Source organism: Xiphophorus maculatus, chromosome 23, assembly GCF_002775205.1.
Source record: "Xiphophorus maculatus strain JP 163 A chromosome 23, X_maculatus-5.0-male, whole genome shotgun sequence".
Classification (NCBI taxonomy): domain Eukaryota; kingdom Metazoa; phylum Chordata; class Actinopteri; order Cyprinodontiformes; family Poeciliidae; genus Xiphophorus; species Xiphophorus maculatus.
Window position 1 is genome coordinate 16,843,021 of NC_036465.1, and position 72,089 is coordinate 16,915,109.

Below are 72,089 nucleotides of genomic sequence, written 5' to 3' on the forward strand. Positions count from 1 at the left end.
TGATTGATTTTTCATATATTTCTAATAAGAAAGATATGATTTCTTATAAGGAAATTAATGGTTCTATATCTGAGTTGGAACAACAACAGAGAATAGCTCCAATCACAGTTTTGCTTCAGAGGTCAGCAGCAGAACAGAACTCCCAATCAGCAACACTAGAACCGTATTGGCATGAGCACATTCAGCAAGCAAGCTTTGGTATAAAGAAATGGTACCATAAAAGAAAATAGAAATTATAATTTGAAGAGTAATAACTTTTGTTTTATTATTTATTTATTTTCTTAATCCTCACACCTCTCTATACATATTCGACTTAAGTAAGTTTGCTTAAGAAGCACTTAAGGAAAAAATGGGAAAACAGATATACTAAATAAAAATGTCAAATACAACTCAAGTGTAGCGGAGAGCAATCAACAACCTAACATGGTCATAGAGCGCCAAACGACAACATGGCTGAAAATTTAATCTTACCTTGTCTGTGTTTGGTAAAGTCTGAGTTCTGGTAAAAGTGTCTGTTCCGTTGATACTGATCAGTTCAGCATCTACAGGTGGAAACGGTGCGGGGAAAACCACTACGTCACTCTTCAGTGTGTCTGAGCTGAAACACACGTCATACTGCTGAGTAGCTTTAGAGTAAGACCAGCTCCCGTCAGGGTGGGTGGTGATCATGGGGGCGCTGTACCTGCTGAAATCACTGTCTGTCCTGTGGCATCTGACAGCTATTAAACTGATGAGACTCAGCAGAAAGATCACAGACACTGACACGATGGCGATCAGTAGATACAAGTTCAAATCAGAGAAGTTGTCCTCCTTTATAGGCACATGTCTGAACTGAGTCTGGACATCAGCTGTGCTTTCAACCACCATCACATCAATAGAAACAGTGGCTGACAGAGAAGGCTCTCCATTATCAGAAACTAACACCAACAAGTGATGAGTTTTCAGGTCATTGTCGCTCATTCTCCTCTTAGTCCTGATTTCTCCAGTGCTGGTTCCGATCCTGAACAGGTTGTTTCCTTTGGGCTCCGACAGGTGATAAGAAAGCAGCGCGTTGTATCCAGAATCTGCGTCCACAGCCCTGATCTTTGCTACAAAGTATCCAGATTCAGCTGAATAAGGGATGGTCTCACTGTTAACAGAGCCGTGCTCAGAATAAGGAGCTAAAATAGTTGGATTATTATCATTTTCATCCAAGATAAAAACATTAACAGTCACGTTGCTGTTGAGTGGAGGAACACCAGCATCTGTAGCCTGAACTTTAAACTGAAATGTTTTTAATTCCTCATAGTTGAAGGACTGCAAACAGATTACCTCCCCAGTCTCTAAATTTATGTTTATCAATGATCTGAGTGGCAACTTGTTACTATTTTCAGTTAAAAGTGAGTAGCTTATCTGGCCATTTTCAACAGTGTCTGCATCAAGTGCGGACACTTTTTTCATAACTTCTCCTGTTGGATTGTTTTCTTTCATAAATATGTTTATTGTGCTCTCTGTAAAAATAGGTGTGTTATCATTTACATCAGACACGTGTACAAGAATCATGCTGTTGCTGCAGAGAGGTGGGCTGCCCTCATCTCTAGCAGTGATGCTGATATTGTAATGAGGCGCGTTTTCTCTGTCTAGACGTCCTCCCACAACTAAAGAATAATAATTCTTATAATTTGACTCTAATTTGAAAGGGACATCATTAGCGATTTCACAATTAACCACGGCATTTTTACCACTGTCTCTGTCAAATACCGAGACTAGAGCAATTGCGGTGCCGATGGGCGCATCCTCTTTCACTGTACCTAACAAGGAGGTAACTGTAATTTCAGGAGCGTTGTCGTTCACATCTAAAACTTCAAACAGTAATTTAGCATGTGACGTGAGAGGTGGCGTGCCGCTGTCACTCGCTTGCACTCGAATCTCGAAAGCAGTGTTCTCTTCAAAGTCCACATTCTTCTTGTTTGTCACTGTTCCTGTTATTTTATCTATTTCAAACACGTGTGTTTGTTTCCCACGACCCATCCCGCTGAACGAATAAACAACTTCTCCATTTTGTCCTGCATCCAAATCAGTTGCATTCAATGTTATGATCGACGTGCCTATCTCAGCATTTTCGTACACTCTAGCTTTGTACAGATTTTGCGTGAATACTGGCGCGTTGTCATTGTTGTCCAAAACATTCACTGTTATGATCGCGCTGCCTGACTTAGCTGGTGTTCCTCCGTCAAAGGCAATTAATATTAGCTGAATCACAGCTTGTTTTTCTCTATCTAAGGCTTTCTGTAGCACGATTTCAGGAGTGACACTTTCTCCTTTATGTGTAACCAGAGAAAAATAGTTATTTTGACTCAGCTTGTACGTATTAACAGCGTTTTTACCAGCGTCTAAATCTTCAGCAGGATTCATTGGGAATTTTGCCCCCGTCGCCGTGTTTTCACTGACATTCATTGATAGCAACGTATTCGGAAACGACGGAGAATTATCATTCACGTCCAGGATTGTAATTTCAAAGCGGTAGAGTTTAAGTGGATTATTAATAACTCCTTCGACATTAAGTGAACATTTATCTTCATTGCCGCAGAGTTCCTCCCGATCGATTCTCTCGTTAACGAACAGAGCGCCAGTCTTTAGGTTTACCTCAAAATATTTCCTCTTCGATCCCGCAACGATCTGAAACATGCGGGATTCCAGCTCCGGTATATTAATGTTGAGATCTTTGGCAATATTTCCAACAAAGCTTCCACGGTCCACTTCCTCGAAAACGGAGTAAGAGAGAAAACCGAAAACTGCTTCCAAGTAACAATCCACCAGCACGACGGCGAGATATATCCACGCAGATCTATCCGGCCTATGCATATTTACATTAAACTTGAAATAGATATAACTAATTACAAAAATAAAGTCGCTACTACAATCTAAACATAAGGCCTAAAAAAATTAACACAGACTGAGGCGTATTTTCAATAGAAAGAAAAAGGTCGCTGCACCGTTCCTCGTCCTTCTCTGTATTCCTTTGTCTCTGTGGTTTTTCAAGCACGTACTGAGAAGGGAGGAGCCCGAGATATCATACAGCCATCAGAAATGTGATGGTCTACAATGTCCCCATGTGGACACATGCAGGAAGTGTATTCACGTCAAAACCAACCCATTCTTACTCCCAACTCGTCATATATTGACGCATGGGACGGTCCGTCCTTGTCACATGTTGACACGCAGGGTACCCCTTTCGCGTCAATATGTGACGCATGGTCAGAAATCGGGCTGAATGGGAAATCGGGTGAATGGGTTGTCGAAACATACAGAGCATCACCACGTTCTGTCCAGTAACAGAAATTATTCTGCTCTGATGAACCGTTTTCGAAGCAACAGAAAATATTTCATAAAATGAGGCAAAAATCTAGTTTTGTGTTCTTCCTAAATTATTCACACTGAATAAAGATCATTGTTTAAGTCCCACACCATTTCTGTGAGCAGTTAAATATTTGAATAATTATTTTATATTATTTTATTAATAATATTATTAGGACTAATATTATTATCATTATTATTACTATTAATGCTTTTTTGTTTCTTTCCGGGAGAAGAAAGTTGCTTCATAATAAATGTGATGAGGTAATCTGTATTTGCTTTACCGATTCTGCATTAAAAGGTTTATTATTATTATTATTATTATTATTATTATTATTATTATTATTATTATTATTATTATTATTATTATTATTATTATTATTATTAATGTCATAATAATAAGTATCAGGAAAACACATGGATTTCAATATGACTTCATTACAATTAGCTTCTATCAATTCAAAGATTTTCATTCAACACGGTTTTGCTCATGAGGACACATCTTCTTTATACATGTGTTACTACAGTCACATTCAGCACCACGGACAGCGAAGAACAATTACAAGAGAAACTGGCATCACTTCCACTATAAAAGTCGTAGTAAACAGAAAACCCAGCTCTTCGGCTTAAAATAATTGACTAAATGCATGTTTCAATGAATGAATGCATGTACCCTAAAAAAACCTCAGTAGGCGTAACTATTAAGATTTCACATTCATACCAAATCTATATTTACTGATTAGTAGTGTTGTGATTCCACAAGACTAATTTCGAGCCATAGCATTTCTTACACAATCTCCTTTCAGATTTGAAATTTCGGTCTTGGTTTTGGATGCATCCTATAAATAAATGTATACATGAAAAGGTCTTATTTGTTTAAAAAAATTGGGAAAGTATTGATATTCAGAACTTAAGCACTTTACGTATTTTATACTCAAGATGCTACTATCTGAAACCTTAAAAAATGTGTTATACTTGCATATTAGTAGTCAATCAGATGTGGATTACACTTCTGAGAAAGTAGTGAAAAAATTAATTCTAAGTAGATATGTTAAAAAAGGAAACAATAACGAACGTGAAATGTCACGAAAACGGTGAAAAAAAATCAGTATGGTCTTACCTTATCTGTTTTCGGTAAAGTCTGAGTTCTGGTAAAAGTGTCTGTTCCGTTAATACTGATCAGTTCAGCATCTACAGGTGGAAACGGTGCGGGGAAAACCACTACGTCACTCTTCAGTGTGTCTGAGCTGAAACACACGTCATACTGCTGAGTAGCTTTAGAGTAAGACCAGCTCCCGTCAGGGTGGGTGGTGATCATGGGGGCGCTGTACCTGCTGAAATCACTGTCTGTCCTGTGGCATCTGACAGCTATTAAACTGATGAGACTCAGCAGAAAGATCACAGACACTGACACGATGGCGATCAGTAGATACAAGTTCAAATCAGAGAAGTTGTCCTCCTTTATAGGCACATGTCTGAACTGAGTCTGGACATCAGCTGTGCTTTCAACCACCATCACATCAATAGAAACAGTGGCTGACAGAGAAGGTTCTCCATTATCAGAAACTAACACCAACAAGTGGTGAGTTTTCAGGTCATTGTCGCTCATTCTCCTCTTAGTCCTGATTTCTCCGCTGCTGGTTCCGATCCTGAACAGGTTGTTTCCTTTGGGCTCCGACAGGTGATAAGAAAGCAACGCGTTGTATCCAGAATCTGCGTCCACAGCCCTGATCTTTGCTACAAAGTATCCAGATTCAGCAGAATAAGGGATGGTCTCACTGTTAACAGAGCCGTGCTCAGAATAAGGAGCTAAAATAGTTGGATTATTATCATTTTCATCAAGGATTAAAACATTAACTGTCACGTTGCTGCTCAGTGGGGGAACACCAGAGTCTGTAGCCTGAACTTTAAACTGAAATGTTTTCAACTCCTCGTAGTTAAAAGACTGCAGACTGATTATATCTCCGGTCTCTGAATTAATATTAACAAGTTTAGATGAACTCAGTGGATCAGTGCTGGTTTGTAAAAGGGAGTAGGTCACCTTACCATTATTATCAAGATCAGCATCAATTGCCGACACAATTTTAATAACTGTTCCCACCGGGCTATTCTCTCTCACGTAAATATTTATTAGTGGTTCAGAGAATCGTGGTGGATTATCGTTAACATCAGATACTTGGACATTAACAGTGTTTGTGCTGGAGAGAGATGGAAATCCTCCATCGATTGCGACTATAGTTATGTTGTATTCAGGGTGAGTCTCTCTATTTAGTGGTTCATTAACTACTAATGAGTAATAATTTTTGTAATTCGTTTCCAATTTAAACGGGGTTTCATTCAAAATAAGAGCTTTTACTTTCCCGTTTTCCCCACCGTCTTTGTCCACCACGGACACAAGAGCAACAGCTGTACCGACCTGTGCGTCCTCTTTCACCTGGCTTTGCAGCGATGTTACGGTGATCTCAGGAGCGTTATCATTTACGTCCACTACTTCTACCAGCACTTTACAGTGAGCAGACATTGGAGGCTGACCTTTGTCACTTGCCTGAGCATGAATCTCAAAGGCAGGGTTTTCTTCATAGTCGATAGTACCTTTCACAAGAAGCGCACCTGTTTTACGGTCAATATCAAATAAATCCAAAACACGATCCTGTCCTTTCTTTCTCAAAGAGTATTCTATCTCACCATTTAAACCCTCGTCTGCATCTGTTGCGTTTAGACTAGCGACTGTTGTTCCTGTTGATACATTTTCTGGAATTTGAATCTTATACAGAGACTTACTAAAAATCGGGTGGTTGTCATTGGTATCTAAAACTGTGACGACTATTTCCGAGGTTCCCGACTTTGGTGGGTTTCCTCCATCCACGGCAGTCAGAATGAGTTTTATAACAGAGTCTCGCTCGCGGTCGAGTGTTTTATCCAGCACCAGCTCAGCAGACACGCTTTCTGCTCCGTTGTGAATTTCTAACGTAAAATAATCATTGCTTCCTAGTTTGTAAGTGTTAACGCTGTTTTTTCCGACATCTAAGTCTGACGCTTCTATTAGACTAAATTTGACTCCAGGTAAAGTGTTTTCAGGAACATCAATCAACTGAAAATGCTCAGAAAAAACAGGCACGTTGTCATTTATATCTTTTATTGCTACCTCTACACGGTAGAGCTTCATCGGGTTGCTTATCACAGCTTCTATGCTCACGGTGCATTTTGCGGATTTTGCACAAAGCTCCTCTCGGTCTATTCTTTTATTAACAAACAGAATCCCTGTTTTCAAATCGAGGTCGAAATATGTCCTCTTTGCTGAATCAACGATCTGGAACATGCGAGGCTCTAAATCCTGGATGTTGATGTTCAGATCTTTCGCGATATTTCCCACTGAAGTCCCGGGGTTTACCTCCTCTGAGATGGAATACGAGAGTTGTGCGGTTGCAACTTCCCAGCTGCAACACAGCAGCACGACGGAAACGCCATTCCAAAAAGAGCTCGCTCCCCTCGAGAAATACATGATTAGATCCAGCGTAGCATGCACGAATTCACATCCAGTGTAAACCTTTCAACAGGCATAAAAACACGGAGCAAAAACCAGTCTTGACCATGTTTCCAGTCGGGTCAATGTTCTCCTTCGCTCACGGTCTGCTTCCCTCTCTAACAAAGAACAGAAAAAAATCACAAGCCCTTGTGATTGGGAGGAGTCTTTAAACTAAGACTGAGTCTTATGGTCTTAAGGACGCTATTGAATACATACTGTGGTCCTCAGTGCCACCTTGTGGGCATGCAAGGAAATGAAACTGACCATCTTTTACAAATCACGTTTTCCGAGAAACAGATATATATTTTGTTTAATTTCACCTCAGAATACCAGACTACAGCTAAAGCCACTGCTGCTACTGTTACTACTAATATAATTACTACTGTTAGAAGTGATGTTGTTACATAAGAATAATCAACATAATACTGAATATTTCGACACACTATTAAATTGTAATAACACAAAATTGTAAACTAAAACAAAACTGCAAGGACAAACTTATTTCAGGAGGATCATTTATATTTGTTTATTATTTGCGGATAAATTCAAACAAATCAAAACCTTAAAAGTTTGTATTTACCATGGCTAAAAGCAAACAAATAAAAAATATCTTAAAAATTCTCATCCTAAAAATATCAAATCCAACAATGAATGATTAATCAATTGCCTAAAATGTATTTGGCAGGGAAAAATAAACTGCATCCTGTGATTGCAAAACAATCCCCTCACTCATAATGAAACACAACGCACAACTAACAGGGACATCTTATTTCAGCACCATGGATAACGACACACATTTTCAATCATCAGTGAGATGTGGCTAAAACAGTTAATACTGTTGGTATTTTAGTTTAGACAAAGTTGTAATCTTGATATTAAATATCAGTAAAAATCAGATGACAGGAAAACCACAGTTCTCCTACAACATTAAAAGCATCAGCAGATTAAATTCCTTTATGAAAGAAAACAAAATAAGAAAAAACGTAAAACACAAATCTCTGTTTCCAACAGTGAAAAAAATATCTGTAGCTTCTTACCTTTTCTTTTGTGGGTAAAGTCTGAGTTCTGGTAAAAGTGTCTCCTCCATTAATACTGATCAGTTCAGCATCAACAGGTGGAAACGGTGCGGGGAAAACCACTACGTCACTCTTCAGTGTGTCTGAGCTGAAACACACGTCATACTGCTGAGTAGCTTTAGAGTAAGACCAGCTCCCATCAGGGTGGGTGGTGATCATGGGGGCGCTGTACCTGCTGAAATCACTGTCTGTCCTGTGGCATCTGACAGCTATTAAACTGATGAGACTCAGCAGAAAGATCACAGACACTGACACGATGGCGATCAGTAGATACAAGTTCAAATCAGAGAAGTTGTCCTCCTTTATAGGCACATGTCTGAACTGAGTCTGGACATCAGCTGTGCTTTCAACCACCATCACATCAATAGAAACAGTGGCTGACAGAGAAGGTTCTCCGTTATCAGAAACTAACACCAACAAGTGGTGAGTTTTCAGGTCATTGTCGCTCATTCTCCTCTTAGTCCTGATTTCTCCGCTGCTGGTTCCGATCCTGAACAGGTTGTTTCCTTTTGACTCCGACAGGTGATAAGAAAGCAGCGCGTTGTATCCAGAATCTGCGTCCACAGCCCTGATCTTTGCTACAAAGTATCCAGATTCAGCAGAATAAGGGATGATCTCACTGTTAACAGAGCCGTGTTCAGAATAAGGAGCTAAAATAGTTGGATTATTATCATTTTCATCAAGGATTAAAACTTTAACTGTCATGTTGTTGCTCAGCGGGGGAACACCAGAGTCTGTAGCCTGAACTTTAAACTGAAACGTTTTCAACTCCTCGTAGTTAAAAGACTGCAGACTGATTATATCTCCGGTCTCTGAATTAATATTAACAAGTTTAGATGAACTCAGTGGATCAGTGCTGGTTTGTAAAAGGGAGTAGGTCACCTTACCATTATTATCAAGATCAGCATCAATTGCCGACACAATTTTAATAACTGTTCCCACCGGGCTATTCTCTCTCACGTAAATATTTATTTGTGGTTCAGAGAATCGTGGTGGATTATCATTGACATCAAATACTTTAATTTTAACAGTGTTTGTGCTGGAGAGTGATGGGGTCCCCCCATCAGTTGCCAGCATAGTTATATTGTATTCGGCAACAATCTCTCTATCAAGGAGTCTGTTCACAACTAACGAGTAAGAATTTTTGTAATTCGTTTCCAATTTAAATGGTGTTTCATTCAGAATAACAGCTTTTACTTCCCCGTTCTTCCCACTATCTTTATCCACCACAGAAACAAGAGCAATAGCTGTACCTACTTGTGCGTCCTCTTTCACTGTGTTTAACAGCGATGTCACACTGATCTCAGGAGCGTTATCATTCAAGTCCACTACTTCTACCAGCACTTTACAGTGAGCAGACAATGGAGGGTGACCTTTGTCACTTGCCTCAGCATGAATTTCAAAGGCAGGGCTTTCTTCGTAGTCAATATTTCCTTTGACTAGAAGTGCACCTGTTCTAGCGTCAATCTGGAAAAGATCTAAAACCCGATCTTGACCTTTCGTTCTTAAAGAATATTCTATTTCGGCATTTATCCCATCATCTACATCTACTGCCGTCAAAACTATAACAGTGCTACCTACTGATACGTTCTCAGATATTCTTGTCTTATACAAAGAACTACTGAAAACTGGAGAGTTGTCATTGCTATCAATAACAGTGACAATAATGTTTGCTGTTCCTGACTTTGGTGGATTTCCACCATCTACAGCAGTCACAGTAAGTTTGATGGTCGGCTGTTGTTCTCGGTCTAAAGCTTTAAGAAGCACAAGCTCGGCCGACACACTGTCCTCGCCTTTGTGGATCTCTAAGGAGAAATAATCATTTCGACTGAGCTTGTACGTGCTAACGCTGTTCTTTCCGACATCAAGGTCTGATGCGCCCACAAATCCAAATTTCCCTCCTGGTGCTGTACTCTCTGCTATATTGAGAGACTGCAGCGTTTCAGAAAAATATGGCGCATTATCATTTATATCAATAATGTTTATCGCCAATCGATACAGTTTTAGCGGACTGTTGACAACAGCCTCTACATTAACAACGCATTTCTCAGCTTTTACACAAAGCTCCTCTCGGTCGATTCTTTCCGTGACATAAAGGCTGCCCGTTTTCAGGTTTATGTCGAAATATTTGCTCTTCGATCCGCTGACAATCTGAAACATGCGCGCCTCCAAGTCAAATACGTTAAGATTTAAATCTTTTGCGAGATTTCCCACAGAAGTGCCCGGATTTACCTCCTCAGAAACAGAGTAAGACAGCTGTCCACATCCCAATGTCCAGCAGCATTCCAAAATGACAAAGAGCAAATAGATCCTACAAGGTCCGCGTATCCCTCCCGTCGGCATATTGCTATCCAGTTCTGTAAACGGCCGTATGGACTGTAATCCCCATTTAATATTTTGGATACTTCACGTTCGCCATGAGGTATTAAAACAGAGAGTAGCTGCTTTGAGAAAAAGGAATGAGCAGAACGGTGTCCGTCTACTCCTGTTTTGCGACTCTTTGTAACAAAGCACTGAGGAAATATCCTATGAATTTGGGAGGGGCCTGAAGCAAACAACAGACATCATGTGACGGTCTATGATGTCCTCATGTGGTTGTTTGAAATAACTACATTCGTCAAAAGAAAAAAAAAACAAACAAACAAAAAAACAATTTGATAAGCAGCTACTTGAAGATTTAAGAATAGTTTCCCTTTTGTGAAAAAAAGGTCCGGATAAACTGTTATAAGAACCAACACTAAATGCAAATAAACTGATTTCCATCCTTTATGATCCGCAATGACAGTAAACGAACCAATATTGTGCTAGATCCCTACGAGAAAATACACTGGTTTTTCGCTTATCATATAAATTCAACCCATTATCACTCCCAACTCGTCATATATTGACGCATCGGACGGTCCGTCCGCGTCACATATTGACACGAAGGGGTACCCGTCGCGTCAATATGTGACGCTTGGTCAGAAATCGTAGTGAGAATGTGTTGATAAATTCAGCACCATGGACAATGACATAAGTCTCAATAACCAATAACATACTCTATCTAGAAGGAACACAGTTCTGTTGACCCACACAGCAGTATCTTTTAACGAAATATTCAAAGACATATATTAAACTCATTTTTCTTGTCTTGTACGAAAGAAATACAACTGTTTTCTACATGTCATGTTGCATCTTCAGTTTTTGAAGATACATTTGCAAGAACTGTAAGTTAATATAAACATCTTACCTTGTCTGTGTTTGGTAAAGTCTGAGTTCTGGTAAAAGTGTCTGTTCCGTCAATACTGATCAGTTCAGCATCTACAGGCGGAAACGGTGCCGGGAAAACCACTACGTCACTCTTCAGTGTGTCTGAACTGAAACACACGTCATACTGCTGAGTAGCTTTAGAGTAAGACCAGCTCCCGTCAGGGTGGGTGGTGATCATGGGGGCGCTGTACCTGCTGAAATCACTGTCTGTCCTGTGGCATCTGACAGCTATTAAACTGATGAGGCTCAGCAGAAAGATCACAGACACTGACACGATGGCGATCAGTAGATACAAGTTCAAATCAGAGAAGTTGTCCTCCTTTATAGGCACATGTCTGAACTGAGTCTGGACATCAGCTGTGCTTTCAACCACCATCACATCAATAGAAACAGTGGCTGACAGAGAAGGTTCTCCATTATCAGAAACTAACACCAACAAGTGATGAGTTTTCAGGTCATTGTCGCTCATTCTCCTCTTAGTCCTGATTTCTCCGCTGCTGGTTCCGATCCTGAACAGGTTGTTTCCTTTGGGCTCCGACAGGTGATAAGAAAGCAGCGCGTTGTATCCAGAATCTGCGTCCACAGCCCTGATCTTTGCTACAAAGTATCCCGCTTCAGCAGAATAAGGGATGGTCTCACTGTTAACAGAGCCGTGCTCAGAATAAGGAGCTAAAATAGTTGGATTATTATCATTTTCATCCAAAATGAAAACATTAACTGTCACGTTGCTGCTTAGCGGAGGAACACCAGAGTCTGTAGCCTGAACTTTAAACTGAAATGTTTTTAACTCTTCATGGTTAAAAGACTGAAGGCTAATTATATCCCCTGTCTCTGAATTAATATTCACCAGTGTGGATAATGGTAATATATTACCGACACTTTGTAAAAATGAATAGCTCATCTTACTGTTTTGCTCATAGTCAGCGTCAGTCGCAGTAACTCTCTTGAGTCTGGTTCCCACTGCGCTGTTTTCCCTGAGGGACACATTAATGACATCCTCTGAAAACAGAGGCGCGTTATCATTTACATCAGAAACAATTATAGAAACTATAGTTGTACTTGAAAGTTGCGGGATTCCTTTATCAGTAGCGACTATATTAATGTTGTAATTAGAGACTTTCTCCCTATCGAGCGTCCCGTCAACTAACAACGAATAATAATTTTTGTAGTTTGTTTCCAGTTTAAATGGTACGTCATTTTTAATTTCTACCTTTATGTCACCATTTTTTCCACTGTCTTTATCAAGAACTGAAACAAGTGCAACCACGATGCCCGCAGCTGCGTCCTCTTTCACAGTGTGATGCAAAGAAGTGACGGTGATTTCAGGAGCGTTATCATTTAGGTCCAACACTTCTACCAGCACCTTGCTGTGAGCAGACATGGGTGGCTGTCCTTTATCACTGGCCTCTACTCTTATCTCAAATGCTTTTCTATCCTCAAAATCTATATTACCCTTTACCTTAATGATGCCAGTTTGTGGTTCAATTACAAACATATCCAATATGTGTTTCTGATCTTTGCTCCTCAACGAATACACAATCTCACCGTTCAGGCTGTCGTCAGCATCGGTGGCGCTCACAGCGATCACCGTTGTTCCCACCTGCGTATTTTCGGTAATGTTTGTTTTATACAGTGCTTGGCTGAATACTGGAATGTTGTCGTTGTTATCCAGCACGTTAACGATAATTTGCGAGGCGCCAGATTTAGGAGGAGTCCCACCGTCTAATGCAGTCAGCGTCATTGTGATTGCAGCTTTGTTTTCGCGGTCTAATGCCTTCTGCAACACCAACTCTGCAGACACACTATCATCTGTTTTGTGCACAGCCAACGAAAAATGTCCATTCAGGCTTAATTTGTAAGTATTGACCCCGTTTTTTCCTATGTCTGCATCAGTCGCTTCAGATAATGCAAATTTGACTCCCGGCAAAGTGCTCTCGGCAATGTACAAATTCTGCAGAGTGGTGTCAAAGGACGGGGAATTGTCATTTACATCTAAAATTTCCACGTCAATATGATAAATCTTTAACGGATTATTTATCACAGCTTCCACTTTAAGTGAGCATCTGCGCTCCTCCGAGCAAAGCTCTTCTCTGTCTATCCTCTCACTAACATAAAGAAAACCTGTCTTGAGGTTTACCTCAAATAGTTTTTTCTTCGATCCAGCAACAATCTGAAACATACGAGATTCCAGCTGTTGTGTGCTGAGGTTTAAATCCTTGGCGATATTTCCAATCGGTGTCCCTGGGATTACCTCCTCTGGAACGGAATATGAGAGCTGCCCAGTCACCGTTTGCCAGCAGCAGAGTAAAAAAAGGTAGAAATACATCCCAAAACTGCTCCATGCACGAGAAAAAGCCATTTCTCTCCAATATGAATGAGGAATTCAAAATCAAAACGGATATTTAGCACATAATGGATGATGGTAACCGCATTGAGCTTAATGTTAGTAACATCCAGTGTCTCCTCAATGTCTGTGTAACAAAGAATGAGAACATGATCATCTGAAAACAGGAGGGGCTTGTATCTATTTAAAAAATTAACAGCTACCTATGATGGATCATCAGCGACGCCAGGTGGAGAAAGAGTAGAACTACAGGCAACCCAATGTTTACTCTTCAATCTAGTATTATGTTATGCGCTTTGTCAAAACCCCTCTGACAACAGTGTTACTACCACAAGGTTCAGCTCAAGTAACTATATGGCAATGAAGTAATGTGTTTTTTTTTTTTACAATTTCACCTTAGAAAACTCATCTTGTATTTAATATTATTATTATTACGCTTGTGAGTCCTATCATGGGTCAATGCGTCTGTTTTCCTATTTACACATTAATCAGCACTATATTTTGTTTTTCAGTAAGGCATTTAAATGAACAAATATAGCTTCTTCCCATTTTGCCTCAGACAGACATTTATTTTTCTCTTCTCTCAATCTATTTACAGCAACAATTAACTTTTACTAGGCGCTTAATTGTCTTAGTGAATTATCTCCACAGTTTGCTCGGATTATTTTGGGATGTTTCACATTTTCCCTGCATCTCCACAGAGACAGCAGTCATGCGCTTATGCAGATTCTCCACTATGTAATCCTGGGATTAGATGCCCGATTCAGTAACTCGTGTCCCATTTCCATTCCTAAGGAAGCATTATTTGATTTGAAAACATTTCTAATCATCTTACAGCCAAAGTCATGTGTTCAAAACCAGTTTAAATAATAAATCTTTTATGATTTATGTGCTTAAATTTCAAATGTGTCAATGACAATTACTTGTAAAGTAACAAACCCGAGTTAGAGACATAGGCTGAATATTTAGATAAGTTTGAACAAACGCAAAGTTAAATGTAAAAGTCTATCTTGTACTTGAACTTCAGTGAGTCATGCGTTTGTAGGTCATAACAATTACACTGCAAGGTTTTCACAGAGTTTGTCCCTGGATTATCTTTCTAATAAAAAAAAACAACACAACACATACACATCCAGACATATTCAGCACTATTAGGACAAGGCATAATTTAAAAATGTGACTGTAACAAAACATTTTTGCTTGCTTGTCTGACAACTTAAAAAAAAAATAAAAATCAGAGACAATTTACAACACAATCTATCTTGAAAAAAAAAAAGAACATTTATTATTGCAACTTCACACAAATTAGGTACTTTATACATGATCAAAGAGTACTGCAATCAACTTTAGTCAAACTGGGTTTGTGTCAGAGAGCATGCCTGTTCAACCTTCAGATCCTTTCGCTTGTCTGGGAAAACATCCATCGAATGGAAAATAATCAACATTAAATGCTTTACTATAATAAAACTGTATGGATTTATTTTACTCTTAAATGCACATTTAAGAATGTGTTTTTTTCCCCTGATATTTTATTTACTAAAAACATTTAATTCATTGTTGATACTTCATAGCCAACAATTAATAAATAATAATGAATAAGTTGTGTTTTAGAAAAAAATATTCAATATTTCATTCATGGTAGTTATGCATGATAATTATCTGTGCCTGTTCCTTTAAACTTGTTTCACTCTTCCGGAAGCATCAGGAGGGATGTGATCAAAGAGGGCGATGCGAGGTAACAGAGGGGCGGGGGCTGCAGGGGCGAAGGGAGTCAGTCAGTTTAGGCGTTTTCCCTGCATTATTGATCAGTTTCCACCATATTTAGTAGCTAAATGTGTTCTGTCTCCTCTGTCTGATGATTTCCCAATGGCTGTTTGAAAAGCTGTGCACAATTGGGAGTAAATCAGGACTTCACAGGCGTCTCTACTGTATCATTCACATTGACGTCTGTAGATGGGGGGGAGGGTGCCATCTGAATGTGCTCTGAGGCCAGTTCTCCCCCTTTTCTGCTTCCTCTCTTCTTGTGCACTGCTCTCTCATCTCCATAGCAACTCCATCCTGGATGTGTTTTTTGTTTTTTTTCTCCAAACACTCTCACACACCCACACTCACGCAGAAAGCTGTTAGTTTATCTTTCACTGCAATAGGGATACAAAAAACATCATACAAGATTGTGAAGCTACTTACACTTTTTCTGTTGTGTACTTTAATACAACTTTCATTTCAATTAATAAATCTTATCGCATCATAGTAACACTTATGGAAGAACGATATATATACTTTCACAAGCAGACAAGCCCTGGGTTGCTCATACATTGGTAATGTAACACTACTGTAGCATATTTACTGTTGCAGCACTGTGACAAAAATAGGTTTATTCCCATCCCTGCAGACTCTGAGAGAGCCTGACCTTTGCATCCTGCCATCCCACACCCACTGCACCTCTGAGTCCCACGTTGCCTTGCAGAAGTTGTCCAGCAATCACATGATGTTGGCAGTATTTCTCTGTCTGAAATACAGCTCATTATGACAGAAGGGGGCATCACAATTCTTGTTTAAATGTGCTGCTTTACCTACTACTACTTCCTTCTAAGTCACAGTTAGTTGTTTTTAGACATCTTCTTCTAATAAAAGCCTAATAAAATAGCCTTGATTTATATATTTAAATTCCTTGAATTCCTTAAATTCCTCACACCTGTTCCTTGTTGTTTTACAATTTGTGGATATTGGTTCTGCTCACTGTGGTGAACTGAAAACCCAGAGACTTAGAAATGGGTTTGTACTCCTATCCAGGCTGGTATGATCTCATTTCTCATCTGTTCTTAAATTTCTTAAGATCAAACACTTTGAGATTCATAAGACATGTTCTGTTTAAGTTATTTCTTCATTCTGTTTGTCTGGCAATGATCTGAGCTCTTCAAAATGTTAAGCCAATTTAGTCATGATTTAATAAGAGGGCAGATGTTTCTTCAAAAGAGGCTCAGGTTGGTTTGGATAGCATTATTTTTCATAATGAATTAAATCATAATTTCAAAAAGGAATTTTTCATTTATTAAGGGTTTCTTTGTTTTGTATTTAAATGTGTTTGATAATCTGAAGCATTAAAGAAAATTTACAAAAAAGCCAAAACAGAAGAAATCTGCAAGGTGACAAAAACTTTTTTCACAGCAATGTATCCTTACATGTCTATCATTAAAAATGTAATTAGAGGAGGTTTCAAGTGATGAGAAGCAAAGCGTTTTATTACTGAATAAAGAAGGATCTGAATAAATAAATTTGCAGACCTTGCAGGTAATAGAAAAATAAAGATAAAGCAACAATTGGGAGACATGTACATGTACCTTTTATTAACCATACACAGTGTTAAAATCCATGTGGCTAGTTATATATTAGCTTTATCCTCTTTTGTCTTCAATATATTTCCTGAAAGAGTTGAAGAGAAATATAAAATTTGAGTCATCCATACCGTTTAATCCTACTTCTACTTAATCATTTATTTCCAAATCTGTGCTCGTCTCCTCTCATTTCTGGAGTAAGTAGGGCAGAGGCGTGTCTATGGAAACATGTGCCGGAACAAAATGAAAAATCAGGACAAGGCAATATGGAGCATGCCCAAAATCCAGTAACACATATCCACACACACACCGAGGGCCACAGTGGGACACATTGTTCACTCTATTGGAAAGTAATGGAACGTTGCCTAAAAAGAAAATCATTTAATTAGTTACTCTACTGTAAAACAACATGTATGCTACACCTGCTGCGTGATTATCTTGATGCCCTTTGCACATCACTAACATTTGTAAAAAAAGATAGAAAACCTGATGCTTTAAATAGCCAGCACTGTGCTATTTTAACACTATCCACTGTTTTCGTTTGAGAACGGAAAGAAAATGTTACAACACATCTGTGTTAATGATCAGAAATGCACACAATCTATTTATAACTTCCGTTAAAAGTCAGTATATATTGCCATAGTGAGTTTAATTAGGATTTGTATCAGACTATCAAGATTCACTTTGTGTTCATTATGATTGTTCTGAACTACAGTTGTTTGTGTGAGAGCAGAAGACAAAATAAGGGCAGAAGACACAATGTGAAGCCCAACATAAAGGACAAAGTAGAGGGCAAACTCAGGATTAGATGAACAACAAAACACACATCCGAAGTCAAGTCTAATAAAAATGAGGCAAAAATAAGGTGTAAATATCAGCAAATTTGATTGGAAATCCAGAATTATTGCGACTCTAATAGACTCTTTACTTGGACAAAAATCTCTGCCTATAGCGTTAAAGGCAGAGTCCATCTGAAACAGCCCCTCACCCTGCTCTCACATAATTGATTCACTATCCTCCCTCCTGTTTTCATGGTGACGCATATGCAGTCTTGTTCAAGCCCCCCCTGCATCCTCCTCTGCCACACCCTGCCTTATGTCACTGAGCAGCAACACCAAAAACAAAACATTGATTTGCTGATCCCTGACCCTCACAAGTGAATTATAATTAATACATTTCTCTTATGTAATTAAAGACTTTTACATTACATGGATATTTAACAATTTACAAGTACCCGATTTTTCCATTGGGTATTTCAGTTTTTATGACTTGATCTCTCAGACGGTGCCTGAAGCCAGCAGGCTGCATTTGGTGGGATTAGGAAGAAATCTATCTTTTAGTAAAGCACATCCCAGATTTGATAAATAAAATGCTCACCATTCAGTGGGGATGTTTGTGTTTGAGTCAGACACACTGGGACAGAAAATGGGACAGAACTTGCCATTTATGGATCAATAGTCACAGAGATAATCAATAATAGTTCCAGTCATGACAGTGTAACATTCACAGTGGCGGCACGCTAAATAATTGAAGGCAAACAAACACACAGAAAGTGACAGAAATTTATGCATTTTGCCACAAGGGGGAGCCTTTTCACCCGCTTCTTTGTTCTCCTAGGAGTTTCCACATGTGCAGACATCCTGATGGCAGAGGCGGGGGTGAATATAAAACGCTCTATCAGATTAGCACTCTTATGCACTTCATAAATGGCATCAGCATTACAGCTTCACCAGCAGCCTGAGAGTGAAATGCCGTTCCTTTAGCTCCGGATATTTAAATGTCAGCTCTTCTAGATGGCAAATGGAGATGTGGATGCATCTTGTTTAATAGTACTGTCCTCTGGTTGAAATAACAAAATAAAAAAAGAAGAGACATTGAGAACATCTTCTTATCTTTAACTGCAGATTGTGCAAAAAATGTGGGGTGATAACTGAGTATACAGTATAAGTATTTTCAGTAAAACAAAGAAACACCCTCTATCTGCACTTTTGTTTACTGCACAAGCATATTCATGCAGAACGCGCAGGTTATATTTTTACATTCTTATTCATCATGCAGCAGAAGATGCATTAGGCAGCACTAGATGTGAAGAACATTGCATATGCGGGCCAGGGCCATGGCCTGTTTCTTAGAAAAAAAAATGAATGAATAATAGAAGAGTGTGCTGGTCTGCAGAGAGTCTCATGTTAGAAACTGCTGGAATGATTATGTGAGGTTGCTCTACTTTCTGCAGGATATGACGACGACTATTTATAAAATAATGACTTGCCAACCAATCGTGTGAGCTCTGGATGGCACTTTCCAAAAATAGTAAACGCCTTCCACTCTCATCACCATCAAAACTAAACATATATATGAGACTAACCTGAGCTTCAGGTTTCATAAAGGAAAGTGCAGCCTAGCTTAAACTTGAATTATTGCCGTTTGGGATTTTGGTCCAAAGAAATATGAGTATTTGTGTGTGAATGGCTATTTCTGTCCTACACTGCATTACTGTACATTATAGTGTTCAATCAAATGTAACAACTTTTTTCACACATTCTCAGTAATAAGAAAACACAAGCTGAGTCAGAATTCAAACTTGCTCATTTTAAACAACCGTTTCAGGAGCAATTATCAAAAATATTGAATTTAAGAAACCTTTTGATGAACATATCAAACTCTGAATTACTTTCCTGCCAGTCTTTTTTTCTTTCTTTCTGGGTCAACTTGTGTCATCTTACCCACATTCAGTCCATTACACTGTGCCCTGCATGTATTATCCACCACAGAAAGTCTTTTGAGGCAATTAAATTTGCTGAGAAGCTTTGTTTATATTTTCAGTACATCATAAGAAACTATTTACTCTTTCTGCTGCTAAAATTGGAGTCATATAGTCAGAGAAGAAAAGTAAAGGTGACTGTCTTGCACTGAGCCAGTGACATTAGGCAGTAGATGAGAGAGTTATTGATACGCCGCAATGACTGCAGGCACTGCAACAAACTAAATCAAGCATTTAAAATTCCCTACAAGTACAAGATGCTCTTAAGGAAAGCAATAATTACTCCACTGCAGCATGCACTTTAATAACTAAAACTATATGATACAAGGCAGTGTGAAATGATGAATTCATGTAAAATATTGTTTTGAACATAGAAGAAAAAACAAATGACCTGAAGTAATTCAGGCAACAGCCTCAGTGAAGCATTGCTAAAAGCAACATCTATTTGATGTATTAGTGATATACCATAATTGTATACATTTTAATCAGTTTGTATAGGATTGTACTGTTTTTTTAGAGGAAATATAAATATTTAGTTTTATCCCACATGTTTTAAAACACTGCTATTCAAATGCTGCATTGCTAAATCTGCCAGTGGTATGAAGATTTTTGGACTTGAAGTATTAAAAACTGGTGTGCAAGACAGAAAAAAAATCACATATTTCTGTCCTTACATCAGATCAGACAAATAATTTCATAAAGTGAAACTATCTTACTGAAAAAAAGGTTTTATTTTTACTTAAAGTCATTGAAATTCTTTGGTCAAACAAAAATAATTTCCTTTATCGTCACTTGTGTCACATATAGACAGGACTCTGATGCTTTATGACATATGCAAAACATATTTTGGACTGCTCTTTTTAATTACTACATGACTCAAGCTTGACCCAGTAAAAGGATAATCCATTTCATATTTCACAATTCATTCATAATTCCAATAAAATATTTAATAAACTATATATTTTCTAAGTTAAGAGAAATTTGAAGTGGTAGATGGAGAATAGCCTGTTCATCTAGCCGATTACATTTACACATTTACATCTACTTGAGCTTAAACAATATACTTTGTGGAGTTTTACTACACCATAATTTTTATTTTTAGTAGAACAATATTATTATGAAGTGTCGCTATTCTTAAACAGTGCACTACTCACTGCAAGTAACTTCACTGAATGAAGAACAAACAAGTTTGAACCACAAATCAAATCAACTAGACACAGACCAAGTTTATGGTAAAGTGAGCTTTACTGTTTATTGTTCTCATGCTATTTTCAATTTGTTGAACCTGTTGTGCCATTTGTTTTGTGAGTTTTAAACTAAAACAAATATTTGAAACAGTCTTTTTTTGCTTAAAATGTTGTATTTTGCAGCTATATTAGTTATTCCATTTTAGTCTTTAAAATACCAGAATTTGCACACATCTTTGAATTTTGTTTTCTTGATTACATAATTTTTACAATACTAAATTGGATGTTATGATCAGTCACTCAGTAGCTAAGTAACTGTTTCACCAAATACTCTTTTATTCTTACTAATTTCTTGGACACCTGCTTTAGACTCTTACCTCAGTAAAATCATCTTTAAGTAGTGCTACTCTTACTTGAGAACAATTTTTGTGTACTTTACCCAGCTCCAGTTACAAAGTGCAATAATTATGGTATATCACTAAAACACAATAAGCAGGAAATGCTTGGTAGTCCAATAATGGTTAGCAATGAAATATAAATACATGAAATACTAAAAACAAGAAAAGGACAGGAGAGGAAAAAGGACAAAGTTGAATCAATCCCCATTTCCCATGAACCTGCAGTTGCAAAAAGCAACAGGAGAGGGCATAAGTAAAAGAAAACCAGCAAAGGACGTCAGCATGTGTAGGAGGGGGGAGGGATAGCAAAAAATCTGCGATAAGGGTTCTTTGTTTAAAAACCAGAACAAGGAGAACAGAGACAAAGATAGAAACTGAGGAAACTATCAAATAAAAAGGAGAGACCAGCAGTAGGTGAAGCAGAGAATCAGGTGTGGTAGAGAAATTGGAGTAGTGATGAGAATAAAGACAGGCAAAAAGAGAAGCATGGCGGGAGGAGATAGCGGGATCTGAGTCAAGCTGACAGCATTAACACTCATCTTCCACACCCATCCCTCTGTCTTCTTCATACATTTAGCCTACGGGATAAGATGACGGGCAACACTGAAGAGGAATTTACGTTTACATTAAGTAACAAATGAGAGCTATGTGACATAATGTAAGCTCTAATCTCCACAACACTGTCACAATAACAGAACCAGCTCTAAATGCCCACATTTCTGATTCATTTTTCGGACAGACGGCTCAGCTCAAAATAAGTACAGCAGAACAAGTTTACAAAAGGCAAAGCTGCATGTGGGATGGCATGACTCACGGACTGCAAAGGACACCTGACAGGTTCAGACTTCACAATGATGACCAGAAAGACTCAAATGAATATCTGTTCATTTCAATATCAAGGGAAGGCAATTCATGCTGTAGATTTATTCATTAATGAATTCATCTGTTTATTTCTGTCAATGTCATCTGATCCACCGCCGCCTCTAAATGCCCCCGCAGGACAAAATGTCCCTGAATTTTATACATGCACAAGGCGAAACTTAAAATGAGATATTCAAAGGTGGGTAGAGTACCCAAAAATTGTTATGAGTATTATTACTTCAATATATTTTTACTCAAGTAAAAGTAAAAAGCAGCCACCCAAGAAATTATTTGTGTAAGAGAAGAAAGTTATTTTGAGATAAAGCTCCCCAAGTACTGAGTAACTGATCATGACACCTGAATTAATATTTTTAAATGATTTAATCAGACAGAAAAAATTATAAAATGATGTAATTTTCATATTTTAAAGACTAAAATCAGGCAGACGAAACACTTTAAAAAACACACATATATATATATATAAGCTTCCTGATGTATTGTTAAAGATTATGAGTTGACAAATAAAGCAACTCTTTGCTAACTGTTGGCTGAAAATGTTAGTCATCAGACATAAATAATTGAAATAAAAAAAATACGCCTTATCATTTTGTTTAGACTAAGAATACTTCTGAATGTTTTTGTGTATACATAAAAGAAAGGAACAATTTTGAAGGAAAGTATTTTACAACTATCAGCAAGACTTTTCATAAACTCGTTCTTAAATTATGTTGAACAGCCTGACAGAAATGTTGTCTTAGCTGCTCTAAAATAATATGCAGCCACACATAAACTTATGCTAAACAGCTTTATTTTTCTGAGAACACAAGTCAAGAGAAAGTCAAAAAAGAACAGCAAAGAGGACTGCACTTGCTGAACACAAGACTTAGCAATTACCCAAGATGCATAGTGGGAGAAGCAGATGAGGGAAACAGCCACAGGGTGATGAGGAACCCTGCAGCTTGAGACTGGTCCTCTTCCTCAGTAAACATCTGATCCCATCCAGTTATAGTCAGAAATAAACACAAGATTCAGTTCTAATCAGACAGAATTTATAGCCGTTTAGCCCATTTACCTTCCCTCACCTCCCTACCCCCCTTAGCAAACAGTACGTAGATGGAGCTAGAAGAGGCCAATCCTCTTATCAGAGCTACGTCCAATGTCTGACCCCACGACTTTGGATTTCCCACACCCGTTTAGCCCTTTTTCAATCAAACACCAATACCTTACTCCATCTATCTAGATTTGAGGATCTGGATTTAGGTTTTCAACATCAATCAATCAGAGATCCTATGCCTTTGCCCTTAATGGATGTGGCTGACATGTATGTAGCCTTGCATTGACCCATAAGTCAGTTCATTCCCGCAGGCATGCCGTGATGTCCCGCGCACAGCAGCAGATGTTGTGGCTGTGTGGGCTCTGATGCCAAACAACAGCTCTGCAGACCCACATCTGTCCTAATCTCTGTTGATTCAGAAAAAAATATACATCTTTAAAAAAAAAAAAAAAAACTTGCCTTCACTAGCAATAAAAATAAGCCATCAAGCACTGGTTATTACATCAGACATCAGAGAGACTGACATATATAGCTAAACCAGTGAAGCATTGTGATAATTATATTCCTACTTTTACTATAATAATTTCTTAAAGAAAAATAGATAAAGCATCATTATGATTCCCAATTTAAGCTTTGCTCATCCAGCAAGGATTTAAAATGGCAATCCAACACAGCATTTACTTATGCCTTTTCCATGGTTATTGTTTACAGAGGTAGAAGCTGCTAGCAGAAAGGGGACAGGGTTCAGTCCACCAGGTCAGCTGATCATAAAATGAGAAAGGCAATACTAAAAAGGGGATTTCATCAACACAACTTTGATTCTACAGCGGGAAGGAAACTATGGGCTTATTTAACCCAACCATGAGAGAAGAAAAAAGTCACACAAAAAAGCAATTATTTATATAGGTATATTACTAGATATGACCCAAATACTGTTTACCAGCTTTGCCCAATTCATCTGAAAGCCACACACGGCTCCAAACTGCTCTTCTTCATGTACTAGGACAAATGGCAAGATCAAAACATGCTGTGCCAAGGAAGCTAACCCTACAGCTGTGAATGCTCCCTGCAATAAAAGTTTGGCCCACTCAGTCCTTTTCTACCCTATTAAATATGAAGCAACAGAAGGAAAAAAATGATGACATGAAACTAGTAAAAGATTACAGTCTGTAAAATGCAATCTTAGAAAAAGAGGTGCAACGAAATGGTTATTTACTGTGAAATTATGTTAAAGTACAGTCTAAATTGTGCCTATTCACTCCATATCAAAAGTGTACAAAATATACACACTTTCTTTGCTAACGTCCCCATCAGCTGCACAGCAGCAGTACTTGTGCTGACAACAAGGACAATGTTGCCTCCTAATTCACCACTAACAAATCACTGGAATGTCTGCAGAGGGATAATGCTAATAAAAACATGAGCAATCATTAACAGAAGAACACATGAAAATAGCTCAGCTTTAACAGATACAAAAACACTTGATAAATGTCTGGGAAGGGGACAACACAGGGTAAAATTAATATTCAAAGTTAGTGATGGCCATCTTACATTTTCTGAAGAAATAAATGTGGCAAAACACAATGCTGCAATTTGAGCATAAGTGATTAGTGAGCAGCAGAGAATAAAAACAATGTGACTGAGATATGAAAACACTCTCATGGTTATCACAAACCATGACAATAGATAAAGGATGAATAAAAAGAGACAGTACTAGTCCTTAAAGACAAATTATTAATCTTTGTAATCAGTGTTAATTTAATTCACTAAAAAGGTTTTTGTACATAAGTTGAACCAAAGTAACATAATATGTTCGTTACGTACAAAAACTTTATGAAACAAAATTAAAATGATGAGGCTCATGACTACATTACATTTCTGTCAGCCATTGAAATTGAGACAAACTCATTGGAGGAAAATAAAATTCCTCCATCCATCCACTTAGTGTCTATAACCACGTCTCCATGCACAGTCACAACAGGACCAGTCCTATTTCAGTAAGTGAGGGGAAAGTGGGGCACACCGTGGGCAGGTTATCCATGAGACTATGTCTTCCTGAGTGGGAGGAAGTGAATGACGAGATGCATTTAGGACATGCTGCTCAGATGGTAACGGATTAAAGCGCGTATGAAGCAACGGTAGCTGATAGAAATACAATGCAGGCTGTCCTGGGATCAGTGCAAAGGCACAGATGCAGGATTCAATTTTATATTCACCTATGCCTTATTACTATTATTAATATTATTGTTTGTGCTTCTGTTTTTTGAGCTCCCTAAAGCTGAACTCATTGTAGATATAAAATTGTTTAAAGGTCCAGTCTTCCCAAAACAAAAGAATCAGGCCCACTTTGACAGGTTCTAATAAATACTTTTTTTCTTTCAAATTTCCTGTCATCTTAATCCACTTCAGCTGTCTGAAGAGTCATTGGTACCTATAAGCATTTTAGTAGCTTCACTGCTGTGTGGTGATAGAATGGTAATCATGCAACGACCTGAGTTAAGATACAGGAAACTTGTAACAGACATTACAAGTCGTCTGTGTCTTGTCAGTCACAGAAGACCACAGACAATCCTCCCAAAAAAGACAGAGAAGGTAACAATGTCACAACAGACTGTTTCACTCAAAGAGAAGGCCTAGAGGCCTTGCAATATCATCATTGCAGAGCTGCAAATTGCACTGGCAGAAAAGGATCACCTGTCTCTGTGGTTAAGAAGAGGATTTGTGTTTTATGGCCTGTCCAGGATAGGCACCAGCTCCCCTCCCGACCTCACTAGGGACAAAGTTGTTAAAAAATGGATGGATGGCTGTTGTGGCAGTATAATCCAAGACAGAAAATCTGTGAAAAACATAAAATAAAAAAATCTAGCCTCTGCATCCTTCTGACGGTTCTACATCCATCTACAGAAGTACGCTGCTCCTGTTCAGAAAAACCAATCAGAGCCAGGACGAATGTTTTAGCTGTGTGTATCACGCTTGTATACGAGTTGCTCAAACCCTTCCACGCACAGTGCAGCAAAGACTGCCGGTTGTGCTAATATAATTTTTCTGTACTATAATCTTAAGCATTTGTAGACTTCAGTAACAGAGCCTTTATATTAATTTATGACAGGTCATATCATCAAGGATGTTCATGCTGTGTCTCTTGGTCACCTCCTTTGTGTATGTAGTCACTTTTCTTCTGTAAAAGTGACTTTGACCACAGAGGATTAGACGTTTGTGAGTAGGTGCCATGAGCTGTTGTACATCACAAATGTTTGTCTACGAGAATACTCTTCATGTGTGATGAGTAAACCTGACTGTTTTTGCTTCAACAGCATTATGTGTGTGTGCAAATTAGATTACCATCCTTTCTGCTGACCCCAATATGAGAGGCAAGCATCCTCATACAAAGCTGCAGCAAAGAAGAGAGAAGCTGCCCTACTGACACACAACAGCCGCATCCACAGCCGCAACCCCACAGGCATGAGGCATCGTGCTAAAAAACATATGACAGATTGAGAAAGCGGACAAAATGCAGAAAGATGGACAAAGTTCAACAGGAAAGAAGATGAATGGGTTAACGATTATGCATAAACATAAGAGAAAAGTAAACTGAGAGTAAGAGGAGGGAGGGTTAAAAGAGCAGCGCTGCTAAGAAAAGATGAACTACTAAGGGAGAGGAACATAAGTATAAAAAGATATGATATAGTAATAAACATCATTAGGTTTTGCAAAAACAAATACTAATTGTAAAATCTAAATTATAGGCAGCAAGATGAAGCAATAAGTAAATCAAAGAATGTCAAAATGCAACATTTGAATTCTGAAATTCTAAAGTGAAATGCATTAATGGTCTAAAAGGTTTGCATAAAATACTGTTCAAAGTGATAAGGACATAGTTTTAACCTACTAGTTATTTTATACTTGTAAAGTTCGTCAGAATACACAGTCTTTAATATCTCTACAGGGGCGAGGACTGGGATTAAATATCAGCTCTGGAAATTTACCTGGATATGCCCCACTTCCCAAACACATACATAAAGCCACAAACAAACTTGCCCTAATATCTGCATAGATCACAATAAACATTTTTTTTTTTACCCCTCCAGGGGGTCTTTTGTGGGCTCTAGTGTCCCTTATATGACAGTAGGCTGACAGGAAATGGGGAAGGAGAGGGGGGAAGACATGCGGCAAATGTCGTTGGGTCCAGGAGTTGAACCCGCGACGGCCGCGTCGAGGACTCAAGGCCTCCAAATACGGGTCGCGCTAACCACTACACCACGCCCCACAATAAACATTTTGAGGTTCTTAATAAAACTTTCTGGGCACATGTGAGAAATGATAAAACAAAATAATTGAGTAATTTACAGTACACATCATTTTCTTTATAATGCTGCGCCCCTAAAAATCCAGGTGTATGAATTCTTTATATAAGGCCGACCACAGAACTATGAAAGACAAAGGGAGAAAAATTTGATTTTCTTCAAACTTTTGGTAAAAATAACTAAACTTGCCCCCATTTAATTCTTATCGCCATATATTATTCAGTAACACTGTCTTCTGCCTAAATGAACTGGCTGCAGTGAAATGATGCAATGTGCTCCTCTTCTCAATGAAATTTTTGTGTGCTCAGTTACTTTTAAACTGGCTTGACAGGTACGATTTAATGCACTATATTTCACAGCACAGAATGACTAGTTATTTTTCCACATCATCACTGCCTGGACACTTACCTGTAACTAACTGTATTTCAGGTAAGCTTTCTTTTTGTTGTCTCTCCCTCATCATTAGCAGCCTGGTGAAGCTTGTTATATTTTTCTCCTACTTACTATGAGCGAATTAAGGATCTCCTGCTCATACTCAGAACAGCAAAAAGGCTCTGAGCAAATTGTATATTTTTAACCCACTATTTTTTGTAGTTCTCGATCTCCCTTCTTTCGTTATTGTTCACTAGTAATTTGAATATAAATTGTTGACTCTTCTTTGATTTAGTTTTAGTAAACCTTTATTGTTTCATGCTCAAAATAATGACTGACAGGTGTAGGGATGCTTAATTTATAGGTCAACTATGCCATTTGCTTCGGGATTAATTCACATAGTTGACAGACTCAGCAAAACAGACACATTTATCAGCTCTCTGCTTAATAAGTCATAGAGCTTGATTTTGTAAGTTAATTATCCACTCATTCTTAGTCAACAGCTGGATTTTGTTGTCAGAAGTCAGATTTATAATGTGCTTCTACCTCTGCGCACATGTTTACCAAACTCAACCTCTGCTCTGACGAGCAAACAAGTTCTCCATTGAAGGCCTCCCGCCCCAAAGGATTTAACATAAAATTAAGATAATTATGGACAACAGCAGCATAAACTCAAAAATGGCAACAGGAGCTTCATCATATTAGCAGCCTTTACCCATGGCGGCATTTGCATTACGCTAACAAGAGCAACAGAACCATCACAGCAACATTCAGAACTGATAATCAGAACAACTGACCGCAGCTGAGCAGAGCAGCAGGGTTGCTATGACTTATAAAACACGCTGTATCTTACCGGCTGTCTGTAAAATCCCGTGTCTAGTCATGCCAGGTGCGGAATGGCCTAAGCTTCCCCTCAACTTCCGTGTTCGCCTTCATCAACATGGCAACGCAAAAATATTCCGGGTGAGGCGAAGTCCAGAGCAGCCAAAGATATTAAATTCGGCGATGCTGATTGGCTAAATGTTTGTAATTTAATTTATACGAATAAAACGTTCACTAGCAGCCAAACACCATTGGCTATTCAGCTTAACTTCTGCAGAAGAGAAATGACAAGAGTACGTCGGGGAAAAATCACTGTGGTGCAAATATTGTGTATACAATACAAATTACACTTTGACACATAGTATTAAGGAAAACTGGCTTTGATAATACAATTCTTAAACAACGCTTACAGATCTTTTTTTTCTTTTTTTTTTTTGTCCCTCTCGCATCTGTTATGGCGGCGAGTCATGGACTAGCCACCACTGCTCAAGGACTCCAGCCATAGGACTCCGGTATGATTGATTTACTCTTTTGTTGCTTTCGAGCTGCTTCTAAGGTTTTTACACAAACAATATACTGACTTATTTTCATATACAAAAAAATGTTTTACGAATGAATAAACAGGAAGTCCTGTGACAGACTGGCGACCTGTCCAGTCTGTCACCCGGAATGTCAGCTGGAGACCAGCACCACAAGGGACAAAGGTGTTCAGAAAATGGATGGCTGGATGGATAAACAGGAAGTCTTAAACTTCGATATCCGCTGAACTTGAACCGGAAGTCGTCTGTCTTGCACGCAGTGGCTGATTTTGATGCAGAATAACGTTTCTGTAAAGGAGTGAGTTTAAAAGGCAAGTCTTGTGTTTTCAACAAACATGTTGGACATGTCGAGAGGAAAAATAAATAAATAAATAAATAAATAAATAAATAAATAAATAAATAAATAAATAAATAATATTTAGTGACCGGCTTTTATTTTCATATTCTACTTCCGCTTATATGTAATTATATGTGTTTGGAAAATAAATATTTAATTTGGAACTAAATATTTAGTTTAGACTTAGACATTTAGTTTAAACTAAATATGAGGATTGGGCTAAAGAAGCAGCGCAGCAGTCTGTCTGCTGTGCTGCACTGGGTGGAGGAAACAGCTGCAAGGTAGAAAGGTGAATTTCAGACAGATATTTAGAAGACAATATCTTCTTTTAATTATCTCTGTGTGTCATGTCAAGATTGCAATTTTGATAGATAATTTGATCACAAAATTAGCCTTATAATTGTTTTTTAGTCAAATTATAATTAAGGGCACTGTTTTAAAGCTGCCCTCATTTTTGTTAATCATGCTACTTTTCTTCCTTCTTCTCTCATTTTTTTTGGTATTGAATCTATTTGACCTTTCCACTCAAAACTAAAGTCTAAATGAAGAATGATCAACTCTCTGTGGAAAATAAACACAGCCTAAACAGCATACAAGCACAGCTGCACTGATCTGCTGAGCCAGCCGAGCACAGAGACAAAGGCACTGGTGCAAGCAGGCACACCCTCACTGAAAGGAGCATGCCATATCAAAATATGTTTAGAACTAACTGTATAGTAATCTCCTACATACTGCACACCCTTTACTGTTTTATGGCATTAATTATTCATTCGGAAATACCTATTTTTAATTCACCCACTTATTGTCTTTTTCCACCCCTCACAATTATTCAAGCAAACTGTCACAGCAGCAGCTAAGAACTGGTTTGGGGGATGCAATCACCTCATAGTTAGTCTGATAATGTCAGTGCATAAGATTTAAGCCATGTATTTTTATTCATTCACATATTTCCTTGCCATCTGCTGTTCAGGCACAGCTTGGCAGTCCTGCTGCGCTTGAACACACATGATACAGTTTTTCATTTCACACACATACAGACACAGAGGTGCATTAAAAATGCACAAAAGCACACGGGCAATTACTGCTGTTAAGCAGACAAGGACAAGGGGCAGAAGAACTGCTGAGAAAGTCCGTTCAAGCTCTCTGCTTCATGAAACCGCGGTTCACTCTGAATCTAAACTAATCCTTTGTTTTCTTCTACGTGTACTCCAGTACAAAGCCATCTCACATGCTCATCGTTAGTTTAAAAATGTCACTCTTAATAGCAGGCAAATTAAATGTCACAAAATACATACTGTTCTGTCAGTCGCATTCAATAAAGTCAAAGATTGACCTAATTTTTGGAGAAAAAAGATTATCTCCATATAATGCAATAACTAATTAGAAGCTTATCTATTCCTGGCTTCACGCTAGCTGTAGAATCTGGACCATCTGCTGCCTGTGTTGCAAGGGTAGTTTTATAAAAGAACACATTTTTTTCTGTGTGTTTATTAAATATTGTCTCTTGTAAATAGATATATTGCATATTTCCCCTCCCCCTACTCAGTGGCTCTCCCTGCATCTCCCTCCCTCATTCATCCTCTTCCGCTGCTGTTGCTAAGACCGAGGAGTGCAGGCTAGTCTGTGGAAACCAGTAGAGTCTAAGAGGTGGATCTCCCAGTGTGTTGCTATGGGCAACGCTCAGTGTTCATAAGGCAAGCAGCCTGAAATTCTAGTATTTACACAAGTGACCTAGTTTTCAATTAGTCAAAAGGGATTGTATATTCTGAACTTTATGCTTGGTGTCCTTAAAAATACATTTTCATACATCTCTTTGACTTCTTTGTATTTTTTTTCAACAGAATAATAAATCTAATAAATAAAATATAGCATTAGAATGTATTGCTTCATTTTTAGTCATGCACCATTATAAGACCCATGTTAAGGCGTAGTAAGCCTACCCCACCTGACTGGCTGCACATTGTGATTCACTGCACACGCGCCTCAGGCTCACTTTGACCTCCTCTGTGTCTCAGCCATTCATTGTACACTGAATCCATGAGACTGCATCAGAAATCCCAGACTTCCAGTGCAGGTCTTAGGCAGTCAGAGCCTTCTTATCCCAAGATGTATAGAAAAAGTGATAAAAGATATAAAAAAATGTAAAAAAAACAAAAAAACAACAATGATCTTAATTTAAATGTAAAGATAAATCGTGATAGATTCCTCTATCCTATAATAAACTGAGCTATGTTTTTCTATTATTTTAGAGGTGAAGATTAAAGGAAGACTCATATGGTTGATAAAATATGAAGACTTAACAACTGTTTGCACTCATACAGCCAAATAAAACTGGTATTTTTTGTGTTTTGTTTTTAAATAGGTGTACAAATGAGGAAAAACACAAGCAACAACACATCAGCGTAAAATATCCAACTAGCAAAAGAAAAACTTTCCTCAAGTGACAGTAAAAGTAAAACTTTAAGCAATAAGGATGCACAGGTCAAAGCATTAAGCATTGATGTCTTTAAAGCATCACCACTTGGATCTGCGTTAAACAATGAGACACAGTCATTATTCTGCATATAAACAACGTATACTGCAGTGACTTTATCAACATGAGGCCTTCTTGTTCCTCTAGGTATTGAATATTTCTATCCAATTATTTTGTATTAATAGGTTAAGTCTGTTAAATTAACACATATTTCAAGATTAATCTAGTTTTCAATAATAATTAATTCTTACCTCTTCTGCTCTCCTCCTGTCAGGCAGCACTAGTGTATTTGCATGACTTCCAGGTACTATAGTAGATCCAATACTCATTCTGGGTCCAACTAACATGTAGCGTTTGTCTCCAGATCTGTACTGGATGCTGTGACACAGTGTCCCATCATAATTAGTCTCTTGGAGATATTTAGAAGTATAGTCTGTGGATTTGGAGCACTGCATTGCAATTAGGACGATGATACTAATAATAAACAGAACTGAAACTGCACCCAAAGTGATCATCAGGTAAAAAGTCACATCATTTCCCTCATCATCATTTGCTGCACTTTTAACATCAGAAGCTGCAAAAGCCTCTTTTGGCTCCACCAATTTAACAATCACAGTAGCTGTTGCTGAGAGTGAAACGTTGCCATTATCCTTGACCAGTATGACCAGTTTATGTTCAGCCTCGTCTGTCTCTGTGAATGAGCGAAGTGTTCTGATCTGTCCAGTGTAGCGGTCCAAACCAAACAGACTGTGGTCAGTAACTTCCTGTAGTGAAAACAGCAACCAGCCATTATATCCTACATCAGCGTCATAGGCTCTGATTTTAGTCACCAAGTGTCCTGCGTTCACGTTGCGTGGAATCTCCTCCACACCTTCAGCAGAACCATTAGAGCTGAGTGGATACAGGATGACTGGAGCGTTGTCGTTCTGATCCAGAATGAACACGTTCACTGTGACGTTGCTGCTCAGTGACGGAGTCCCAGAATCAGAGGCGACAACTTGGAACTGGAAAGTTTTCAGAGTTTCAAAGTCAAAACTTTTCAATGCCACAATTGTTCCAGTTTCAGAGTTTATGTTGAGAAAGGTTGTCGCTGTTTTATGTGCAGCACCACTTCTTGGTATTTTATATGATATATGAGCATTGTCCCCCTCATCATAATCAAAAGCATCCAGGGAAAATAAAGAGGCTCCAGCAACATTGTTCTCAGTCACATAAAAATTATATGGACTTGTTGAAAATTCTGGGCTGTTGTCATTTACATCTGATACTGTTACACGTATTGTCTTCTGAACTGACAAAGCTGGTTCACCAGCATCTTTTGCTATTATTGTTACTTCATATTTTGACTTATGTTCCCTGTCGAGTAGCGATTTGGTAACAATAGAAAACATGTTTTCTTGTAAGGAAGGTGTTAATGTGAATGGTACATCATCAATTATGGAACATATGACCTTCCCATTTACACCTGAATCTCTATCACTCACACTTATCAATGCAACTGTTCTTCCTGGTTTGGAGTCTTCAGGTATTGCACTTGATAAGGATGTCACTTCTATTTCAGGTGCATTATCATTTAAGTCTACAACAGCTATGATGACACTCTTTTCTGTTGACAGGGGGACTGGTCCTTTATCAGAAGCTTTAATGTCAATTTCATATCTATCCTTTGCTTCATAATCTAAGAGTCCTTTGACAGTAATGGCTCCTGTAATGGCATCAATTTCAAAAAGTTTACGCAATTTATTGTTTACATTATTCCCAAAAGAATACACTACCTCTCCATTTAGACCCTCATCTTTATCTGTGGCATTTACTTGTATGACTGTTGTCCCTACAGGTGAATTTTCATTAAGCTCCACTGTATATGACTCTCTGGTAAATACAGGCATGTTGTCATTTACATCTAAAACATTAATAACAATTCCCATTGTTCCTGATTTAGGTGGCTTTCCTCCATCAACAGCTGTGAGTAGTAATCTATGACTTCTGGCAACTTCTCTGTCCAGTGGTTTATGCAGGAACAAAACAGGAATTTTACCGTCTTGCCCTCTATCTTTAATCTCCAAACGAAAATGATCATTTTGGCTGAGCTTATACTGTTGGACAGAGAACAAGCCGCTGTCTGGATCCCGTGCGTCTTGCAATTGAAACCGAGCCCCGGATAGAGCAGATTCCGATATTTCTAAATGCGTCTCGTTTTCTGGAAAGGTGGGAGAATGATCGTTCACGTCTAAAACCTCGATGGTGACATAATGTACCTCTAGGGGATTCTCCAGAACTGTCTTAATGTTGATAATACAGCTAGCGGTCTGGTCGCACACCTCCTCTCGGTCTATTTTTCGGCTGATGTGAAGGACGCCGTTGTCACTGAGGTGGAAAAGTGAATCCTTTGATCCAGAGACGATGCGAAATCCTCTGTCAATTAAAACACTTGACTCCAATCCCAAATCTTTCGCAATGTTTCCAACAACAGCACCCGTTGTCAGTTCCTCTGGTAGTGAGTATCGCAGCTGCGCCGAAGTGAAATTAAAAGTGAAATCCAGAGTAACAATGAAAATGAGCAAGTGCTCCAACGCTGCAATGCATCTTCGTGCCATGGCGAATTTTAGAATGGGATAATAAAAATCATTTGAAGACACACACACACACACACACACACAAATAAATAATAATAATAAAAAAACCGAGTAATGTATATATTTAGAGAAACGGTGATCAAGGAACCGATGATGGCGGATCAGTGATCATTGCCATAATGCACAATCCGAAGCTCTGGCAAAAGCTCCGAAATATGGACGTTCCACTGAGTGTTGAAATTTCACAAGCAGCGCCCCCAAGCGAGCAACTATTATAATCTTGATATATCTATTTTAGTTTACATTTCCAGCCGTTAAACACGCAAAACTCTTAATGGTGATGGAGAACAAAAAGAGGCAAGGTAAATTTCAAAATAATTCACTGATGTATTCAATGTCTATCCAACAATCCAACGCAGACTTAGTTATAAATCAATATTTATAACTATATGTAACAATAGTTTCATTTTTGTACAACTTTATTCAACTTCAGATGTTCTAATAGTATTAGTTTGTTTGAATTACTTCCAGGTGGTATTGTATATCCCATATTTCCTTTAAATAACATAGCTTTTCTCCAGATCTGCAATGGAGGTTTTGACAAAGTGTCACATTAATGTTAGTCCTTTACACATGTTTAGAAGAACCATCTTGTAGATTTGGAGCACCACATTGCAACTCCAGGAATCCTACTGCACAAATTCCACTACTTCTTATTTAAAAAACTTCTGCAAAACAGTACTGCTGTCTGACATTTTTAGCCATTCAAATTGCATTCTATCAGAGAGAAGCAACGAGTGCATAACATTTCAACATCATGGGCATCAAAAGGCTCCACTTCAGAATTTTCAGAGATTAACCATGTCACAATTAAAAGGTAAAAAAAAATCTCAGAAAATTAGAATAGTATAATCAATGAGGTGATCTGTTATACCTGAAAGCTCAAAAATTAATGGTTAGCTTCTTGCACAGATGATAAAACAGCAACTTCTTTTAAAGTATTGGTAAAAAAAAACAAAAAAAAAAACTTGATGTACAAAGCAAAAGGCCTAAGCCAAAATGCACAGACATGTTTTTGTCATGATCACAACAACAAAAAAAATTTGGAAAGTAAGGACAATATTGTTGACTTTACTTAAAACTAAGCTGAAATAGAGCTGCATGAGCAGAATGGTGTCACATCATTTTTGTCACAATATCAGTAACCTGTGCAGGTCATATAAACATGCTCACCTACCACTTCTACCTTGACATATTATTTAATTATTTTTACCCCGATTTAAAATCAAACATTAATGATATCATAAAGGTATCTTCAGACAATATCTAAATATAAATGGCCTGTAAATGGAATGTACTTCTAGAGCACATTATCTAGCCCAAAAGACTACAAAATGCTTTTAACTACATTCAGTCATTCACCAATTCAGGTACACGCTCACATGTTGATGCTGGCGAGATACAACATTCATGCCACAGCTGCCCTGCACTGGCACCACTGTGCCCTGTGACCAACACCACAATGCAATCTTACCTCTTCAGATGTTCTCCTCCTGTCAGGTAACACCAACGTGTTTGCATGACTTCCAGGCACTATAGTAGATCCAATACTCATTCTGGGTCCAACTAACATGTATCGTTTGTCTCCAGATCTGTACTGGATGCTGTGACAAAGTGTCCCATCATAATTAGTCTCTTGGAGAAATTTAGAAGTATAGTCTGTGGATTTGGAGCACTGCATAGCAATCAGCACGATGATACTGATGATAAACAGAACAGAAACAGCTCCCAAAGTGATCATCAGGTAAAACGTGACATGATTTTCCTCGTCATCATTTGCTGCACTTTTAACATCAGAAGCTGCAAAAGCCTCTTTTGGTTCCACCAGTTTAACAATCACAGTAGCTGTTGCTGATAGTGAAATGTTGCCATTATCTTTGACCAGTATGACCAGTTTATGTTCAGCCTCGTCTGTCTCTGTGAATGAGCGAAGTGTTCTGATCTGTCCAGTGTAGCGGTCCAAACCAAACAGACTGTGGTCAGTAACTTCCTGCAGTGAAAACAGCAACCAGCCATTATATCCTATATCAGCGTCATAGGCTCTGACTTTAGTCACCAAGTGTCCTGCGTTCACGTTGCGTGGAATCTCCTCCACACCTTCAGCAGAACCATTGGAGCTGAGTGGATACAGGATGACTGGAGCGTTGTCGTTCTGATCCAGAATGAACACGTTCACTGTGACGTTGCTGCTCAGTGACGGAGTCCCAGAATCAGTGGCGACAACTTGGAACTGGAAAGTTTTCAGAGCTTCAAAGTCTAAGCTTTTCATCACCATAATGTCTCCAGTTTCTGAGTTAACATTAATAAAGGAAACTGTACTACCTCGCCCAGCAGCTCTTAAAATTTCGTAGGACACTATTGAATTAGTATTTTCATCACGGTCAAAAGCGTTTACAGAAAACAAATAGGCTCCTGGATTATTCCCTTCAGCTACATAAAAATTGTATGGGCTCATTGAGAATTCTGGACAGTTGTCATTTACATCTGACACCACAACACTTATTGCTTTCTCACATGAACGTGGTGGTTGACCCGCATCCTTTGATGTTATTATTATGACGTAGTGTGTTTGCTTCTCTCTGTCCAGGGGTGATTTGGTTACCAGTGAATACATTTTGTCTTGTAAAGATGGCGATAAAATAAAAGGGATGTCATCATTTAGTGTACTGATAGCTTTTCCATTAAGACCCGAGTCTAAGTCATTTACACTGATCAGGGCGACTGTGGTTCCTGGTGGGGAATTTTCAGGGATCGATCTGGAAAATGAAGTAATCTCAATCTCGGGTGCATGGTCGTTCATATCTATTATTTTAATAGTTATACTTTTTTGAGCTGAAAGAGGAGGGAGACCTTTATCTGATGCCTCAATTTCAAGTTGATATCTGTCCCTTTCCTCGTAATCTATTAAACCTTTAACAGTTATCTCACCTGTTGATGGATTAATTTCAAAAAGCTTAAAGAATTTACGATTTACACTGTTGCTGAAAGTATACACTACTTCCCCGTTCCTTTCGCTGTCTAAATCTGTCGCGTTTATCTTAATAACCGTTGTGCCAAGTGGACAATTTTCCTCAAGCATTACCGAATAAACATCTTTGGAAAAGACCGGCGAGTTGTCATTTGCATCCAAAACATTTACTACAATATCAGATTCGCTAGATTTTGGAGGTTTCCCTCCGTCTAGAGCAGTAAGCACCAACGTATGCCTTGCCGATATTTCTCTATCTAATGACTTTTGAACAATCAAGACGGGGATTTTGCCATCGTCTCCTGTATCTTTAACTTCTAAACGAAAGTAGTCATTAGCGCTTAGTTTATAACGCTGAATAGAGAATATACCCGCGTCTGGATCGCGGGCAGGTTGCAACGGAATACGCACTCCAGGCAAAACCGACTCAGAAATTTCCACCACCGTCTCATTCTCCGGGAAAGTGGGAGAATTGTCATTAATATCCAACACCTCCACACCAACATAGTGGACCTCCAATGGATTTTCCAGGACAGTTTTTAGGTTTATTTCACACGTAGTGGTATGTTCACAGACCTCTTCTCTGTCTATTTTTCGGCTCAAATAAAGGATGCCATCGTTCGGATCAAGATGAAAGAGGTGATCCACCGTGCTGGAAGCAATGCGATACTTCCTGTCTTTTAGCGTGGTTTGATCCAACCCAAGGTCGTTCGCTATGTTTCCGATCACAGTTCCCTCCTTGACCTCCTCAGAAATAGAATATCTCATTTGCGCAGAGGTAACGCGCAAGAAAAGCAAAGCGGTCGCGCACGCGAACATACGCTGCCTCATCCATGCTGCGTGGAATCCTCTTTGTTCCATCATGAAAAAACATAAATCAGACAATATCAGTCCACATAAGAAACAATCTTGTCCACAGAAAGTAACACACAAAATCCAGGTTCCAAAATGTCCACACTCCCTCAAATAACATGCGTGATATTTACAGAGACAGCCAAGCGATTATATCCAGCAGTAAGTGCGATGGGAAAGTAAAAGAGGTGGAACTACAAAGCAGTGACGAAAGATAGAGCCGTTATTACACAAGCACACTGACACCAAGCGATGCAGCGGCTAACTACAATAACTACAAGTTTCAAACATTTACAGATTATACAGATATGTTTATTTATTCACGTTAACAACAACAAAGACAATGATAATAATAATGACAAACAACTGGTTTATCTTAAGACTTACAATGACTCATTTTTGAACAATCCAATGATAACTGAACCGTGTTTAATGCCCGGAGTTTAAGAGCGAAATCTATCAGCACCATGGAGAGTGATAAAAAGTTTGTTTGCCGTGGAGCTGCGACACAGTGTCATTATAAGTCTCTTGAAAATATGCAAAATTGCACTTTAGTAAGTTTTTGTCACCACCTAAAAAAAAATAATAAAAAATAGTAATTAAAGTATTGTTTTCTTCATCACAAAACTAAGCTGGACAGAGTGGTTCCAGCGGAAAGGCATCAAGTCTCACCATTTTCGTTTTATGTGTAGTCAAGATCAGCAACCTGTGAACATGTAAACTTACCATTTCCAACCGGACATTTCACATAATTATATTTTCTCCCATTTAAAATCAAATACTAATGACGGTCTTAACGGGTTTTTACAAAACGTATCTAAATGTAATCTTACCTCTTCAGATGTTCTCCTGTCAGGCAGCACTAGTGTGTTTGCATGACTTCCAGGTACTATAGTAGATCCAATACTCATTCTGGGTCCAACTAACATGTATCGTTTATCTCCAGATCTGTACTGGATGCTGTGACAAAGTGTCCCATCATAATTAGTCTCTTGGAGGTATTTTGAAGTATAGTCTGTGGATTTGGAGCACTGCATAGCAATCAGTACGATTATACTGATGATAAATAGAACTGAAACGGCGCCCAAAGTGATCATCAGGTAAAAAGTCACATGATCATCGTCATCATCCTTTGCTGCACGTTTAACATCAGAAGCCGCAAAAGCCTCTTTTGGTTCCACCAGTTTAACAATCACAGTAGCTGTTGCTGATAGTGAAACGTTTCCATTATCTTTGACCATTATGACCAGTTTATGTTCAGCCTCGTCTGTCTCTGTGAATGAGCGAAGTGTTCTGATCTGTCCAGTGTAGCGGTCCAAACCAAACAGACTGTGGTCAGTAACTTCCTGCAGTGAAAACAGCAACCAGCCATTATATCCTATATCAGCGTCATAGGCTCTGACTTTAGTCACCAAGTGTCCTGCGTTCACGTTGCGTGGAATCTCCTCCACACCTTCAGCAGAACCATTGGAGCTGAGTAGATACAGGATGACTGGAGCGTTGTCGTTCTGATCCAGAATGAACACGTTCACTGTGACGTTGCTGCTCAGTGACGGAGTCCCAGAATCAGTGGCGACAACTCGGAACTGGAAAGTCTTAAGACTTTCAAAGTCGAAACTTTTCAGCGCCACAATGTTTCCAGTTTCAGTATTTATGTTGAGAAAAGATATCAACTTATTATCTTCGTGTGCGTCTCTCAAAATACGATAAGAAATAACCGCGTTGTTACTTTCATCCCTGTCAAAAGCTGTGATAGAAAAGACATTAGCTCCCAGTTCGTTCCCTTCAGTGATATAGAATGTGTACGGGCTCCGCAAAAACTCTGGACAGTTGTCATTCACATCTGACACCTCAACGTTGATTGTCTTTACCGATGATAATGGTGGCTGACCCGAATCTTTTGCAGTTATTGTCAGCTCATAATGTGACGTATTCTCTCTGTCTAAAATTGATTTCGTTACAAGTGAAAACATATTATGTTGCATGGACGGCAATAACGAAAATGGAGCTTCCTCGCCGATTGAGCAGATCACTTTTCCATTTAAACCAGAGTCCAAGTCATTAACACTAATTAGAGCTACTGTTGTTCCCGGTCGAGAATCTTCAGGGATTGAACTGGAAAATGAAGTTATTTCGATCTCAGGTGCATTATCGTTTACGTCAATTATTTTAATTATCACGTTTTTTTCCGCAGTTAACGGAGCTAAACCTTTATCAGATGCTTGAATTTCAATTTCATATTTTTCTTTTTGCTCGTAATCTACAAGTCCCTTCACAGTTATCTGCCCTGTAGATTTGTTTATATCAAAAATGCTGAATATATTGCTACTCACACTGTTTCCAAAGGAAAAAAATATCTCTCCATTCTGACCGTCATCCAAATCAGTTGCATTTACCTGTACAACTGTGTTTCCCAATGGACTATTTTCCATAAGAGTAGCAGAGTAAACATCCATTGAGAAAACTGGTGAATTGTCATTTACATCCAAAACATTTACTCTAATTTTCATATCCCCAGATTTTGGAGGCTTTCCCCCGTCTGACGCGGTCAGCAGTAAGGAGTGGCTTCTCGCTGCTTCCCTGTCCAATGATTTTTTCAAAACCAATATTGGTATTTTCCCATCATCTTCTTTATCTCTCACTTCTAATCGAAAGTGATCGTCTTGGCTAAGTTTATATTGCTGAATCGAAAACTGACCGCTATCTAGATCCCGCGCAGGTTTAAGCTGAAATCGCGCTCCGGGCAACACAGACTCTGAAATCTCCAGGATTTTGTCTGCTTCAGAGAAATTGGGCGAGTGGTCATTTATGTCCAGCACCTCCACCGCAATGTTGTGTACCTCAAGAGGAGCCTCTAACACAGTTTTAACATTTATTAGACACACGCTACTCTGAGCGCACACCTCTTCTCTGTCAATCCTTCGGGTTACATAAAGGACGCCATCGCTTTCGTTTACGTAGAAAAGGGGATCCGCGCCTCCGGAAACAACACGATACTTTCTGCTCTTCAGAGTGCTTTTATCTAACCCCAAATCTTTTACTAAATTCCCAACCGCAGTCCCATCGTTAACCTCCTCGGAGATAGAATACCTCAGTTGTGCAGATGTTGCACTCAGTAAAAGCATAGCAACCGCAAATCGGGTTATGCATCCTTTCCCCAGTCGCGCCTCGAATTTTCCTCGTTCCATTGTTAATCCAGAAAGCACGACAAATCACTCAAATAAGTGAAGTGACTTTGCTGTGGTCGGTAAGACGATATCCATGCATTCTCACGTGAAGCGTAAAGAAAAATCCACAAAAGGCAGCAGTAAGCTCGGGAACAACGGTAGTGGTAACATCCGAATGATGACAGGCTGAAACAAAATCAGTGAAAGCAAACGCGAAGCTTTTTGGTTCTGTTATACTGACATCATGCGGCCTCTATAAAATCTCAGGGTTTTTCCCCCCACAATCTTTAAGCTCGCTGGTTCAAATGTTAATTTTGTTTACACATCATTGCTTTAATTTAAAGGAATGTGCATCATTACGCCATTCTAGTTAATAAAATATACAACTTCTGAGGACATTTAAAATAATTTTCACCAATGCATTTGGTGAAAATAAATGAAAGGTATTTAAACAATTATTTCAATAAGGCAGCACAGGTAACCTGCGGTGATATTAAAAGTGTTTTATAAATTGGAATGTTATTAAAATGAGGAAACCAAAGTGTCAGCACCATAATTATGACCATTTTATGTTTGGGTTATTTTGTCGCTGTTAAATTATCATGCTTACTCTTTTTTCTATTCAAGCAAAACAGTTTTCGTTCAGCACTATAGACAGTTGTTGAATCTTTGTCCACAATCGGCGAAATGTACAAAAAACTTTTCAGTTCAACTGATATTAACGCAACTTATACAAGTTTCTTATTTAAATATTATTCGTCTGTTAGAAACTCAATAAATATTCCTATTTAAAACATACATACAGAGCAAAGACACAATAACAAACAAAATTAGACACCGTAAAATGATATGCAATATATCTGAGACTCAAATAATTAATAGGGGTGACTATAACCACTAAATCAGTCGATATCACAAGAGAGGTAGCAGTGAGAATCGAAATAAGACAAAGTATTCAAGTGCATGGCTTACCTCATCCAATGTTTTCCGTCTATCAGGTAGCACTAGTGTGTTTGCATGACTTCCAGGTACTATAGTAGATCCAATACTCATTCTGGGTCCAACTAACATGTAGCGTTTGTCTCCAGATCTGTACTGGATGCTGTGACACAGTGTCCCATCATAATTAGTCTCTTGAAGGTATTTAGAAGTATAGTCTGTGGATTTGGAGCACTGCATAGCAATCAGTACGATGATACTGATGATAAACAGAATTGAAACGGCGCCCAAAGTGATCATCAGGTAAAAAGTCACATGATCATCGTCATCATCCTTTGCTGCACTTTTAACATCAGAAGCTGCAAAAGCCTCTTTAGGTTCCACCAGTTTAACAATCACAGTAGCTGTTGCTGATAGTGAAACGTTGCCATTATCTTTGACCAGTATGACCAGTTTATGTTCAGCCTCGTCTGTCTCTGTGAATGAGCGAAGTGTTCTGATCTGTCCAGTGTAGCGGTCCAAACCAAACAGACTGTGGTCAGAAACGTCCTGCAGTGAAAACAGCAGCCAGCCATTATATCCTATATCAGCGTCATAGGCTCTGACTTTAGTCACCAAGTGTCCTGCGTTCACGTTGCGTGGAATCTCCTCCACACCTTCAGCAGAACCATTGGAACTGAGTGGATACAGGATGACTGGAGCGTTGTCGTTCTGATCCAGAATGAACACGTTCACTGTGACGTTGCTGCTCAGTGACGGAGTCCCAGAATCAGTAGCGACAACTTGGAACTGGAAAGTTTTCAGAGTTTCAAAATCGAAACTTTTTAGCCCTATAATATCTCCATTTTCAGTATTTATATTAAGAAACGAAGTTAATTTGCTGTCGTCAGGTGCATGTCTGACGACATGATAGGAAATACGTGCGTTTTCATTTTCATCACGGTCCACCGCTTTAACAGAAAACATCATAGAACCTGCATTGTTATTCTCAGTTATATAGAAAGTATATGGACTCAATAAAAACTCAGGTTTGTTGTCATTCACATCTGACACCACAACACTGACCGTCTTTACCGATGACAGTGGAGGTTGTCCTGCATCTTTTGCAGTTATGATGAGATTATAATGTGATGTTTCCTCTCTGTCCAGAGAAGATCTGGTGACCAGAGAAAACATCTTATCTTTTAAAGCTGGCGATAAATTAAAGGGAACATCTTCCTGTAGACTGCAGATTATTTTTCCATTATGGCCAGAGTCTAAGTCATTTACACTGATAAGAGCCACAGTTGTCCCTGGTTGTGAATCTTCAGGAAGTGAACTCGAAAACGAAGTAACTTCAATTTCAGGTGCATTGTCGTTCATGTCAATGATCTTGATGATCAGGCTTTTTTCTGTTGTTAGCGGAGCAAAACCTTTATCAGATGCCTGTATTTCTATTTCATATTCGTCTTTATCCTCGTAGTCGATCACACCTTTAACAGTTATAGCACCTGTTAATGAATCAATATTAAAGTGATTCAATATTTGTTGGCTCACACTGTTGCTAAGTGAATACATTACTTCTCCGTTTGATCCCTGATCTAAATCAGTGGCGTTTACCTTCATGACAGTCGTTCCTAGTGGAGCATTTTCATTCAGTGCAACAGTATAGTCTTTCTCTGAGAAAACAGGTGCGTTGTCATTGATATCAAGAACATGTATTAGTATATTCATATTACCGAATTTCGGAGGTTTACCTTCATCTAAAGCTGTTAGTGTCAACTTGTGGCTGCGTGCAGTTTCTCTATCTAAAGGTTTTTGAACAACCAATATTGGTATTTTAATATCATTTCTTTTGTCCTTTATTTCTAACCTAAAATGATCGTTTTGGCTAAGTTTATAATGCTGCACGGATAATTGACCGCCGTCTGGATCCTGGGCCGGTTTAAGCTGAAATCGCGCTCCCGGCAACGCTGACTCTGATATCTCCAGTATAATGTCTTTGTCCGAAAAAATAGGCGAATGATCATTTATATCCAGGATTTCCACTTCCACGTAATGGACCTCCAACGGATTCTCTAGCACAGTCTTAACATTCATAACACATCGGCTAGTCTGAGCACACACCTCTTCTCTGTCAATTATCCGGCTCACGTAAAGCATTCCGTCGTTTTGATTCACGTTGAAGAGCGGATCAACATCACTTGATACAATCCGATACTTTCTGTCTTTCAGTATGTTTTTATCTATCCCCAGGTCTTTCGCTATGTTTCCGACCACAGTTCCTTCTTTAACCTCCTCGGGGATTGAATACCGCAATTGCGCTGAGGCTACGCTCCAAAAAAGCAGAGCAAGCACCAGTACAATAAAACATCCCTGCTCCTTCCGTTGCTCGATTCTTCTTTGTTCCTTCCCCATTTCGGAAGTCATCAGTAGTCCGTCACAAACGCAAAATCTTTGTTGTGGAGACAATTCCGACTTTTTTAAATGCACATGTGCCGTCTATTTTCTGTTTGCAAACACTTTGCTCTGAGTGTGCTCACTAAACGTTCAAGAACAAAAAGACTTTTCACCGACGAGAGCAGGATCTGAAGGGGTGGGATCACAACGAAATGGCGACAGCGTCATGCTATTTTCTATACCGTACTGACGCCATGCGACCAAGTGTTTTGATGCACAAAACCTGAATATAGTTCATCATTTGGATAAAAAATATTTGTCTTTGGCCTCACTGCAAATCTTAGATCGAAGAAAATGGCGTCCTTCAAAATGGTTTTATACATATTTGAAACCTCATCCTATTTAGTTATGAACATACTAATGATGTGAACTGTTGGTCTGTATGTCAAACATCTTGATTGACAGTTACTGTAACATATTGTATGATAATAAACATATTTTTACCAGCATGCATTGCTCCGTGGGATGTGTCTGTTCTCTGAGTAAAGACAAAATAAACTATTTTATTTTTAGTCCCACTCTAAGACCGTGTGGTTTCTAAGGCTACAGAAGCGCTATCACAATGAAGCAGTCCCTTGCTGTATAACGTGGGCTTGAGCTAAATATATGCCACAATATTCCCATCAAATATCTAATCATTGTAGATCCTACTTTTGACTAACAGCTTATAAAGTGATGCAAATAGTAGGAAATGGCTTGAATGCAAATTATGATAAGAAAAAAAGAAAGAAAAAGACAAACTAATTCTCAGCACCATGGACAGCAACACACGGATTGCATTGATTTTAAGATGAGCTTTATTAAGACAAACTCCAGGCTGTCAAAGCAGAGTTCAGCAAAGCTGGTAAACATATAATTATTATACTTAATTTTAGTAAACTAATTTATAAAGAAAGTTATGTTCAAAGTTTAAATCCAACGTGATTTAACGCATATATTTATTGTTTAAATAGAGTTTTTAAAATTGTTATTCATAAACATTTGTTATTGTTGTAGGTTTCGGTTAAAATCACTCTTTTGTAAAGCATATGCAGGCTTTTTAGTTCTATGTTTGTTTTTGCAATGGAAGTGACATATGTAAATATTATTAAATACTCATAATAAAGCTAAATATAATTGTGTGACTGTAAAATGTAATACGAAAAAAACGCTGGATGTAGAAAGGATTCATACATGTAGAAAATAAGTTAAATGTTGTCTAGTGGTTAAAAAAAAACTTCTAAAAATTCTGGATTGTTGCCTTACCTCTTCAGATGTTCTCCTCCTGTCAGGTAACACCAACGTGTTTGCATGACTTCCAGGTACTATAGTAGATCCAATACTCATTCTGGGTCCAACTAACATGTAGCGTTTGTCTCCAGATCTGTACTGGATGCTGTGACACAGTGTCCCATCATAATTAGTCTCTTGGAGATATTTAGAAGTATAGTCTGTGGATTTGGAGCACTGCATTGCAATCAGCACGATGATACTGATGATAAACAGAACTGAAACTGCACCCAAAGTGATCATCAGGTAAAAAGTCACATTATTATCCTCATCATCTATTGTTGCACTTTTAACATCAGAAGCTGCAAAAGCTTCTTTTGGCTCCACAAGTTTGACAATCACAGTAGCTGTTGCTGATAGTGAAACGTTTCCATTATCTTTAACCAGTATGACCAGTTTATGTTCAGCCTCGTCTGTCTCTGTGAATGAGCGAAGTGTTCTGATCTGTCCAGTGTAGCGGTCCAAACCAAACAGACTGTGGTCGGTAACTTCCTGCAGTGAAAACAGCAACCAGCCATTATATCCTATATCAGCATCATAGGCTCTGACTTTAGTCACCAAGTGTCCTGCGTTCACGTTGCGTGGAATCTCCTCCACACCTTCAGCAGAACCATTGGAGCTGAGTGGATAGAGGATGACTGGAGCGTTGTCGTTCTGATCCAGAATGAACACGTTCACTGTGACGTTGCTGCTCAGTGACGGAGTCCCAGAATCAGTGGCGACAACTTGGAACTGGAAAGTTTTCAGGGTTTCAAAGTCAAAACTTTTCAGTGCCACAATCTCCCCTGTTTCAGAGTTAATGTTGAGAAATGAGGTCATTTTGTCATTCTCTTTTCCGCTTCTAACAACTTGGTATGAAATAAGTGCGTTATCATTTTCATCACGGTCAAACGCTTTAACCGAAAATACTGACGTCCCAGGTTCATTAGCCTCACTAAGATAAAACGTATATGGACTCAAAACAAACTCTGGGCGGTTGTCATTCACATCTGACACCACGACGCTGATTGTTTTTTCAGATGACAGTGGAGGTTGTCCTGTATCTTTTGCAAATATCGTCAGGTCATAATGCGATTGCTTCTCTCTGTCCAGAGGATATTTGGTAACTAAGGAGAATATGGTGTCTTGAATAGTTGGTGCTAAAGTAAATGGAATGTCCTCACTCATTGAGCATATTACTTTCCCATTAACACCAGAGTCCAAATCATTTACACTGATCAGAGCGACTGTAGTTCCAGGTCGAGAATCTTCAGGAATTGAGCTGGAAAATGAAGTAACCTCAATCTCAGGAGCATTATCATTCAGATCAATAATTTTTATATTAACACTTTTTTCAGTAGTGAGAGGAGCAATTCCTTTATCAGATGCCTCAATTTCTATTTCATATTTATCTCTCTCTTCGTAGTCTATTAAACCTTTTACAGTTATTTCTCCAGTTATTGGGTTAATATCGAAAGTACTTAAAGCTTGCTGATTCATGCTCTTGCCTAATGAATAAATCACCTCTCCGTTTGTTCCGTCATCTAAATCGGTTGCGTTGACCTGTACGACTGTTGTTCCCAATGGGGAATTTTCTCTTAGCGTCACAGAATAAGCATCGCTGGAGAAAACCGGGACATTATCGTTTACATCTAAAATATGGATTTGGATATTCATACTACCTGTTTTGGGGGGTTTATCTCCGTCCATAGCTGTGAGTACTAGGGAGTGTTTTTTTGCCGTTTCTCTGTCTAAAGATTTTTGCACGATCAAAACGGGTATTTTCCCATCATCGCCTTTATCTTTAACTTCCAATCGAAACTGATCATTTTGGTTAAGTTTATACTGCTGCACAGAGAAACGGCCACTATCTGGATCTTTAGCAGCTTTCAGTTGAAATCGTGCTCCAGAAAACACGGATTCAGAAATTTCCAGCGTGAGTTCATTCTCTTGGAAGACTGGAGAGTGGTCATTTACATCCAGCACCTCTACCACGACGTAGTGCACTTCCAGGGGGTTTTCCAGCACCGTTTTCACGTTTAATAAACACGTACTACTTTGCGAGCACACCTTCTCTCTGTCGATCTTCTGGCTGACGTAAAGGACTCCATCGTCTTGATTTACACGAAAAAGGGGTTCTGCATCATTTGAAACAATCCGATACTTTCTGCCTTTGAGTGTGCTTTTATCCAACTCCAGATCCTTTGCGATATTTCCGACCACAGTTCCTTCATTTACTTCCTCGGAGATCGAATATTTTAATTGGGCTGAGACTCCACTCAATAAAAGCATAGTAACGATGCATCCAGCCGAATACTGGCCCAGCCTTCTCGGTACGCGTCTCCTTTGTTCCATAGTAAACTCGAGCATAATGTAATATCCTACCAGGGACAAAAATCTTCTTGATTTGAAAGTCAGAGACTTGGCAGGCAAGAATACAGTATCTCCATGTATGCCAACATTACAAAGATTCAACCCATTTAAAACGCAAAGCACACGGTAAATCCCGCAGCATCCGAACGGCGTACACTAATAAAGAATTTGAACCACACACACACAAAAAAAGGACAAGATACTCGATGGTTTGAGTTGCACTGACACCACGCGTCGCATTTTCTTACTGCAGAAATATGTATGACGGTTTTGTTACCTAGTCAGTTTAATTTTATTCTATTTATGAAAATATTGTTATTTTCCCCAATATCTTCCGATGTACCGGTGTCTTTTAACAACCCTACACACACACACACACACACATATATATATATATATATATATATATATATATATATATATATATATATATATATATATATATATATATATATATATATATATATATATATATATATATATATATATATATATATATATATATATGCTCACTCCCAACTCGTCATATGTTGACGCATGGGACAGTCCCTCACATATTGACGCGCAGGGTAACCCTTTCGCGTCAATATGTGACGCGAGGGGTTTTACTCTATGCCTTACAGTAATTTTTGCCCTAAACTTAACCAAATCGTCGGGTTTTGAAGGTTCGGCAGCGGTTGCGAGAACCCTTCGCGTCAATAATCCACGTAAAACATGTGACCTTCCCAAATCGTCAACATGTGACGCTGAAGGACCCTGCCCAAGTCGTCACATATTGACGCGAAATCGTCCCAACTCGTCAATATATAACGAGTCGGGAGTGAGAATGTGTTGATATATATATTTGAGTCAGTCACGGTAACAACACATATAGAAATACTTAGGTAAGATCACATATTTGAAGCTGCATATTTGACTTAAATATATTTTAATTAAGTCAAATATAAATTTAAGTATTTCTGAAAATATTTAATGGAGATTAAAAGCAAAATTTGAGGACTTTGGAGAAATAAATTGGAGAGGACAGTTCCAAAAAAAATAACCTCATTACATTTAGATTTCTGCTTAATATGTTTTTAATATTATATCAAGTTCCAAATTTGTTCTGCTGCTAAGATTGACATGTTCCGATTTCAACTGCATTTATTTTTAGTTTTTTTATTTCTAATGTTTGATACTCGTTAAAAAAATTTAATTAATATATTGTAAAATATGAACACAAGTCTGACGGAAAACCCTTGGGGTTTCAAATATTAGATAATCCTATCATGGACTGGAAGAGTTGCGATGTATACTACATCAACACAACACACAATGCAATACAATTGACATTTATGAAATGAACGCATATAAGGTACAATGGCTCGAGTTTCTAAACAAATTACGACAAAAAAATCTGGAAAATTAAAAAGATGTAGCATTTGTGCTGGTTGTATAAGTCAAGATTACCCAGTGCTCTGAAAATTTCTATGCATACAATATATTTTTATCACCTTCTTACCTCTTCAGATGTTCTCCTCCTGTCAGGAAGCACTAGTGTATTTGCATGACTTCCAGGCACTATAGTAGATCCAATACTCATTCTGGGTCCAACTAACATGTAGCGTTTGTCTCCAGATCTGTACTGGATGCTGTGACACAGTGTCCCATCATAATTAGTCTCTTGGAGATATTTGGAAGTATAGTCTGTGGATTTGGAGCACTGCATTGCAATCAGCACGATGATACTGATGATAAACAGAACTGAAACGGCTCCCAAAGTGATCATGAGGTAAAAAGTCACATTATTTTCTTCATCATCCATCGCTGCACTTTTAACATCGGAAGCTGCAAAAGCTTCTTTTGGTTCCACCAGTTTAACAATCACAGTAGCTGTTGCTGATAGTGAAACGTTTCCATTATCTTTGACCATTATGACCAGTTTATGTTCAGCCTCGTCTGTCTCTGTGAATGAGCGAAGTGTTCTGATCTGTCCAGTGTAGCGGTCCAAACCAAACAGACTGTGGTCAGTAACTTCCTGCAGTGAAAACAGCAACCAGCCATTATATCCTATATCAGCGTCATAAGCTCTGACTTTAGTCACCAAGTGTCCTGCGTTCACGTTGCGTGGAATCTCCTCCACACCTTCAGCAGAACCATTAGAGCTGAGTGGATACAGGATGACTGGAGCGTTGTCGTTCTGATCCAGAATGAACACGTTCACTGTGACGTTGCTCCTCAGTGACGGAGTCCCAGAATCAGTGGCGACAACTTGGAACTGGAAAGTTTTCAGAGTTTCAAAATTGAAACTTTTCAGTGCCACAATTTCTCCTGTCTCAGAATTAATGCTTAAAAATGAAATTAATGTGCTATCCTTGCTTCCCTCTACACTAACATGGTACGATATACGCGCGTTCTCGTTTTCATCTTTGTCAAAAGCTTTGACAGAAAACAGCAAGGAACCTGGCTTGTTACCCTCAGTCGTATAAAAATAATATGGATTTTGTGAAAATTCTGGACTGTTGTCATTCACATCTGACACCACAACACTGATTGTTTTTTCAGATGAAAGTGAAGGATGCCCTTCGTCTTTTGCAGTTATTGTCAGGTCATATCGTGACGTTTTCTCTCTGTCCAGATTTGATTTGGTTACTACTGAAAACATATTGTCTTGCAATGATGCTGACAAAGCAAAAACAATCTCCTCACTTATCGTGCAAATAACCTTTCCATTAAGAGCTGAGTCCAAATCATTTACACTGATGAGCGCAACGGTGGTCCCTGGTCGAGAATCTTCCGGAATTAAGCTTGAAAATGAAGTAACTTCAATCTCCGGAGCGTTATCATTAATATCAATAATTTTTATGACGACAGTTTTTTCTGCTGTGAGTGGGGGGAGGCCTTTATCAGATGCTCGAATTTCTATGTCATATTCCTCTTTTTCCTCAAAGTCTATTAAACCTTTTACTGTTATCTCACCGGTTAATGAATTGATATCAAAAAGATTTAAGATATTCTTACTCACACTGTTGCTAAAGGAGTAAATCACTTCTCCATTTGGACCTTCGTCTAAATCAGTTGCCTTAACCTGTACAACTGTTGTTTTTATTGGTGAATTCTCACTGAGCATCACTGAATAAACATCTTTTGTGAAAACGGGCACATTGTCGTTTACATCCAAAACATTTATTAAAATATTCATATTACCGAATTTAGGAGGTTTACCGCCATCCACGGCCGTGAGTGTCAGAGAATGGTTCCTTGCTGTTTCCCTGTCTAAAGGTTTCTGCACAATCAAAATCGGTAGTTTAATGTCGTTTCTTTTATCCTTAACCTCCAGTCGAAAATGTTCGTTTTGGCTAAGTCTATACTGCTGCACAGAGAACTGACCGCTGTCTGGATCTTTCGCGGCTGTGAGCTGAAATTTTGTTCCGGGCAACACCGATTCGTAAATCTCCATAGTGGTCTGGTTGTCTTGGAAGCTGGGAGAATGATCGTTTATATCCACCACTTCAACCCTAACGTAATGCACTTCTAGCGGGTTTTCAAGCACCGTTTTCAGATTTATTAAACACGTACCACTATCTGAGCACACCTTCTCTCTGTCGATCATTCGGCTGACATACAGGTTTCCATCGACTTGGTTTACACGAAAGAGGGGATCAGCATCACTAGACACTACCCGATACTTTCTGTCACTGAGTGTGCTTTTATCCAATCCCAGATCTTTTGCGACGTTTCCGACCACCGTTCCTTCATTTATTCCCTCGGAGATCGAATATCTTAATTGTGCTGCAGCTAACTTCCACAAAAGCAAAGCACAGAAGCCTCCGAATAAATATCCCCGTGCTCTTCCTGCCGCACATTTCCTTTGTCCCATGGTCAACCAAAAGGCAGTAATCCACAACAAGCACACGATCAAAACTCTTCCGCTGCAACAGAAAGCACCGCTTGGAGTTCAGGAAGACAGTCGCCGTTTACATGCAAAAATCGCATACATCCGATCATTTTACGGTCCTTTGTGCAGAGAAAACGAAGCAGCAGCCAAACTGAGGGAAATGATAAAAAGGTGGAACCATAAGAGAAAGAAGAGCCACTCGTCTGTTGTATACGTTTTACATCGCACTGACACCACGCGTTCTTTATACTTACTGCAGTTCCTCTTAAACAAGATTTTAAACATGTTCAAGTCAAAAACAACGTTTTCAGAAAAAATTTACAGAGCCACTTCAAGATAAGTAATTCTAAATCCAATTTGAACAACATATTTGGCCATAATTGTTTTTATTGTTATTGCGGGTAAATACATAAATAACAACCTTATCAATGCCACAGCCTTAAACAAGAAAGTTCAGTACCAAGGAGAGAGACTGGAAGATTCTCTATCTGTTGAAATACTCAATTACCGACATGTTGCACCTTCTGTAGGTAAAGTGTGTATTCTTCAAACGCATTATGTACAATACAAGCAGAGTTAAAACGCTGCATAACTATTACAAAGCTAATATATATATATATATATATATATATATATATATATATATATATATATATATATATATATATATATATATATATATAAGCATATTTAGAGAATGTTGTCTAGTTTGTTAAACATTCAGTACATTGAGTCTTGTCTTAGTTCGCAGTTCAGACTAAGTTAGTTTTCTATTAATCATTGCTGACAATACACTGTAGGGCTGCGATTAATAAGCTATGGTATCTTACTCTCATTCTGATTAATCTTAATATTCTCTGTGAACTATTATTTGCAGCATAGAAAAAAATCCAGTCAAGCTATTGGTATCTCAACAAAATATGTGGTATTTTTAAAAGTTTTCTTAGCTCACTGAATAAAACTGGGATTACAAGCAACGCTCATTCTGGAGGAATTCTTAGTATTTAATGTTTCAGCATCAATGTGATATAGCAGTGTCAGTGCCATAAATAGCAAGTGCCAGTTTCATTGCTTTTGAGGAAAGGTTAGTCTTTTGAGCTACTTTCTCTGAAAATAATTTGAGTAACATGTTGTATTTCTTATTATGCATTTGAAAAATTGAGGAAACCATAGTTTTCTAGATTTTGGCAAAACAAATCTACAAAATATAGAATGGAATCGTTATGTTTTACCCGAGTCGGATAACTTGATCTACTAATTTATCAAACATTCCCACAAACAAAATTATGGCTTATAGAAAGTTTCTTACCTCTTCAGATGTTCTCCTCCTGTCAGGAAGCACTAGTGTGTTTGCATGACTTCCAGGTACTATAGTAGATCCAATACTCATTCTGGGTCCAACTAACATGTAGCGTTTATCTCCAGATCTGTACTGGATGCTGTGACACAGTGTCCCATCATAATTAGGGTCTTGAAGATATTTAGAAGTATAGTCTGTGGATTTGGAGCACTGCATTGCAATCAGCACGATGATACTGATGATAAATAGAACTGAAACTGCGCCCAAAGTGATCATCAGGTAAAAAGTCACATCATCATCGTCATCATCATTTGCTGCACTTTTAACATCAGAAGCTGCAAAAGCTTCTTTTGGTTCCACCAGTTTAACAATCACAGTAGCTGTTGCTGATAGTGAAACGTTTCCATTATCTTTGACCATTATGATCAGTTTATGTTCAGCCTCGTCTGTCTCTGTGAATGAGCGAAGTGTTCTGATCTGTCCAGTGTAGCGGTCCAAACCAAACAGACTGTGGTCAGTAACTTCCTGCAGTGAAAACAGCAACCAGCCATTATATCCTATATCAGCGTCATAGGCTCTGACTTTAGTCACCAAGTGTCCTGCGTTCACGTTGCGTGGAATCTCCTCCACACCTTCAGCAGAACCATTGGAGCTGAGTGGATACAGGATGACTGGAGCGTTGTCGTTCTGATCCAGAATGAACACGTTCACTGTGACGTTGCTGCTGAGTGACGGAGTCCCAGAATCAGTGGCGACAACTTGGAACTGGAAAGTTTTCAGAGTTTCAAAGTCAAAACTCTTTAGCGCCACAATGCTTCCAGTTTCAGCGTTTATGTTGAGAAACGAAGTCAGTCTGTCATGACTGCCTTTTTCTCTTAAAATATTGTACGAAAGAAGCGCATTATCACCATCATCTTTGTCATACGCTTTTACTGAGAAAACGGAGGCCCCGGGGTTGTTATTTTCTGTGATGTAAAATGTGTATGGGCTTAATACAAACTCAGGCAGGTTGTCGTTCACGTCAGACACAACGACTTTCATAGTCTTTTCACTTAAATATGGTGGTTCACCTGAGTCTTTTGCACTGATGGTGACGTCATATTGAGACATAATTTCTCTATCCAACCGTGACTTGGTCACAACTGCGTACATATTTTCTTGCAAGGACTGAGACAAAGAAAACGGGACATCTTCTCTGATCGTGCAAATCACTTTACCATTTATCCCAGAGTCCAAATCATTCACACTAATAAGAGCTACAGTAGTTCCTATCTTCGCATCTTCCCTAATCAAACTAGAAAATGACGTCACTTCTATCTCAGGTGGATTGTCATTTACATCTCTAACACTTATCATAACACTTTTATCACTTGTAAGAGGAACCTGTCCCTTATCAGAAGCCTGGATGTCAATTTCATAAGATTTGCTTTCCTCAAAATCCAGCTGACCTGTCACTTTAACTTCACCCGTGTTTTCATCTATACTAAAAAGCTCCATTAACTTGGAATCAATTTCGTTACCAAAAGAATATGTAATCTCACTATTGGCACCCTGATCCAAATCCGTTGCATTTACTTGAATTATTACAGTTCCAATCGGGATGTTTTCATCAACTGTAACAGAATACGTTTCTTTTGTGAACAACGGGGAATTGTCATTAACATCAAGAACATCCACAGTAATTTCTATATCTCCAGACTTTGCTGTTTTACCTCCATCCATCGCTGTCAGACGCAGTCTGTGTTTTGCAGCTATTTCTCTATCCAGCTGCTTCTGCAGAACTAAAAATGGCACCTTACGATCCTCGCCTCGATCTTTGACTTCTATTCTGAAATGTTCGTTGTGGCTGAGTTTGTACTGCTGAATGGAGAACTGGCCTACATCGGGGTCGCGGGCTGCCTGCAACTGAAATCTCGCCCCCGGTAGGGCTGACTCTGAAATCTCAAGCTTCTTCTCTTTCTCCGGAAAAACGGGCGAGTGATCGTTCACATCCAGGATTTCCACTGACACGTAGTGGATCTCGAGTGGGTTTTCCAGCACGGTTTTTAGGTTGATTAGACATGGGCTGATACGTTCGCACACCTCTTCTCTGTCTATTTTGCTTTTCAGATAAAGGATTCCGTCGTTTTCATTTACCTCAAAGGGGGTCTCGGTTGAGCCTGCCACAATGCGATATCCTCTGTTTTTAAGTGCATTCTTATCCAGTCCCAAATCCTTTGCAATGTTCCCAACAAAAGTTCCACCTTGTACCTCCTCGGAAATGGAGTATTTGAGCTGCGCAAACACCACGCTCCATAATTCGGTTAAAGCAAATAAAAGAGCAAACCAACAATGTCGCGCCCGCCGTGCGTTTCGTATTCTTTGTTCCATAACAAAAAAAAAGATGAAGGTGCGGCAAAAAAGGCCGTATCTTGAAATGAAACAAGATTCCCGAAAGCTGTAATGTATAAATGAATGTTTATAAGTGTATAGAATGTGTAAGTTTACCAAATATTTAGTGTAACACTAAGATGTGAATTGAATCGGTGTTATCGTAGAATAAGAGGTCGTGGGTGGAGAAAGAGCAGAACACTGAGAGGGAGTAGCGTAGCTGTCCAGACATTTATTGAACCTCCCTTTTAACAGAACAGAACCCGTCTCGGGCACAGCTAAAAAAGCCAACGAAGAAGAAAGAAACGGCTCCTCTTAAAGGCACAGCACAATTCCTTAACTATGGATCAACTGTAGTAACTGATCTTGTATATAATCACATGAATTCAAAAGGAAAAAAATAAATCATCTTACATTAGCAACCTTTGCGGTAAGCCGCGATCTTACGCACAGATTGCTTTTCAGCTGAATATGAGGGATGTGTTTCTGGATGTTACGTGATACAAGCTCTGCGGATACCCTGCCCATCACTGACACCAAGCGTCTAAAAATATGTGTTGTATTTCTTGATATTCGTGGACGTTTTCTTCACGACAAAAACAATTATAATTTGTAGCTATTGGTGATGAGAAAACAGTATTGCACGAACACTTTAAACATGGTATTGACATTTTGCATTTGATGAAAAAAATTAGCGGGTTAAGAAAATATTAAATTGTAAAATACTAGGATCCCAGCTGTCGATGGGTGCAAAAAGTTGTATGCGAACGCATTTCCTATTTTTTTCTATTTAACAAAAAGCGATATGAGAAGAGTAAAAAAAGAAATGTTATGTTGAGCAAGTTATGTTCAGCTTAGAAAATTTCAACGCTAAATTATTGATCTTACCTCTTCAGATGTTCTCCTCCTGTCAGGTAGCACTAGTGTATTTGCATGACTTCCAGGTACTATAGTAGATCCAATACTCATCCTGGGTCCAACTAACATGTAGCGTTTTTCTCCAGATCTGTACTGGATGCTGTGACAAAGTGTCCCATCATAATTAGTTTCTTGGATATATTTTGAAGTATAGTCTGTGGATTTGGAGCACTGCATTGCGATCAGCACGATGATACTGATGATAAACAAAACTGAAACTGCTCCCAAAGTGATCATCAGGTAAAAAGTCACATTATTATCTTCATCATCCTGTGCTGCACTTTTGACATTAGAAGCTGCAAAAGCTTCTTTTGGTTCCACCAGTTTAACAATCACAGTAGCTGTTGCTGATAGTGAAACGTTGCCATTATCTTTGACCAGTATGACCAGTTTATGTTCAGCTTCGTCTGTCTCTGTGAATGAGCGAAGTGTTCTGATCCGTCCAGTGTAGCGGTCCAAACCAAACAGACTGTGGTCAGAAGTTTCCCTCAGTGAAAACAGCAACCAGCCATTATATCCTATATCAGCGTCATAAGCTCTGACTTTAATCACCAAGTGTCCTGCGTTCACGTTGCGTGGAATCTCCTCCACACCTTCAGCAGAACCATTGGAGCTGAGTGGATACAGGATGACTGGAGCGTTGTCGTTCTGATCCAGAATGAACACGTTCACTGTGACGTTGCTGCTCAGTGACGGAGTCCCAGAATCAGTGGCGACAACTTGGAACTGGAAAGTTTTCAGAGTTTCGAAGTCAAAACTTTTCAGTGCCACTATCTCTCCAGTTTCAGAATTAATATTTACAGAAGGGATTTGCGTATTTGTTACTTCTCTGTCTTTCAAAATTTGATATGAAATAATTGCATTACTTCCTTTGTCTTTATCGCAGGCTGTTACAGAAATGATTTTCTCACCAGGGGTGTTATTCTCACGAATATAAAATGTGTATGGATTTTTAGAAAATTCGGGAAAATTGTCATTTGCATCAGATATATCTACTATAATATTTATTTCTGAATGTAAGCTTGGTTCTCCTGCATCCTTCGCAACTATTAATACGTTGTATTGAAATGTCTGTTCTCTGTCTAGACTAGTTTTAGTTACTAAAGAATATATATTATTCTTTAAGGAAGGAGTTAAGTGGAAGGGAAGATCTGGATTTATGTAACACATAACTTTTCCGTTCAGACCCGAATCAGCATCTTTTACACTAATGAGCGCCACTGTTGTCCCTGGCTTTGAGTCTTCTGGGAGTGCTTGAGAAAATGACGTCACTTCAATCTCTGGTTCATTGTCATTTAAATCAACAATATTGATTATCACACTCGTTTCTGTGTTCAGCGTTGCTGTGCCTTTATCGGATGCCTGGACATCAATTTCATATCTGCTACATTCCTCGAAATCTATGGTTCCTGATACAACAATGACTCCATTCTCATGATTTATATTAAAACGTTCACGTACCTGTGCATCCACGTCGTTTCCAAATGAATATTCAACCTGCCCGTTTGATCCCTCATCTAAATCTGTTGCGCTAACTTGGATCACCGTCATCCCAGCAGGGGAGTTTTCTTTTAATGACACAGTGTATGATTCCTGACTGAAAACGGGCGGATTATCATTAACATCAGAAACATTAACGACTATTGTCATGTTACCAGATCGTGGAGGTTTACCTCCATCTAATGCTGTCAAAAGTAACACGTGACTTTTAACTGTTTCTCTGTCAAGGGGCTTTTCGAGAACCAAACTAGGCGTTTTACGGTCTTCACCACGATCTTTCACCTCTAATCGAAAATGTCTATTTTGACTTAACCTGTATTGCTGAACAGATAATAAACCACTATCAGCATCCCGTGCAGCTTGCAACTGGAATTTTGCTCCTGGCAACGCAGACTCAGAAACCTCCAAGATGTTTTCTTTTTGCTGGAATATTGGTGAATGGTCATTAACATCCAGAATCTCCACAATGACATGATTAATCTCCAGCGGGTTTTGAAGCACCAGTTTTAAGTCAACAAGGCAGTCCTTTCTTCGATCGCAGATTTCCTCCCGGTCAATTTTTCCGTTCACGCACAAGACACCGTCGTCCTGCTTGACTATAAAAGGAGGCTCTTTCGACCCGTAAACAATACGCATGCCCCTTTCTTTCCGCAGAGTGTTATCAAGACCTAAATCCTTTCCAATGTTTCCAACAATTGTTCCTTCTGGAGCTTCTTCGGGGACAGAATAACGGAATTGCGCTGAAGAGCTGCTCCACACCGATATCAAAAACATTATTATTGAAGTCCATTTTGTCTGCCCTCTCCGTGTGGATGATCGTCTTTGTTCCATGACGGGAAAGGGAACAAATAACTGGGAAAAAACCGTAAAACACCCCGGAAAAAGCTTTTCACATGTGCTAAAAATGAAATTATTCCTACGCATTTGTTTTCAGAATGACACCATTCTGAAAGATATCTGCCAGATAAAATGTGAAATTCGCCGGCGTTCAAAATAACGACCTGGCTGCAATAACTGGATAGGAAAGAGATGGGTGTAAACCACACAAGCACACAGAGATATAGTTTGTTATTATACTGACACCAAGCGTCTTGGACGAAACCCTGCAGAATAGCAATCCAAACATCGAGAAAAAAAACAATACTTGAAACACGAAAGTTGCTACATAATTAATGAAGCAAGCATACCCTTTTCCAACTCAAAGCTGTTAACTTTAGGACACCTTCTCTAAAAGTTTCAACAAAGGTTTGAAATTCGGTGTCAAATCCAACCTTTCAAAAATAGATTTATTTTATCATAAGATAACTGAGGAACACAACACAAAACATTTTAATGTGGCAGACAACGCCAAGCCGCAACAGTGAATTCATAGAGGGGTAACGCGTTGCAAATAATAATAAAAAAAAAATGTAACAAAAAAAAACATTCACAAAACAGGATAGAAACTGGAAAAAAAAATCACAGAGACAATTTGACACACCAGCAACCTCACTTAAAACTCATTACCACAATGTTCATCATGTATTATTAGAATTAATGAACCCTTTAAATGGATTCCCTTAAATCGCTTAAAGCAGCCGGAAAATGGTAAAATGTCAAGATGATAAAAAAAAATGTTCTTAACTTCCTGAACCAGTATCCATAAACTTATGAATGGATAGTCACTGCGAAACATGTAGGAATGAAAACTGTAAGATAAAGAAACCTGACTAACATTCCAAAACTCTTTTATGGAAGCAATAAAATTGCTTAACAATATTGAGTATCTAGAATCAGATGTTTGTCTATATGTGCAGTGACCACGAATAACCCAAATTCTGTTGATCCTTTAAGCAAGGCACTTTAATACCCTCAACAAAGGTAGTAAACATATAAAAATACATATTACACATCGAGGAATCAAATTTCAACCACAGCACCAATATCAAATGAATGCCATCAGTAAGAACGTACGCATACACTTACCTCTTCAAATGTTCTCCTTTTGTCAGGCAGCACTAGTGTGTTTGCATGACTTCCAGGTACGATAGTAGATCCAATGCTCATTCTGGGTCCAACTAACATGTAGCGTTTGTCTCCAGATCTGTACTGGATGCTGTGACACAGTGTCCCATCATAATTAGGCTCTTGCAGATATTTAGAAGAATAGTCTGTGGATTTGGAGCACTGCATTGCAATCAGCACGATGATACTGATGATAAACAAAACAGAAACGGCTCCCAAAGTGATCATCAGGTAAAAAGTCACATCATTACCCTCGTCATCATTTGCTGCACTTTTAACATCAGAAGCTGCAAAAGCCTCTTTTGGTTCCACCAGTTTAACAATCACAGTAGCTGTTGCTGAGAGTGAAATGTTGCCATTGTCTTTGACCAGTATGACCAGTTTATGTTCAGCCTCGTCTGTCTCTGTGAATGAGCGAAGTGTTCTGATCTGTCCAGTGTAGCGGTCCAAACCAAACAGACTGTGGTCAGTAACTTCCTGCAGTGAAAACAGCAGCCAGCCATTATATCCTATATCAGCGTCATAAGCTCTGACTTTAGTCACCAAGTGTCCTGCGTTCACGTTGCGTGGAATCTCCTCCACACCTTCAGCAGAACCATTGGAGCTGAGTGGATACAGGATGACTGGAGCGTTGTCGTTCTGATCCAGAATGAACACGTTCACTGTGACGTTGCTGCTCAGTGACGGAGTCCCAGAATCAGTGGCGACAACTTGGAACTGGAAAGTTTTTAGCGTTTCAAAGTCAAAACTTTTCAGCGCCGCGATGTCCCCAGTTTCAGAATTGACATTCAGAAAAGATGTTGGTATATTGGTTCCTTCTTTATTTCTCAAGATTACATATGAAACAAGTGCATTACTACCTTCGTCATTATCAAGCGCTGAGACTGATAATATTTTCTCTCCCGGAGTGTTATTTTCTGTTACATAAAAAATATACGGATCTTTACGGAATTCGGGCTTGTTGTCATTTATGTCAGACACAAGAACTGGTATAATCTTTTCTGATGATAAAGATTTTTCCCCTGCATCTTTCGCGATGATTCTAACATTATATCGAGCTTCCTTTTCTCTGTCCAAAATAGTTTTAGTTACTAGAGAATAAACGTTGTTTTGTAAAGAAGGAGTTAGCAAAAATGGAAGGTCTTGGTTTATGTAACACATAACTTTTCCGTTCAGACCAGAATCAGCATCTTTTACACTGATCAACGCCACTGTTGTCCCTGGCTTTGAATCTTCTGGGATCTCATGAGAAAATGACGTCACTTCAATGTTTGGTTCATTGTCATTCACGTCAACCACATTAATTACCACTGTCTTATCTGTCTTTAGTGTCACTGTGCCTTTGTCAGATGCTTGAACATCAACTTCATATTTGCTACATTCTTCAAAATCGAGCACTGCAGTCACAACAATGACACCAGTTACTGGATTTAAGCTAAAACGTTCACGTACCCGTGCATCCACGTGATTTCCGAATGAATACATAACCTCTCCGTTTGATCCCTCATCTAAATCTGTTGCGCTAACGTGGATCACGGTCGTACCAACAGGGGAGTTTTCTTTAATTGACACAGTGTATGATTCCTGACTGAAAACTGGCGGATTATCATTAACATCAGAAACATTAACGACTATTGTCATGTTACCAGATTTTGGAGGTTTGCCTCCATCTAAAGCTGTCAGAAATAACACGTGACTTCTAGCTGATTCTCTGTCAAGAGGCTTTTCAAGAACTAAACTAGGTGTTTTACGGTCTTCGCCCCGATCTTTCACCTCTAAACGGAAATGTCCGTTCTGACTCAGCTTATATTGCTGAACAGAAAATAAGCCACTATCAGCATCACGTGCCTCTTGCAACTGAAATCTCGAGCCTGGCAGCGCAGACTCAAAAATGTCCAACGTACTTTCATTATGTGCGAACACAGGCGCGTGATCATTTACATCCAATATCTCCACAGCGACGTGATGGATTTCCAGCGGGTTTTGAAGCACTGTTTTTAAATCAAGCACACAAACCTTGCTTCGACCACAAATTTCCTCTCGATCAAATTTTCGGTCCACATACAGGACGCCATCATTTTGGCTTACTCTAAAGAGGGGCTCTGTCGTTCCGTAAACAATACGGATGCCCCTCTGTTTCATTGTACTCTTGTCAAGACCTAAATCCTTCGTGATATTTCCAACAGCTGTTCCCTCTTTAACTTCCTCGAAGACAGAATATCGAAACTGTGCTGCAGAGCTGCTCCAAAAAGAAAACAAAGTCATGAATGTGATCCATTTGATCCACTCGCTCCGTGTTTTAGGCCGCCTTTGTTCCATGTTGAAAATATGCTAAAATAAAAATATCATGAAATCCTCTACAAACATCGACTTTCATGTGCTAATATGGAATTCCCGCAACACGATAAAAACGCAACTGTTCTCTAGTAGAGAGTTTTCATACAAAATAAGAACCCGCACATACAGCAAACGCTTATCTTCTGCAGAGAAAGAGGATGGATCAAGTGGAAATCACGACAAAAGCTGAACATATTACTTGTCCTTATACTGACACCAAGTGATCCTCAGCGAAACTACAGCGACTCAATTTCAGGGAAATAATAGTAAATGTATCCAAAAGCTTAACTTTTGATGTAACAAGTGCGAAAATTTTGTTGGCCTGAAAAGTCAAATGAATCGAAAAATTTCAGCACATCTTTATACAACCGTCATGGCATCAGCTCAACTTTTGACAGAACAGTGAAGGAGTATGCTGGCCAACAATTACATCATCACCACGGACGGCAGTTTTCATGGCTATGCAACAGAAATCTGAACCAGAAAAAGTAAATAAATAGAAATATAAATAAAAAAGGAAGCTATAGAGTAACTTGCATTGTTTACACCATAACTGCAAATGAATGTCCATCAATGTTTACAAATGAGCAACCTAAACATGTATTCACCAAAACGCAAACATATAATAGCCTAAATAATTGCAGTACAACGAAAAGTAGCACAAACAACTTATTTGTGTCCAAATAGCAAGAGTAGAAGATATTTGAATTTGTTGTGACGTAGTCTGAAGAAAAAATTATCATTTAAAAAATTCAATTTTAATATATTATTTTCAGTCATTCTATATAAGCAAAGCAGATAATACATTTTTCCATCATAAAACGGAAATGCCTAAAAAGTCAACACAACAGCTGGCACTGACACATAACAAAATGACAATAAACATTGGTGATTTAAAGAGTAATGTATTAAACCAGATATATAATATTTACCTAGGTAAACACCTAAACAACAATGTTTAGCTTACCTCCTCAGATGTTCTCCTCCTGTCAGGCAGCACTAGTGTATTTGCATGACTTCCAGGTACTATAGTAGATCCAATACTCATTCTGGGTCCAACTAACATGTATTGTTTGTCTCCAGATCTGTACTGGATGCTGTGACACAGTGTCCCATCATAATTAGTCTCTTGCAGATATTTAGAAGAATATTCTGTGGATTTGGAGCACTGCATAGCAATCAGCACGATGATACTGATGATAAACAAAACAGAAACGGCTCCCAAAGTGATCATCAGGTAAAAAGTCACATGATCATCGTCATCATCCTTTGCTGCACTTTTGACATCAGAAGCTGCAAAAGCTTCTTTTGGTTCCACCAGTTTAACAATCACAGTAGCTGTTGCTGATAGTGAAACGTTGCCATTATCTTTGACCATTATGACCAGTTTATGTTCAGCTTCGTCTGTCTCTGTGAATGAGCGAAGTGTTCTGATCTGTCCAGTGTAGCGGTCCAAACCAAACATACTGTGGTCAGTAACTTCCTGTAGTGAAAACAGCAACCAGCCATTATATCCTATATCAGCGTCATAAGCTCTGACTTTAGTCACCAAGTGTCCTGCGTTCACGTTGCGTGGAATCTCCTCCACACCTTCAGCAGAACCATTGGAGCTGAGTGGATACAGGATGACTGGAGCGTTGTCGTTCTGATCCAGAATGAACACGTTCACTGTGACGTTGCTGCTCAGTGACGGAGTCCCAGAATCAGTGGCGACAACTTGGAACTGGAAAGTTTTTAGAGTCTCAAAGTCAAAACTTTTCAGCGCCACAATGTCCCCAGTTTCAGAATTGACATTTAGGAATGATGTCACAGTGCGGTCGTTACCTGCCGTTCTCATAAAGCTATATGTAATTTGAGAATTTTCTCCTTCATCCCGGTCTACTGCTTGCACCGAAAACACAGAGGCTCCTGGTGGGTTATTTTCTGAGATGTAAAACGCATAAGGGCTCTGCAAAAACTCGGGACTGTTGTCATTTGCATCTAAAATATTTAGACGTATTGTCCTTTGTGATTTCAATGCAGGTGTACCTGCGTCCTTAGCTATTATAGTGAGATCATAAACACGTTTTTCTTCTCTGTCCAGCTCAGATTTGGTGACTACAGCAAACATATTATCTTGAAACGATGGAGTTATTTTAAATGGCTCTTCATCAGCTACGTAGCTTAATATTTTTCCATTGACACCAGAATCTAAATCTGTGATACTAATAAGTGCCACTGTCGTTCCAGGTCTGGAATCTTCTGAAACTGCACTTGATAGAGAGGCAACTTCAATCACAGGAGGATTGTCGTTAACGTCTCCAATTTTAATAATAACACTTTTATACGTTTTGAATGGAACACTTCCTTTATCAGAGGCCTGTATATCAATATCATAGCTGTCTTTTTCTTCGAAGTCCACGTGTCCTTTAACAGTGATCTCCCCTGTGACAGAGTCGACACTAAATATCTCTTTAATTTGATCTTTAACGTCACTGCCAAATGAATAAACTACTTCCCCATTAAGTCCTGCATCCATATCTGTTGCATTAACTCGGATCACTGTTGTACCCACTGGAGCGTTTTCCTGCAACGACGCCGAATATTTTTCTTTGGTGAATATTGGCATGTTGTCATTCACATCAATGACATCTATGTATATTTCAACCGTGCCTGTCTTTGGTGGAGTTCCGCCATCAATAGCTCTAAGCACAAATTTATGACCATCTTTGGCCTCTCTGTCCAGCTGCCTCTGTAACTGCAATATTGGTGTTTTGCCGTCTCTACCGCGATCTTTAATTTCTAGCCGAAAATGCTCATTCTGACTGATTGTGTACTGCTGGACCGCGTTAATACCACCATCTGGATCACGAGCCATCTGCAGCTGGTACTGTGCTCCCGGTAATGCAGATTCTGAGATCTCCAGTCGCTGCATGTTCTCGGGAAATTTGGGAGAGTGGTCGTTTAAATCTGCTATCTCAACTGTTACATAATGTATTTCTAGCGGATTTTCCAGAACTGTTTTGAGATTGACCAAACATGCATTATTATCTTTACATACTTGCTCTCGATCTATTTGCCGTCTAGTATACATGATCCCGTCGTTCTCGTTTACCGTAAAAAGAGGTTCGTTCAAGCCGGACATAATTCGGAATCCCCTCCTTTTCATCACAGTCGCGTCTATTCCCAGATCCTTGGCTAGATTTCCAACAACACTTCCCTCTTTAAGCTCCTCTAATATCGTATATCTCAGCTGCGCCGAAGCGGAATATACAAATGACAGCCAAATCCAAGCGGCGAGCATTGTGTATCGGTGTTGCCATGAATCCCGTCCTCTTTGTTTCATATCGTCCTGTGTAAATAAAAATCCACTTGCGCGAATGATTCTCCAGTTATCTAGGTTGTTGTCATCACCACACGAAACAATTTTTTTCCTAGGTGTAATGTATGACACAAAACAACTAAACTGGTCCCCTTTCAGTTCTCCGGACACATTCAGCAAAATGTCTTGCCCGAATGAAAAGAATAATGTCTACATCCAAGAGAGGACGCGGAGACGGTATCAGGCATTATGTTGTTAATATACCGCCACCTTGTGAAAAGCACATGAAATCATCAATGGATTAAAGGATATGCTTACGTGAGAATATTTATTTATCTTTAATATTTTTTTGTTGCATAAATACCAAGGGGAAGCAACGGATGAATACTGCTTTACATTAAAATGAAATTAAATTTATATTAAAAAAAGAAATTCTAATGATTTTCTGTTTGTTAATTCTTAAAATATTTTATGACAAGGAAAAAATATTTAAAAAAAGAAATCTTTTTAAACTTGGAGTGCATGAATAGATAGTTCTTACCTCCTCAGATGTTCTCCTCCTGTCAGGAAGCACTAGTGTGTTTGCATGACTTCCAGGTACTATAGTAGATCCTATGCTCATCCGCGGTCCAACTAACATGTAGCGTTTGTCTCCAGATCTGTACTGGATGCTGTGACAAAGTGTCCCATCATAATTAGTCTCTTGGAGATATTTAGAAGTATAGTCTGTGGATTTGGAGCACTGCATAGCAATCAGCACGATGATACTGATGATAAACAGAATTGAAACTGCGCCCAAAGTGATCATCAGGTAAAAAGTCACATTATCCTCCGCATTTTCCGTGGCTGCACTTTTAACATCAGAAGCTGCAAAAGCTTCTTTTGGTTCCACCAGTTTAACAATCACAGTAGCTGTTGCTGATAGTGAAACGTTGCCATTATCTTTGACCATTATGACCAGTTTATGTTCAGCCTCGTCTGTCTCTGTGAATGAGCGAAGTGTTCTGATCTGTCCAGTGTAGCGGTCCAAACCAAACAGACTGTGGTCAGTAACTTCCTGCAGTGAAAACAGCAACCAGCCATTATATCCTATATCAGCGTCATAAGCTCTGACTTTAGTCACCAAGTGTCCTGCGTTCACGTTGCGTGGAATCTCCTCCACACCTTCAGCAGAACCATTGGAGCTGAGTGGATACAGGATGACTGGAGCGTTGTCGTTCTGATCCAGAATGAACACGTTCACTGTGACGTTGCTGCTCAGTGACGGAGTCCCAGAATCAGTGGCGACAACTTGGAACTGGAAAGTTTTCAGAGTTTCAAAGTCGAAACTCTTTAGCGCTGCTATTTGTCCATTTTCTGAGTTGATATTTAAAAATGCTGTAACATCGTCTTTTCTCCCTTCCCTCATAATATAATAGGAAATAGCTGCATTTTCGTTCATATCAATGTCTGTTGCGCTTACAGAAAATACTGTTGCCCCAGCGGCATTATTTTCTGATAAATAAAACTGGAATGTGCTTTCCACGAAACGAGGACTGTTGTCATTCACATCCGAAACCTGAACACTGAATGTTTTCACTGTAGATAAAGGTGGATTACCGCAATCACTGGCTTGAATTAATATTTCGTAAAGAGAAACCTTCTCTCTATCTAAATGTTCTTTTGTAACAAGTGAATACATGTTTTCTTTATAGGATGGCTTCAACTCAAACGGTACATCATTAAGTATACGTGAAATAATCTTTCCATTAACACCAGAGTCTTCATCATTTACGCTAATGAGGGAAATCGTAGTTCCCGGTTTTGAATCTTCTGATATTGTATTTGACAGAGATGTGACATCTATCTTTGGTGAGTTATCATTTACATCTTTTATCTTCACAACCACTCTACACCTCCCTGTTAAAGGAGGCGTTCCCTTGTCTGATGCTTCAATGTCAATTTTGTAGATTTCAGATTCCTCAAAATCAAGAAGTGCTTTTAATTTGATTTGACCTGTTATCTTTTCCAATTCAAATATGGTGTATATTTTAGGTGCCAATGTTTTGGCAATGCTGTACTCAATTTCTCCGTTTGTTCCCTCATCTGGATCTGTTGCATTAACTCTTGTAACAATAGTTCCTACTGAAGCATTTTCATATATCTGTACTTGGTAAACGTCCTGGCTGAAGGACGGACGATTATCGTTAATATCAAGCACAGTGACTGAAACATTAAGTGTCCCTGATCTCGGAGGTTTTCCTCCATCAATTGCTGTAACGAACAATACAAGTTTCTTACTTTGTTCTCGGTCTAGAGGCTTCTTTAGCACTAAAAATGGTATTTTGTCCTCATCGCTTTGACTTAGATCTATATCAAAATAGTCATTCGATGATAAACTGTATGAGCGGATTGAATTTACTCCTGCATCGGGGTCACGGGCCGCTTGAAGCTGAAAACGTGTGCCGATTGACGTATGCTCAGCTATTTGAATATGTTGCTCCGTTTTTGTAAAATTTGGGGAGTGATCATTCACATCTTTAATTTCAATTACAACGTAGTGCATCTCTAAGGGATTTTCCACAATAATTTTTAGCTCCGTTACGCATACGCCTTCCCCGTGACATTGCTCCTCTCTGTCAAATTTCCTACGAACCTCCAAAGCACCGTTATCCATGTTTATATCGAACAGTCTGCTTTCTGACCCGGAAACAACTCGTAGCCGTCGATCAGTTAAATGTGCTTTCTCCAGACCAAGATCCTTCGCAATATTTCCAATGACGGTTCCCTCTTTTACCTCCTCCGGAACAGAGTACCTCAGTTCAGCCGCAGTCTGCTTCACGAAAATCAGGAGAAGGTGTAAAAGAAAAACACGCCGAAAATAGCCACACGATCGTTTCCAGTTTGCCATCGTCATTCAGCCTCACATTCACTCCAGGTGTAATATATATGGCGATGTTTTTTTCTTGATCAAACTCCCACATGAAACACTACATCTCTCGTTCTTTCATCAAAAATGCCCTGTGTGGTGGAACAGCAAACAAAAGGCTTGGTCTGAGTATGGACTGTCTCTGCCGGTTTAGTGTATTACAACGACACCTTGTGGACAACATAGTTTATTTTTTTTATTTTATGAAAAATGCTCAGTGACAAAGCTTTGTCGTCTGTGCGTTCAGAAAATCAGCATTTCTAGACAACGAGTCAACTGTGAATTAGTTCAGTCATTAACAGAAATCATGTCGGGCAGGCTCTTTCCATAGCTGTGACAGGAACATCGTTCTTTTACATTAAAACAGATAACCATATAATTGGCTCCTTCATAACATAATAAAACATCGCTCAGTCAATGCGTGTTTTGTAAAATATTCCACTCATCCAAATCTATGTGCCTCCTATCTGCCAGTCTCTTTTCCAGCGAGTCGATTGAATTCAGCACCACGGAGAGCAAATGACCCCAATCCCGCAGTCTGCTCACTACACCGAAATGCGTTCTTAGCACTTAAAATTATTTCAATTTACAAACTTACTGCAAACAACCCAGATTGTGTAGAAACTACCAGAAAATGTGAACGTATGCTAAAGGTTGATTTTAAACAATACTAAAAAAAAAAAAAAAAAACTCGTTAAAATTTACATTGGGGACAATGGTTTATTCATGCAAATGAAAAGTTATCCATTTAAAAAATAAAATATAAGAAAACAAAGTATCTACAACAAAAGAGAAAAAAAATTTCAAAAACTAGAATTGAAGACAAAGCACTCAAGCTCTCTGACTTACTTCGGTTGGTAAGTCTGGAAGAAAACAAATTATGATACCCACGCATATGAAATATACAAAATAACAAATGGGCAATTACAAATAATCAATTAAACCAAAAAAACACAAAGTCTGAAACTGTCTGATACCAACAAAAACAACAACAGTAAAATGGGAAGAAAACTGTCAGCGGGAATATTTCATGAGTGGGAAGAGTGACATAAAACAATGATTTCAAGTAAATGGCTTACCTCTTCAGATGTTCTCCTCCTGTCAGGCAGCACTAGTGTGTTTGCATGACTTCCAGGTACTATAGTAGATCCAATACTCATTCTGGGTCCAACTAACATGTATCGTTTGTCTCCAGATCTGTACTGGATGCTGTGACAAAGTGTCCCATCATAATTAGTCTCTTGCAGATATTTAGAAGTATAGTCTGTGGATTTGGAGCACTGCATTGCGATCAGCACGATGATACTGATGATAAACAAAACAGAAACACCGCCCAAAGTGATCATCAGGTAAAAAGTCACATCATTTCCCTCATCGTCCTTTGCTGCACTTTTAACATCAGAAGCTGCAAAAGCTTCTTTTGGTTCCACCAGTTTAACAATCACAGTAGCTGTTGCTGAGAGTGAAACGTTGCCATTATCTTTGACCAGTATGACCAGTTTATGTTCAGCCTCGTCTGTCTCTGTGAATGAGCGAAGTGTTCTGATCTGTCCAGTGTAGCGGTCCAAACCAAACAGACTGTGGTCAGTAACTTCCTGCAGTGAAAACAGCAACCAGCCATTATATCCTATATCAGCGTCAAAGGCTCTGACTTTAGTCACCAAGTGTCCTGCGTTCACGTTGCGTGGAATCTCCTCCACACCTTCAGCAGAACCATTGGAGCTGAGTGGATACAGGATGACTGGAGCGTTGTCGTTCTGATCCAGAATGAACACGTTCACTGTGACGTTGCTGCTCAGTGACGGAGTCCCAGAATCAGTGGCGACAACTTGGAACTGGAAAGTTTTCAGAGTTTCAAAGTCAAAACTCTTTAGCGCTGCTATTTGTCCATTTTCTGAGTTGATATTTAAAAATGCCGTAACATCGTCTTTTCTCCCATCCCTCAGAATATAATAGGAAATAGCTGCATTTTCGTTCATATCAATGTCTGTCGCCCTTACAGAAAATACTGTTGCCCCAGCGGCATTATTTTCTGATAAATAAAACTGCAATGGACTTTTCTCGAAACGAGGACTGTTGTCATTCACATCGGAAACCTGAACACTTAGGGTTTTCACGGTAGATAAAGGTGGATTACCGCAATCACTGGCTTGTATTAATATTTCGTAAAGAGAAACCTTCTCTCTATCTAAATGTTCTTTTGTAACAAGTGAATACATGTTTTCTTTATAGGATGGCTTCAACTCAAAAGGTACATCATTAAGTATACGTGAAATAATCTTTCCATTAACACCAGAGTCTTTATCTGTTACGCTGATAAGAGAAATTGTTGTTCCAGGTTTTGAATCTTCTGATATTGTATTTGACAGAGATGTGACATCTATCTTTGGTGAGTTATCGTTTACATCTTTTATCTTCACAACCACTCTACACCTCCCTGTTAAAGGAGGCGTTCCCTTGTCTGATGCTTCAATGTCAATTTTGTAGATTTCAGATTCCTCAAAATCAAGAAGTGCTTTTAATTTGATTTGACCTGTTATCTTTTCCAATTCAAATATGCTGTATATTTTAGGAGCTAGTGTGTTAGCAATGCTGTACTCAATTTCTCCGTTTGTTCCCTCATCTGGATCTGTTGCATTAACTCTTGTAACAATAGTTCCTACTGAAGCATCTTCATATATCTGTACTTGGTAAACGTCCTGGCTGAAGGACGGACGATTATCGTTGCTATCAAGCACAGTGACTGAAACATTAAGTGTCCCTGATCTCGGAGGTTTTCCTCCATCTTTTGCTGTAACAAACAATACAAGCTTCTTATGTTGTTCTCGGTCTAGAGGCTTCTTTAGCACTAAAAATGGTATTTTATCCTCATCGTTTTGGCTTAAATCTATATCAAAATAGTCATTTGATGATAAACTGTATGATCGTATTGAATTCACTCCTGCATCGGGATCACGGGCCATTGGCAGCTGAAATCG

At 38.9% G+C, this 72,089-nt stretch overlaps 4 protein-coding genes across 4 annotated transcripts; all 4 read right to left on the reverse strand.

Moving 5' to 3' along the window:
• Positions 1–390: 390 nt before the first annotated feature.
• LOC111607149 (protocadherin alpha-10-like) lies at positions 391–2,988 on the reverse strand. The gene has a single exon (XM_023329066.1). It carries the CDS (start codon positions 2,842–2,844, stop codon positions 391–393), a length of 2,454 nt encoding a protein of 817 aa, XP_023184834.1. The 5' UTR covers positions 2,845–2,988.
• A 249-nt stretch (positions 2,989–3,237) lies between these two features.
• On the reverse strand, positions 3,238–10,098 carry LOC106699711 (protocadherin alpha-8-like). The gene is made up of 7 exons (XM_023329067.1): positions 9,997–10,098; positions 9,623–9,870; positions 7,900–8,557; positions 6,728–6,773; positions 5,710–5,928; positions 4,457–5,145; positions 3,238–3,249 (listed from the first exon to the last, which is right to left on the reverse strand). The coding sequence occupies exons 1-7, from the start codon at positions 10,096–10,098 to the stop codon at positions 3,238–3,240; spliced, it is 1,974 nt and encodes a 657-aa protein (XP_023184835.1).
• Positions 10,099–11,149: 1,051 nt separating this feature from the next.
• LOC102227582 (protocadherin alpha-8-like) lies at positions 11,150–13,655 on the reverse strand. The gene has a single exon (XM_023328475.1). It carries the CDS (start codon positions 13,544–13,546, stop codon positions 11,150–11,152), a length of 2,397 nt encoding a protein of 798 aa, XP_023184243.1. The 5' UTR covers positions 13,547–13,655.
• An 18,352-nt stretch (positions 13,656–32,007) lies between these two features.
• LOC102226550 (protocadherin beta-17-like) lies at positions 32,008–48,739 on the reverse strand. The gene is made up of 6 exons (XM_023329068.1): positions 46,221–48,739; positions 42,852–43,325; positions 39,843–40,016; positions 36,667–36,840; positions 32,775–32,978; positions 32,008–32,028 (listed from the first exon to the last, which is right to left on the reverse strand). The coding sequence occupies exons 1-6, from the start codon at positions 48,591–48,593 to the stop codon at positions 32,008–32,010; spliced, it is 3,420 nt and encodes a 1,139-aa protein (XP_023184836.1). The 5' UTR covers positions 48,594–48,739.
• Between the last annotated feature and the right edge of the window lie 23,350 nt (positions 48,740–72,089).

Excerpts from the sequence above, each read along its gene's own strand:
- LOC106699711 (XM_023329067.1), bottom strand. The coding sequence starts at position 10,098 with ATGTTTCAGATTGTCAGCGGATCGAAGAGCAAATATTTCGACATAAAC. Across the intron at positions 9,871-9,996 it reads TCGACCGAGAGGAGCTTTGT|TCTCTCAATATAGCAGAGAG; the intron begins GTAAAAGCTGAG and ends GAAACGCTGCAG. Across the intron at positions 8,558-9,622 it reads GATGGTGGAAATCCACCAAA|TGAGATCATCCCTTATTCTG; the intron begins GTCAGGAACAGC and ends CTCTGTTAACAG.
- LOC111607149 (XM_023329066.1), bottom strand. The coding sequence starts at position 2,844 with ATGCATAGGCCGGATAGATCTGCGTGGATATATCTCGCCGTCGTGCTG.
- LOC102227582 (XM_023328475.1), bottom strand. The coding sequence starts at position 13,546 with ATGGCTTTTTCTCGTGCATGGAGCAGTTTTGGGATGTATTTCTACCTT.
- LOC102226550 (XM_023329068.1), bottom strand. The coding sequence starts at position 48,593 with ATGCTCGAGTTTACTATGGAACAAAGGAGACGCGTACCGAGAAGGCTG. Across the intron at positions 36,841-39,842 it reads ACGTGAACGCAGGACACTTG|TTCCAAGTTGTCGCCACTGA; the intron begins GTGACTAAAGTC and ends AAAACTTTCCAG. Across the intron at positions 32,979-36,666 it reads ACGTGAACGCAGGACACTTG|TTCCAAGTTGTCGCCTCTGA; the intron begins GTGACTAAAGTC and ends AAAACTTTCCAG.